Source organism: Chrysoperla carnea, chromosome 5 (genome assembly GCF_905475395.1).
Source record: "Chrysoperla carnea chromosome 5, inChrCarn1.1, whole genome shotgun sequence".
In the NCBI taxonomy this organism is placed as follows: domain Eukaryota; kingdom Metazoa; phylum Arthropoda; class Insecta; order Neuroptera; family Chrysopidae; genus Chrysoperla; species Chrysoperla carnea.
This window is the reverse complement of record NC_058341.1, coordinates 44,044,399-44,116,487: the sequence shown is the minus strand read 5'-3', so window position 1 is coordinate 44,116,487 and position 72,089 is coordinate 44,044,399. Positions and strand designations below refer to the sequence as shown.

Genomic DNA, 72,089 nt, shown 5'->3' with positions numbered 1-72,089 from the left:
TGTATTGCTCTTAGCGAAATTTTTCAGATTCAAAGAATAATTTTCCATGAAGCTGAGAAAAATTTTAAAAAAAGTCCAAAGATGTTAAATTGCACGTTCTCAACGGCGAATTTTTGTGTAATCTTTTAGAATTTTTATTAATTCATGTATTCACATATTTGAATGAGTTAGCTCACTGTTTCAATGGCAGTTTATAAGAAATTTCGTTATGTACCTCATAAAGTATCTTTTTTTTATATTGTTCAACAATGAAAATGCGTTCTTTTTCTCGAACGTATATTACAATTAACAGTATCGCAATAATTATCAATTTGCTTTTTGCTTTTTCATTGTCAAAACTTGACTGCATAACTGGTGCAAAATTCAAATCTTGAGTTAATTTTGAGACACGCTTTCTTATTTTGTATGCACTATTAATTGTGAATTTAATTTTTAGAATTCTAAAATATCAGCACAGAGGTTTCCATATCCAGCTTATCAAGATAGATCAGATTTATCAAAATTCATCCAGGCCTGGTCTGGAAACATATACGGGGTTTTTGTTTTGGGCTTTATGATTACATGGATCTCATTATTGATTTATATAATTGTAGAGAAAAGGACTGGAGTTAAGGTAAACAATTTTACTTTAAAAAATTGGCTACACAAACCTGAAAGCATTCTTGGCTTAAATTTTGACGATAGATGTGGACATTACTTAAGGCTTAAATAGTCGACAAGCGCAAATGACCGATTGATTATTCTTTAAATCATTAATGCCATATAGTACCAGTTCAGCCTTATACTCAAACTCCTATCAATCACAATTTTAAATTTAAGGAATTGATGAAATTAATGGGTATAGAATCATGGATACTATGGGTAGGTTGGATATTACATTGTTTAATTTTGAATGTGGTTACTATAACTATTCTGGTAATATTGATAAAATGTTTGCCAGCGACTAAATCTAAAACGACAACATATACAATCCTTCCATTATGTGATGGTGTAATATTATGGTTGTTCAATTTCTTTTATATTTTTTCCACCATGTGCTTTTGTTTTTTTCTGTCATCATTGGTTAATCGACGTAAGTTAAATCAAATTACAGTTAAAATTCGGTTATAATAACATTGAATTGGTTATACTTTTATGGAGAGCTTATGATTCTAGTCAACCCTCATTAAATAAATAGTTATAATGGATTGGTGGAGTGCATGGTATATGCATGAAGGAGGTGTACTCAACTTCTCAAAATAATTGAGGAGCTGATAAATGAAATAGGCCCTATAGCCAAAGAGTATCTCCCGTGGACAGCTAATATAACCTAACCTAGCCTTTGAGTGTAAGTTTATGAAAGTTATACACCGCGCCAAGTGTCTTTTAAAGAAAAAAACTTCTTTTGGCACGTTGAGCACTTCTAGGACGAAAAAAAATCATGGAACACGCGTCCTAAACGGACGGACCCATTTTGATAAAATTTTTGTGTATGTTCAAGTAGATGCGAGAATGGTTTAAATTCAGTTCAATTTGGTTTACTGCAAAATGTTTTTGAGGATTCCGCACCAAAAATTAAAACACATGAAATAGATGATGGAATTAACGCATATAAATTATATATTTTCATTTTTATTTATTTGCGCTCCCACCATATTTATCTAGAAATATAAGCAGCTATGTATACTGTGTATATATGTGTTTTTAAAATTGTAGAATTCAAAAGTTACTCAGTTTTCACTTCAATGGGCAGTCCCCAAAGACTAGCGAGCAAAAAAATATTTTAAAATCATGTGATTTAATGTCATACATTTTCCATTGTGTAAAAACGTGCGAAAAAGTTATCGCAGTTCAAGTTTCGTACATTTTCCACCTTCGGCTTATTGGTAAAATATTGCAAAATGCAAACAATCCCTAGTCATGAACCACCATCAATATTTTTATGGAATTACCAACACTCTGCTGCATATGTTCGCCTTAGTTAGTGTCTAGCTGCAGCATTAGAATTAAAAACGGTCCTTTTCGTGTTTGTTGAGCTTTAAACTAGAACTTTTTACTAAAACTTTTTACTTTTTTTTACTAAAAAAAAAAAAAAAACCATACCAAAGTAAAAATGGTTTCGAAACAGAGGAGACGAATGTTCTCCTAATATCTATGCTTTCTACATATTAATTTTTTTTAGCATTTGTGGCAGTTCTAATTTTTTTGTTTGGAAAGACTGTTCTTTCAACATTCGTGCAACAATTTAAAAAAATTTCTGATAGAGCAATATTTGTTACAAAGCTTCTTGATCCAACAATATGCTGGGAGGGTGGATACCAAACGATTGTTTTGTTTGAATATAAAGGAACAAAAGGTAAAGTTTAAAAAAACAGTGTTTAAAAAGTGTTTTATAACCTTTTTTAAATTATTCTACTACTTAAAGGTAGGTCCACACGATACAGACTATGGTTTGTACAGATATCTGTACAGACTGAAAGTCTGAGTAAAAATGTTCAGGTAAATATGATGACGAAATATATGTGCAGACTTATCATTAGTATGGGAATACTTCCAAATTCCGTGCTCAGACTTTTGTAACTCAGAATTTATCACCATACCGACTTTTGTTTGCACTGATTTGTTGCGCAGACAAAATTCTATAGAAGTCTGTGTGAAGTTGGAATCGTGTAGACCTACCATAAGGCTTATAAGTTTAAAAAAAATTATTTATTATTTAAATAGCAACTGGTATGACTTGGAGTAATCTTGCTGAGAAACCATGTTTAGAAGCAACCCCATTGATATATTATTTCCTTATATTTTTATTTCAAATTGTACTTTATTCCTTATTAACGTGGTACTTTGACAATGTAAAACCTGGACATTACGGATTAGCAAAGCATTGGTATTTTCCGTGTACGGTAAACCATATTGAATTTAATATTTTACCATTTCCTTAAACCATACAAATAATTTATTTAGAAATTATTGCGGAAATCTCCAAAATTCGATAATTCAGAAATAAATGTTGATCTCAATCTGCGCAATATTGAAGAACCATCAAGTCCTTTAGAAACTGGTATTGTTATAAAAAATGTACGAAAAATTTATGGAAGAATAGCAGCAGTTGATGGCTTATCAATGGATATATACAAAGATGAAATAACAGCTTTACTTGGACAAAATGGTGCAGGAAAAACAACAATAATGTCGATTTTAACAGGTATGTATTTAATATAGACTCAGGTCATGCTACTTAAGTCTAAGATGGTAATGAGACTTCTAAAGAAAATCTAAATACAATGTACATTTGCTCTTAAAAAGTTCCATCGAATTAAACTAACATGGATATACAGTCTCATCATGAAGTCACATTTTAACTAAATTCAAAAAAGTTTATTTCTATAGATATCAGGTTATAGTTGAAATGCAGATTCAATATGATTAAAATAGTAGTATAACATAGGTACTACCAAGTTCGATTTCCAAAATTTATTTGTAAAATGAAACTGATAAAGAAAAATTTTAAACTAGTAAATCCTCCCACGAAAAATTATTTTGTTCAAAATATTATAATTTTATTTGAAGGGATGTTTTCACCCACAAGTGGAGATGTTTTTATCAATAATTACAATATTAAGACCGAGATGGATAAAATTCGACACACATTTGGCTTATGTCCACAGCATGATATGTTATTCACATATTTAACAGTGCGAGATCATTTTATTTTATTTTCAAAGGTGAGTATTCACCGACGAATTCCAATTCGAACTCCAACCGTGGCAAATCTGAGTTGACAAAATTCTCAGTTTCATACTTTCTCCCTAACCCATCCCGACTGAATTTTCTAATGGCAGTCACTTCTTTGTGACACCTCATTTGAAAGGACGTACAATTCTCTATTCAACCATGGTAAAAAAAATGAAATCGATCCATTGGTTCTTACGATGAACTACACAGAAAATACAAGGTATGAATTCCATCTTCTGAACAGTCTATCTGAAGCACTAATCGATCGATTTCATTTTTTAACACGGTTGGAGAGACTTTTGTATGCCCTTTAAAATGAGGTATCACTAGGTAGATGGTGCATTTTGAAATATCAATGTTGGGGTGGGTGGGGGTGAAGGGATGAAAGTTTTGAGACGTTTTTAAGATTAAGCCCCCTTTGGTGTCAACAATTTTTAACTTAACCTACAAGATATTTCTCATGAAATTACGACTAACGTGAATAGTAATAAATCCTTAATTAAGTTAAACTTGTACATAATAGTTGGGTTGTATTGGATTTGTGTTTTAACGCTGTTTTAACAAAGAAGAAATTATTTTATTTTTATTTTACTCGATTGATTTTTAGATAAAAGGAAAAACTACTGCTGATGCAAAGAAAGATGCTGAACATTGGATAGCAAGATTAAATATAAAAGATAAAGGAAATAACCTTGTGCAATATTTATCAGGTGGAATGAAACGTAAATTATCATTAGGAATTGCTTTAATTGGAGATCCTAAAGTTGTGATGTTAGATGAACCAACATCCGGATTGGATCCAGAAGAGCGGCGTAAAATTTGGAATATAGTACTGGTACTTGATGCTATTTTACGTAGTGTATTGATTGACCTAAATTGTTTTATTGTCCAGAACCAGATTACCTGTTCCTTCTTTCTACCAAATTGAAACTATAACTTAACTATATTTCTTATTCCTGCTCTTCTACTGCAGGAACATTAAATATAATTCGTGGTTTGCCAGCCTGCCAGTCTTTCCACAAGCCTTAGCCAGGGCATTATTTATTATGCCATAGTTTTACAACCCTTATTCCAACCTTTGCCATCGCTAGTACTTCAAACCATGATTTTCTAGCCATAATGCTGGTTGAACGATAGCTGGCAACCCAATGGCTTAAGTTTAGACTGGTTAACCAATTCTAACTCAACCTCGATTCCTTCGTGAAGCTTTCTAACTAGGAGCGTACATTGTTATTTACAACTTCCTTCCTAACTTCGTTACTTTAGTTTGAAAAACTAGTAATTTACTAAATTTATCCACTTTAAAGCGAAGAAACTATCATACTTGCTGTACAGCGAATTTGTTATGCTCGACCATAGAATTTTGGTCTATGGTAGAAACGTTTTCTTTATTATTTGACAATTTCCGAGATAATGCTCATTTTCAGTTTTTTTGATAATACTATTGGTAATTAAAGTCTTATTCGGTATATACTTTTAAGATTAGATAGTAAACCGTATGATTTGTTGATAATATACCAATTATTCCAAAATTTATACAGTACCAATGATTTAACTAAATAGGGACTGCGAGGACCAGAAAAAGTAATTATGATTACCACGCATTCAATGGACGAAGCAGATGTATTAGGCGATCGTATTGCTATTATGGATCATGGAAAATTAATATGCTATGGGACGTCAATGTTTTTAAAACATATTTATGGTATGCAAAATCATAAATACAGTGAGACTTGGTTAAGTGGGATCTAGATAAGAAAGAAACCACCATAAGTCATGCTAAAGCGCCTACACATTGACACTCAATTACCTCTGTTAGTGACGAAGCAAATCTCTATATCTGGGATTTGATCTTTCGATTTTATCGTCATAGTTCCTATGCAAGAACCTTTTTTGCATAGGAAAAATTGAAAATTAAAATCACCTGCCAGGCTATTTTAGGCCCCACCAAATCATGACAGACGATGATATTTCGTATGATTGAATATAAGACTTTAAAATGGTGTAAGTTCCAAACTGCTTTGTGCCTCAAGAACCACTTTTGCGTAGGAAAAATTGAAAATTAAAATCACCTGCCAGGCTATTTTAGCCCCGACTAAATCATGCCAGGCGATGATATTTTGTATGATTGAATATTAGACTTTAAAATGGTGTAGGTTTCAAAGTGCCTCAAGAACATTTTTCACATAGGAAAATTTGCAAATTAAAAATTTCATAGTTCACTAACGCTCCCCAACTTCCCAGCCAGGTTGTCGATTACACTATCCACACATTCGCAAGTTATCAACGAGTGAGTACATATGTGCCTCAAATATGTACTCAAAAAAGCCACTCAGCTCTTAGACCATATATATATATTTCATATGGTTTAAAAATCTAAAAATTAACTTCTTATCTATATGTTTAGGGTTCAATGCTCATGCAAGCCGGTCACTTTCAATTGTTCAATCAATTACATTTTTAATTCCATAGAGCCAATTTTTATTATTCATGATTCATTTAAGAAGAAACTGAATTGATTTTTCCATGAAATAATTCATCTATTTGTATACAGAAATTGTGTCTTCTTTATGATAAGCCCATGAGTTCATAAATCACATTAAGATACAAAAAAATAAAAATTTTTTCATTATGGAGGTTACACATCGTACTTTTGAGAATGAAAATAGTCTTGTTGTTACCTCGAAGAGGCATTCATTTACATGAAAGCATTTTAAATAAATATGCCATGCTTCCAATGTCAAAAATTTTAAAAACTATATTTTTATATCTTATACCGTTTTGTTTTAATCCCTAATTAAAAATGTATATCGCTTATCTGATCAGCATTTATGATTAATTGTGTTCTAGGTACAGGGTATCACTTATCATTATTAAAATCTGATGAATATACTAATGTTAATGATATAACAGATATTATAAATAGACATGTACCAAGTGGACGACTGAAAGATGATACTGCTGGTTTAGTTACCTTCTTATTACCAAGTGATACGAGTAATGAATTTCCAGGATTATTTCATTCTCTTGAAATGTTAAAATCAGAATTGCATATTAGTGGTATCGGATTATCTGTTACCACAATGGAAGAAGTCTTTTTAAGGTATTTGACATTAATACACGAAAACATTGTATTTAATTATTTTAAAACCAACCGTTAGCTATCTACTGGTAAGTAAAAAATTCCTCATCTGTGATTCTTAAAGCATCGCTAAAGAAGCTAATGAAACTAGCTTATATAAGTACAAAATTATCAATAAACAAACTTTGTCTCCTACCCTCGTCGTGTTATTTCTGTATATAACACACAATATCAGTATTGTTTCTTTGATTTACATACAACTACATGTATTATATGACATTTCAATAATTAAATCTGATGACTGACAATATTTATCATTGTTAATTTGATTTGTATTACTTATGTTTGATACACCATTGAACCAGGAGTCAGAGTAATTATGGGGTAGCTAAATTGTAAACCATTGTGGCGTCTTTTGTTGTTAACTTTTATCTCAATATTACTTCTGTAATTTTACATTAATGAATTTTGTATTTTAGAGTAGGGCAAATTATCAAAGAAGAACTGACAACTGTCCCCCAGAAACAAATTCAGAGTGAAAACGTGGATGGCAGTAAAGAAAGTATGTATTCCTATAAAATTTATATTTAGTTTTAATTAAATATATTTTTCATCGAAGAAAGTGAGACCCGGTATAAAAAAGAATTATATTAAATCCTCATCTTGGTGTTTGGAGACTATAAGTGACAGAATCAGCATAAAACGAACTACAAATAATCCACTTAGTTGTCAAACAACCAAACTGCTTGTCACAAAAACTTTGGTTTTCAGCCTAAAAACGACCATATTCTCTTTTTTCCAAACATTAAACTGTATAGGTAGATAACTTGAAAGTGGTCAATTTTAGGCAAAAAACGACAACTGCGAAAATGGAGCAAAAAACCAAATTAGTAAAAATTTCTCAAATAATTGTTAGTAACGCATTAATAAACTAAAAAAAAAAGTTTATAAATTATAAATTTTTACAGGAAGTTTCTTAAAAGAAAAGGGATTAAAGTTAGAATTATATCGATTAAAAGCATTATTACGGAAAAAATTGGTTTATATGAAGAAGAAATATTTTTTCTACATAGTAGTCGTAAGTACTGTACCTGAGGCTGAACAATAGAGAAGTTCCTAGCTAGAAAAATGTTTCGGGACTTTCATATGGACACCAGTCACGTCAATTGTTGAATTGTTCAATCCTTATAAAAAAAAATCATTCACAAAACTGGTAAATAGCGTCATGATTTTTACGTAGTTGGAGCGGGATGGACCATTAAGCAAAAGTCTTTGTACATCAAATTCTCTGCCTTTTATCGAATCCGTTTTAAATATAAATGAAATGACTAGCCCATATACGATTTATAGTCCAGTAACTTTACACATTACAGCCTGCGTCAAATCCGGTAGTTCTGATTTTTCGAAGACTTGTTTATGATATTTGCCCGATGTTTAATCCAAGTTTGTGAAAGTTTTGGCGATTATAATCCTAGAGGATTATTTTTTGATAGTCCGTAGCTTTTCAGGACGTATTTTTTTATAACTTCCAAAATCTGAAAACAAGCCGAAACTTTCGCAATTTTTTTGATTTCAGGTCAAGTTGCGTTCGGCGCTCGAGGTCACATACTTGGATTATTCATTGGACCAACATCATAAACATGTCTGCAAAAAACAGAACTACCGGATTTGACTCAACTACCCCGTACTTTCAGGCGACAAGGTCACTGGATTATTACCAGTCTTATTTTTGTTTTGACATAAATGGCGCTGCGATTTAAGAATTTAGATAGAAATGTTCTAAAAGTCTCAGTCTCAACAATTTTTTCGGGCTGTGGATTTGTCTATAAATTACAAATCTGGCAAAACTAAAACGAGTTAAACATCATTAATTAGTGAATCTTTTCAGAGTTTAGTACCTGTTATCATAGCAATACTCGCGATTCAAATGGAATTGAAAAATTATTCAAAAAAACTCCCTTTAACATTGAGTTTAAAACATTTCAGTAAACCAATGGTTTTTTACAACACCAAATTAAACAATATTAGTAAAGTATATAGCAACTTATTACCAGCAAATTGTATTAAAAAACCTGTTAACAATGTGCATAAAGGTATGTAATAGGTATGTATTAATATTAAACATTGGTATCTCTGTGTCACACACAAAAATTTAATGAAAAATTCCTTTTAAGGAACAAGCTTTTATTGTATACTAAAAAGTAAAAAATAATTTTCTTACGAGTCGCTCATTCTAGAGTATTTGTAAAAGCTTCAGATACTCCAAATCATCTTTGATGTTTAATTTAGCGACTCCAGCTTTTACCAATAGTCAAGTATGAGTGACCCAGTAATCACACAATGTGTCCTAAAGTGTATTCACAAAAGACCTCAAATATTTTTACTCGAAACCAAAATTTTGATTAGGAGTAACTACTATAAATATGAAATATTGACGAAATCCCGAAAATTATTTTTACATTATCATTATGCTTTCTTTACCTTTATACTTTGTATATATGTTGGAAGATGGGTGCGTATTTTAACTGAAATATATTTTATTTTACAGAAGTGCTTAAGCTCGCTGAAAATGATTTGACTGAATTTCGTAAACGGCTAATTGTGGGTGCAGTGTTTAATGAAATTAAAAAAACAAAAGCTAATGTATCATCAAGTTACACAGAATTAATTGCAATGTATTCAAATATTGCCCTTCACGCTTTTCCCATTAGTTTAAATTTAATTTCAAACACACTTTTAAAATATTTGAGTGGTAACGACTACTCGATAAAAACAATTAATTTTCCACTGGAAGTGTTTTCATCAGAATATGTATTTTCTTTATTTTTTTTGGGTTTAATGTTGTCTTTAGGTAAACCAGTTCTTTTATAATTCAATTTAAAATGCAATTATAAAATGCATATTAATTATGCTAATTGCATATTTTTAATTCCTTATAAATCAGACTAGATCTCATAATTTCCTGACGCTCTAAGGAATCGAATGCCGAAAACCGCTTTCAAATTTGACATACTGCTCAAATTTTTCGAACTTTATTCCTTTGTCTATAAAGCTAAAAGGACTTTTTGAAGTTTATATTAATTGGTCTAAAAAATTGAAACTGATACTCATTATTGAAATAGCTAAAATTTAAATAATTCTTTTAAACGCATTTTTTCTTGTTCCATAGGTTTCGTAGTATTCGTTTCTTGTTTAATTGGCTTCCCATTAGACGAACGAACATCCAAATTTAAACATTTACAATTAATGACTGGATTAAGACCCTTCACATATTGGTGTTCAATGTTTATTGTGGATTTTTGTTATTACATTTTTGCAGTACTTCTTGTGTTATTTGTAATTGGAGTTTTTTATACAAGACTCAATGGAAACGAGTTAACTGTGTTATTTGTTTTTATATCTTTTTATGGATTTTGTGGTATTTTATATTGTTATTTATTGACTCTGTTTTTTAAAAAAACTCAAAGTGCAGTTATTTTTTCACTTGTTTCGTATTTTGGCTTTAGTAAGTTTTCTTTCATTATTATTTTGGAAAGTTCTTTCCTTTTTATACCTAGCATACGAGACAGTGATCCTAATAGACCGTGGTACACAGAAAGGGCTTTGTTAAATGATTATTACATACTTGAAACTTGGTGATTGTTAAGCTATCAGTCTGAAAAAACTCAACCAAGAATTTGCCGGACACCATGACCTCTTTATAACATTAATAATTATTAAACAATAAGAATATTTTTTCCCACAAAAAAACTGTACCGATGAGCTTGGCTACCACCTCGAACATGCCGTACTTAAGTATTTTTGTTTAAACATCTAGGGAGCAAAAGTAAAGAATGTCTCAGATCTCATACGTTCATTGTCCGAGGCGAAGCCGAGGGTGACAAACATGAGATTTGAGACATTCTTTACTTGCTCTCGTGATGTGTATACTATTTTTCTCCCCGAAGGAGGCAGAATGCGGAAACTTCATTTTGCACAGGGGACAGAAAGGTGACAGTTTCTGCACGGAGGTGAGAAATATTTTTTATCCATTTAAATCTTAAGCCAACTCTTCCTCTCTAAATTTGATCAGGAAAAAATTATGGTTAAATGAATTTTAACAACTTTAGTGGCTCGATATGTGACAGCCACGGATCTAAAGTGCCAAGAATAAAAAATCGAGGATGATAGATTTTTCTTACTCGACGCATTGTAACTCTTCATTTAATATGCACTATATCTATTGCAGTTCTTCTTGTGGATATAGTAATCGCTTTCTTCAGATTGTTAGAGAAGGGTAAAAACAAGTCAGATCCATATGACATGCCAAGCATCAAATTTTTAAAAAGTCTTATATTTATTGTTAGTCCACATGTTATGTTAAATGAAGGAATTTTTAGAGTGACAGACTACGCTGTGCAAAGACAATTAGTTTGTAAAACATACAAATATATTTGTGAATCTATCAAAAAAGGAGAAATTAATGAAGAAAAGAAGAAGGATTATAAATTGTGCTGCATGAGTAAGTACACCCAAAATTTGAAATTAAGAAATGCATTAATATTTCTTACAAATCCCCTGATATTTTTGTAAGTCATATTTGCCCTGAAAATTAAAAAAAAGATAACATTATACTAGAATAATGTCTTTAAATGGAATTCTGAGATACTTAAACTCGAATTTGACTTTTGAAAATGCGAAAAAATAAATGAAAAAAATTATTTTCTCTTCAAACCCCGCTGTTTTGAACCTCAAATATAGATTCACTTCATATTATAATTATTAATAAATAATAAGATTTCATAAATAAATTTTAGGTCTAATTTTTAAATAATTAAAACGTAAAAATTCATTTTAGAAAATTATTTGTATGATAAATAATTAGGGATTCCTTTGAACTTTAAGTTCTACCCTGGTGGAACAAATATTTGAAGAAATAATAAGTCTTAAAAACTTTGAAAAAGCCTTAGAAACACCGAAAAAGTCTTAGAAACTGTGAATAACTCTGGATTTCTCAAGGTTTTTGGACTTTATAATGGAGTTATCCAGACTTATTAAGTCTGAATAAGACAGCCCAAAAACGTTTAGAAATGTAGAGTTATTCAGAGTTCCTGAGACTTGTTCAGAGTTTCTAGGACTTTTTCAGAGTTTTTAAGACTTATTTTTTCTTTCAATATTTGTTCCACCAGGATAGCACCCGAAAAATTCGCCGAAATTCATGATGCGCCGAAGTTACTGACTCGCCCACTCAAAACAAATCAATCATAGTCTCATATGCTTTATTTTTCAAGCGATAAATGAAAAAAAAATACTTTGAATCAATGAGTATATTGCGACAAACCGCACGTCCTATTTTTTAATTGCCGAGTAATCATCGACCAAAAAACACTTTGTTTTTATGTCTTTAATATTTATTAATTCATCCTTTATTTTTCGCAGGTCTATGGAAGTATGAAAATTTACCATTCATTATAAGTGTATTGGATATTTTTATATATTTTATTCTTTTAATGGCAATTGAGAATAGAATAATCCTTATTCAAATATTTAAATATTTCAAGAGAGCTAAAAAATCACAACAGCAAAATACTTCGCATAATATCGAACAATATGGTGACCCTGATGTAATAAAAGAATCAAAATATGTCAGTAATTACCTTAAATCAGACAATTATGTTGGTAACGTCAATTTTTTAAAATAATAATCAAAACTAATAGCCCAAGAGCCGAGCGTAAATTTAGATGTATACCAATTTCCGACTTCTGCATCGTAGACCATGCACGATCCAAGATGGTCGCCTTAGTGCTAACAACAATAATTATCAAAGGTTTAAATATTTTTCAGCCTGATTTCGACTAGGCAAGTTAGTAAATCCTTCAGGAACAATAAAAATTCTATCCAACGCAAAATGTCTCTTTTAACCACACTTCAACGATTTTTCCCGTATTTACGGGTGGGTTTTTGCAAGGCAAGTGAACATCAATTGATTCTTTGGTTTTTCGTCTATCGTTTACATATATTTACAAGCGGTTCGGTTATACTCATTTAAATTTACGGTCGGCTCTCAAATTATAACGTAAAAAACCAATAAATTCATTAGAAAATTATCTAATGAACAAACTTTGTTTCTGTTAAGAGGCGTATAAGCTGCTTTTAAATAACCCTCTGCGCTATTCTTGAGAGTGCGCAACTTTGGCATTCATATGCGGTAGTCTGCCTGTCTGTCTTTCTGTCCGTCTGTTCGTCCATTCGTGCTTAACTCAAAAACGATAAAAGATATTAAGCTGAAATTTTTATATGGTTCCAAGGACGTAAAATCGAATTCCGGGTTCGTAAATGAGCAACATAGGTCAATTGGTTCATCAATGTTTAAATGTAAAAAAGGTTCCCTTCAAAAAATAAACAACTTTTGTTTTAAGTATTTTTTCGTAAACATCACTGTTTACCTGTAGGGGCGCAAATTAGGTTAAAACATTATATAGTATGTATACAGATATTGTAGATATATTAAATTTATACGTTACATATATTATGTTAATTATAGCATATACAATGTCCACTGAGGAAGTGAGAAAAAACATCCTCTTATTACTTTGTGTGTAAGAGTTACTGTCTTTCTTTACTTACATATCGTAAGAAAAAAAACGATTGGGTAATCAATACTGTCCTCAAAACATGGTATTTCAACAATTAACTCAGTCAATTGTTTGTTTTCATTTGTTTTAAATTTAATTATGCAATCATCTGTTTGACACTCTGCTTTTTGTCTATATTAAGAATTTATATGGAATATTTTTTAGATAAACCCAAAGACAACTTGTTGGTCCATCAATTGGAAAAAAAATTTCATAAAGTCAAGGCCGTCAATCGTATTAGTTTTAGCGTTCGCGATGGTGAATGTTTTGGTTTACTAGGTGTTAATGGTGCTGGTAAAACGACTGCTTTTAGATTATTAACTGGAGATATAAAAGGCACAGGAGACGCTTTGATCGATAATGTAACATTAAATAAAAATAGACGTGCGGTAAATATATACGAATGTCAAAACAATAACGAGATTTTCCAAGAACTTCCTTGAGGCATGTTTTTGAAAAATGTTTCATACAAAAGTTTCAAGGGTCAGAAAAATCTTGAAACATAGTTAAGAACACTTTCCATTATATTAACTTTCAAACGAAACAAAAAAAAAAGAAAATCCATTCATCCATTTAGAGACAGGCAGGCAGACAGACAGACACACACATATAGCGGTCAAACTTATAAAAACCCTCTTTATTGTTGAAATTAAAAATTGACCTTAGCTTAAAGAAACCAATAACCCTTTAATTCCCGTGATTTTGATATTCAGAGAAAATCAGATAAAATCATCTAATTAGATCATTTCCGTTTGTCCTCTAGCACAATAACTCAAAAACGAAAAGAGATACAGAGCTGATATTTGTATAGAGTATTCAGAACTTAAAAAGTGACTTTGAGCTCAAACAAGCAACATATTGGGTTCTTTAATCCGCGTTAAACCGTAAGAAAATTTAAATACAAGAAAGTTGTAGAAAATAAATAACTTCGTTTGAAGCATTTTTCGTAAACATTGCAGTTTTCCCATAAGGAAGCAAATTAGGACAAATTTATTTTAACATCATATCAAACCCATCGTATAATATGAAGGATGGTCAATTTTTGGGAAAAAATTGTTTACAAAATAGTTTCAAAACATGTATTCCAAAAGACAAAATAATTAACTTTGTTAATGTTTGATTTTATCGAATGAAAAAACAACACTCAAATATAAGCAATTATGACCCACGATCCAGGGGGGTATCAACAAGCTTCGACTATTCGAAATTCTAATGTATACAGAGAATCTTAAGACTTTATTGAAACTTGAAATTTCAATAATAAAATTTAAACACGTGGCACTAAGAAGTTGAAATTCTTTTTAAATCAAAGTTTAATATAATATAATATGAATTTATTTGAAGAATTCTAAGGTTTAACAACTACTAACATTTAGTGATTGCTCGGTAACAATTTTTATACCATGTATATATGAAATATACATAGTATATTAAGTTTCGTCCCAAGTTTGTAACGCTTAAAAATATTAATGCTACGAAAAAAATTTTGGTATAGGTGTTCATAGAATCACCTAATTAATCCATTTCCGGTTGTCCGTCCGTCCGTCTGTGGACACGATAACTCAAAAACGAAAAAAGATATCGAGCTGAAATTTTTACAGCGTACTGAGGACGTAAAAAGTGAGGTCAAGTTCATAAATGAGCATCATAGGTCAATTGGGTCTTGGGTCCGTAGTACCCATCTTGTAGCCCGTTAGAGATAAAACAAAAGTTTAAATGTAAAAAATGTTCCTTATAAAAAAATAAAAAACTTTTGTTTGAAATATTTTTTTGTAAACATTACTGTTTACCTACGAGGGCGTTAATTAGGTGCAAATTTTATAGTATGTATTAATATAGGAATATCAGTTGTGTGTGTGTCTATTTAAAAGTGAATATCTTTTGTTATTTACGTGACGTCAAAAAAACAAACGATTGCGCATCAACACTGTCTATACATGGTATTTCAACAATTAACTCAGTCAATTGTTTGTTTTCACTTGTTTCTTTTTAGTTTTTATCTCGTATGGGATATTGTCCACAATTTGAAGGCATTTTGCCGGTATTATCTGGTCGAGAAATATTGAAATTATTTGCAAAATTAAGAGGAGTACCTCAAAAAGAAATAAAAGACGAAGTGAATAAATGGCTGACTCTTTTAGGTAATATATTCAAATAAATACAGCGTTAGATTAATAGTTTTTACAATACAAACTGAGGCGAGACCTAATCTTTATAACACATATGCTAGCAAGTCCAACTTTCTAGCCTAAGGTAATGCCAGAAAAGTCGCTCTTTCCGGATTTTAATGCGGCCGAGAAGAGAAGACCGTACTTTCGATTAGGGTCTCAAGTAATAAAATTATTTAAAAATAAAAAAGGTTATTAAACATGTCAAAGACTTATATTTTCCAAGTAACTTATTATCATAAAGTTTTAAAACGGAAATATGACACTTGATGATAGTTTATTTGATGCATAGTTTTTTTGTAATTTGTAAATAACTGAATAAAACTTCCAACTATCCTCCCCCCCCCCTAAACTATTTTGCTTCTTATGATTGAATAACCCTGTTTAAGTCATGAGCTGGTAGAAAGTTATGTAATGGAAAACATAAACGCTGAAGCTCGTATTTCTATTTAGTAGTATGTTCTGTTTGGGGCTGGTACCAAATATTAATACAAATTACTAATAAATTTTAATTATGCAAGCTGAACTTATTTAGATCCAAAAAATTTAATAAACTTTATTATTTAGGTTTAACAGAGTTTGCCGACCAGGCATGTGGTACATATTCTGGTGGTAATAAACGTAAACTATCTGCTGCATTGGCATTAATTGGTGACCCACAAATTATACTCTTAGATGAGCCTACAACTGGAGTGGATCCTGTATCTCGAAGAAATTTATGGAATGTACTGTCTAACGTCAATAAACAATCAATTGTCCTTACGACGCATAGGTAAAGAAATAAAAGAAATGTTTAATACATTTGGAGTAACCTACACCAATAAAAAACAATAGTGCCAATTTTGGTTCTGGTCTGGGAGGCGATTGTTGATCATTAAGCCCAGCTTGGAAACCAAAATTACTCTGGCAATTAAATAATTTTTTCATATTCTTGCAAATCAACTTTATGATGTAGTTTCCATGGCAGTCGTAAGTTATGACGCCACCACGTGCTATTTTCCTCTCTTACTATTTGTACATTTAAATTATTCATATTTTCGAACTTTTTGTTGTTATCTAAAAATTAATTTAACACGATGTGTTGGCTCAATAAAGAACGTCGAACGAGGCAATACACAAATTTTAGAACAATAGCATTACGTAATGAGTAAATAAAATCAAGTTTCATGCTTTAAAACTTTCTCAGGTCGTTCGCCATCTTATGATTTAAGCGCTATAAAGGGTACTGAAACCAAAGCGAAGCTTTTGAACAAAATGGGCTTGTTTTTTAAATAAGTATTTTTACTTTCTGTCATTTTAGCATGGAAGAATGTGAAGCATTGTGCGATCGTATTGCAATTATGGTGAAGGGTGAATTCAAATGTTTTGGCTCAATTCAATATTTAAAACAACGTTTTGGGCAAGGCTTTACAATTAAATTGAAATTAAAATCTATTGCAAAAATAGAAGAAGTAGTTGATTTAAAAAGAAATGTGGAACAAGATTTTGATTGCGTTTTAATAGATGAACATAAAGGTTTTTTACATTATCAAGTAACAAATCCGCAAACCTCTTGGTATCTTTTATTTAATACAATTGAACGATTAAAGTCAACTGGCGATTCAATAATTGAAGATTATACTATTACTGAGACAACGTTAGAACAAATATTTTTATCATTTGCAAGACAAAAATAAAAATACTCTTATGATTCTAATAGTTTACACTAGTAGTAGTAGATTCTAATAATAGTAAAGCATTGCCAAAGATGCCACAAAAATTCTCTTTCTTGAAAAATCGTTTGGCATGTACAATCGTTGATCGAGTACTATTATTACAAATTAATTGTATAATCATTATTTTGTGAAATAATTAACAATGGAAATTTTACAATCAGTTAGTTCAATGCATTTAATATAATTGTATTGTTTTTTCCAAATAAAATTTCATGCACATAACAGTACCGTTTTTAACGTAAAAAAGGTTATCAACTCGACTCACAGTGTTTCGTTTAAATGGAGCTAGCGGGACAAAAGTCATAACGCAATTTCAAAAAAATGATAAGAACATTATGTTAACAACCCTTTGTAGGTACCAAATTCGAAGATACCATTGGGCTAAACATCCCACCCAGGTAGGTGTTTGTGTTCAAAGTACAGTGATAACAAAGGTAGTGTAGCATTTGCAAATCGGTTGAATTTTTTTCACACTTTCGATAGCATATCTTAAAATTTGTGGTATAGTGGAAAGTGATTTTCGTGATGGATCATTTAGTTGAAGGTATGTACTCTATTTTTATGTTTTTTTTATAATTAAATCACTCACATTTTTCGTGTACCATGGCTTAGACTAATATCATAGAAATACTTAATATTTTTTGTGAAATTTAAACTTTAAAGGGTTGCAACTTTTTGTATCCACATGTATCCAGCTAGATTTTTCTGTATATTATACTTCAAACATTTAAGAAAAGATTTATATATATTTTAAGGCCCGAAAACCCCCGCAAGGAAAAATATTGTCCTTTTTTCAGAGCGAGTCGTAACTATGACGAAATCGGATTTTTTCGAAGAATGGCTAAAATATGACAAAAGTGAAAGAATTCATCGCATTTTTGGTATTTTATGTAATAAACATAGCCTGAATAAAATGTCTGAAGAATCTACAAGAAAACTCAAGACGAAAATCTCAAGTTTTTCCGCGAAATTTAGTGAAAAGTGGGCATCATCAAAATGCAATAGGTAAATATTTTTAATGAAACATAAGAACTGGTTGGATGGGTGCGGGATGGAATTAACTGTATGTGTAAACCAGCCGTGCCCTTCAACATCTTCAACGACCTCAGGAGGTCAGAATATAGGCCGACCAAAAAAGTCATTTGATGACTTATCAATGAAAACAAAGAGACGAAGAGTAGTAGACCTGTTGGAAACTCGATCTGCAAATGAACTAAGTTGCAGCTCAGTCGGAAGTTATCAGAAGTGTGCTACCTCGTTCATCCTACATTTTGATAAGTGAATGGGGCTGTGATGGTAGTTCGGGGCACATTCTATATAAGCAGAGATTCGAGAACAGCAACGCTACAGACGAAGTCTTATAGACAGTACAGAAGTCATTAATCTTGTCTTCTTCCAATTGGGCAGCTATCCAAGGAAGCTCAGGAAGTAAGAAATAAAGATTGCCGTAGATTCAGTGAGTAAAACACCAGAAAGAGGTCACGTGTTGCCTCCAATACAGATCTATTGAGAATGCTTCTGATTACTTCCGATCCTGTAATAAACGCATTTAGAGAGTTACCACGGAAGAATTATACTTCTTTGCCAGCGGAGACTCTGCCGTTAATTGCCCCACCTTCAATTTCATCAAAATCCACGTCATTAGTACGCGAAATTAATGAGGAGGATTATTTGTTGTCAGACTCTACAGAATGGGATAGTAATGACGAAGAATCTTATGACGACTATTAACTTTACATTTTTTCTTGATTAACTTTTTTTAATATTTATTTTTTTTATTTTTAATGTAGTATTATATATTTTTTTTAATAAAGTATATGTTACTCGTTTTAAGATTTATATTTCTAGCAACTAACCTACATAGTTTTAAGTTTTTTTATATTTCTAAATAATTTCGTAATACTTTAGCTTATTTATTTTATTCTTACCATATTTTAGTTAATTTAATATATAAAAATTTGAAAAAATATTGAAACCGAATCAAATATAGTTTTTGACAATTCATATGTTTTCTTTTTTTTTTTTTAATGTTAAAATCTACCTGAAGGAAGTATAAATGATAAATTCTACCCAAATTAGGTAGTAAGTAAGGTACGTATGTAGGTATATACCCCTAATTACAGCGTATTTACCTACATTTCACCCCGGGAATGGTAATGACACGTGCGAAATTGTGATATCAATACCGATCTACGGTCTACATACATTAATGTGTACAAATTATGTTTTTTCTTTCTTAAAATAGCATAATATACCTAGAAAATACATAAACAATAAAAATAAGTCAAAAAATAATTTTGTCCCGCTAGCTTGCATTAGACGAAACACTGTGCGCGACTATGTGAAAAAACAAGTGAAAGCAAACAATTGACTGAGTTAATTGTTGAATAGACTGTGTTGATTACACTGTCACATTACATACATAACTGATATTCCCATATAATACATGCTATATAATTTGCGCTCTCACGGGTAAACAGTAATGTTTACGAAAAAATGTTTCAAACGAAAGTTTTTTATTTTTTATAAGGAACATTTTTTACACTTAAACTTTTGTTATATCTCTAACGGTTTACAAGATGGATCCTGCGGACCCAAGACCCAATTGACCTATTTTATCCTTTCACGAACCTGACCTCACTTTTTATGTCCTGAGCACCCTGTAAAAATTTCAGCTTCATATAATTTTTCGTTTTTGAGTTATCGTGTGGACAGAAAGACGGACAGACGGACAGACAACCGAAAATGGTCTAATTAGATGATTTTATAAACACCTATACCAAAATTTTGTTCGTAGCATCAATATTTTTAAGCGTTACAAACTTGGGTCTAAACTTATTATACTATGGTATATTTCATATACATGGTATAAAATTATAATTCCTTCGTCGCTCCCAGCGATTATCATTGACCCAACGAACAACAATTATGAATTTGTTCTATAAAAAGCGGATGTAGGCCATGAACTAATAAAGACTTATTAGTTCATGGCCTCATATTATAAGAAAAAAGTGCCTAGAATATGATATCCTTACAGGAAAAATTTTTGGATCTTTGGCGAGAGGAAGAAAACGTCATAGTTATCTTAAAAGCATAAAATTAAACATGTCAAATATTGACATTCTTCATTTCGAAAACGACAGGGACGAGTGGAATGCAATTACCGATAATTCATTGATTGATATGACTCACGTATAGGTGCTACAGCTTACTGTAGAAGCAGTTACCTACCCACTGAGAGTAACTCTGATTAATCAGCTATCGCCACAACCTTCGGATAAATTTGTTCTAGTAGAGAAGATAAAAAAAATTAACTTGCAGTTTATCAAAAAAAAACCTGAAACCTCACCGAAGGATAAAATTAACCAATCCAAAAAAAGGATTATGTTTAACATTAAACTTTTCTAGTATGAGTTCGTTTATGGTAAATTAAATGACTTCGCTGAGTAAATTTCTTATTACAAACTTCACAAGAAAAAGGTTTTCCCCAGTATGAATTCGTGCATGTACAATTAAATCATTTTTAAAAATAAAACCTTTATAACAAATTGTACATGAAAAAGGTTTTTCTTTAGTATGAGTCCATTTATGTGTTTTTAAACTGCTTCGCTGAGTAAATGATTTATCACAAACTTTACAAGAAAAAGGTTTTTCCCCAGTATGAGTCCGTTTATGTGCTTCTAAACTGTTTTTATAAATAAATGATTATCACAAATTGCACATAAAATTGCATGAGTCCATTTATATTACACTTTTCTAGTATGAGTTCGTTTATGGTAAATTAAATGACTTCGCTGAGTAAATTTATTATCACAAACTTTAAAAGAATAAGGTTTTTCTCCAGTATGAATTCGTTCATGTAAGTACAATTAAATTTTATTTATTTAAAGGCAGGAGAAGTGCGCTGGATTCAAATAATTATCGAAGATTGACTTTAATTCCGAGTATCAGTAAAATTTACACTAAGCTGTTGTCAATGAGTATTCAAGAATGGGTTGAGATTGAACAGAAAGAAAATTTCTAAATATCAAACAGGATTTAGGGTGGGATATGAGGTACTGAACAATTTACTAGTTATGAGAATATTGATTCAAAAAACACTTACATCAAAACGTAATAAATTGTATTGCTGTTTCATTGATTTTGAGAAGGCATTCGATTCTGTCGATAGAAATTTATTATGGAAAAAACTTTTAAAAATGAAGATGTCTGTAAATATGGTGGAAATTTTAAAGTCAACATATAAAGAACCTGGAGCTGTGCACGTATTGATAAATATTATGTATCAGACGTATTTTACACTATGAAGGGATTAAGACAAGAATGTCAATTGTCTGCTATATTGTTTGTTTTATTTATCGATGATATCGTTAATCATATGGAAGTTCTTGAAACTATTTCTCCGTGTATCAAAGGGAATGAAATTAAAATACTGTTATATGCCGATGATGCAGTTCTTTTGTCAAACTCAAGTTGGTGGAATCCGAAGAGCTTTAAAAGGGCTTGAAGATTATTGCGACAAATGGAAGTTAACCGTTAATGTGAAAAAAAATAAAAATCCTGACGATTCGAAATGGTATTAAGCAGGGCAGAAACGAAAATTGGGTGTTTAACGATAACAAAATAGAAGTAGTTGATAACTCTCAATTTTTGGGGCTTTTTATTTGTAGCAACGGAAAATGGAGTCTGCATCAAAACAAAATGATTGATAAAGCCTACAAAGCATTCATTGATGGTGATTCGAAGAAAAATTTATAGCTATGAAAATTTCCCACCTAAAATTCTATTGAATATGTTGCAGTTCTTTTGTGAAACTGAGTTGGTGAAATGCGAAGAGCTTTAAAAGGGGTTGAAGATTATTGCGACAAATGGAAGTTAACCGTTAATGTGAAAAAAATGAAAATCCTGACGATTCGAAATGGTAGTAAACAGGGCAGAAACGAAAATTGGGTGTTTAACGATAACAAAATAGAAGTAGTTGATAGCTCTCAATATTTGGGGCTTTTTATTTGTAGCAACGGAAAATGGAGTCTGCATCAAAGCAAAATGATTGACAAAGCCAACAAAGCATTGATGGTGATTCGAAGAAAAATTTATAGCTATGAAAATTTCCCACCTAAAATTCTATTAAATATGTTTAAGGTAATGGTACTACCCATCTTATTGTATGGGAAAGAAATTTGGGGGCTAGAAAAATGTGAAAAGTCTATCGGCATATTTGTTAGCATAGTTTTTATAAAGAAGTTTTAGGAATTACAAAATCATCACCAAACAGTGATCACCAAATTGTTACAGTTTAAACGATACAATCGCAATAATTAAGAACAAACTATTGGAATTAGGATTTAATGCGACAGATGTGGCTCATGACAATTATTTGGAAATCAGTACTTCCTGAAAGAAATGTTATTGGATGTAAGGAATAAAGTTTCATTGGATTTGTATTCAAAATTGAATCACTATGAGGGTGGAGCAATGTATATAAATTTAACAGACACAGATGTAAGAAGAACTATTGTTTTTTTCAGAATGAACAGGTTTGCTTGGGAAAATAAGAAAAACCGAAGCGGGGAGAGGATTTGTGTTCTGTGCAACAGAATTGAAACAGTCGAACATCTTACCAGGTTTGCTTGAGAAAATAAGAAAAACCGAAGCGAATTGAAACAGTCGAACATCTTATAGAGGAGTGTTATGGAACAGTAGGAAAAGAATGGGACAATTTTTACACTCGCGAGTTGAATAATACAAAATTGATTTTGGATGCTAAGAATATTGTAGATCATAAAGCAGTATATAAATATTTACGCTTCATCTTGGAAAAGCGCTCACAATATCTTCGAATTTCTGTTTACCTTGTTGTACTGGTGATCAGATTTTATTTTATTCATTTATTTCTGATTGGCGATTTAGTTTAAAATTATTTATACGTTTCATGAAGTTTTTTTGTGTGCTGTGTTATTTTTTAGTTTCATTTTAATTTTTTAATTTTTGTGTATAAGTTATATAATGTTAAAAATGTATTACTTTGATTAGCCAATTGGCGTATCAATAAATTATTACAATTAAATCATATTTTTGAATAAAACCATTATCACAAATTGCACATGAAAAAAATTTTTCTTTTGTATGAGTCCGTTTTTGTGCTTCTAAACTACTTCCCTGATTAAATGATTTATCACAAACTTCACAAGAAAAAGGTTTTCCTCAATTAAAGCATGTTTTCTAATAAAACCTTTATCACAAATTGCACATAAAAAAGGTTTTTTTTAGAATGATTCCATTTATGTGTTTTAAAAATTCTTCGCTGGATAAATGATTTATCACAAACTTCTCAAGAAAAAGGTTTTTCTCCAGTATGAATTCGTTTATGTACAATTTAACTGATTCATGTTCCATTGAATCACTTTCACAAAATATTTCATTTTTAATAATTAGTTTACAGTGTTCTTTTTTAATTTTAAAGATTTTTTCATCGATTAAAATATGATTACTTACATCATGCTTACATCATCGCATCATCATCGTCAAATAAAGTATTTTTTAGACAGTTTCCGATACCAACTGTGATGTAATCAAATGTCACTAGATTTAAATTTAATTTTACTTAAAATTGAATTATATTTAATTTTCCTTTAAATTGAATATTATTTAATTTTACTTTAAATTGAATATTATTTAATTTTATTTAAAATATATTATTATTTAATATTAAATATCTCCCTTTTCTGTAATAGTGTCCCATTTTTAAACGCAGGGTCTAATACACTCAGTGTCAAACGATTTTAAGCGTGCCAACATCTGAGCTAATAGTGTATTCCACTATTTTTGAAAAAGTACTTCAAAATGTTAAAACCTTTTGATGACGTAGGTATCACTATATGAAATAACACAAATATGTATGACAGATATATTCATAGAAATCTGACTATAATAAATATAAATACTTATTATCTATGTATATATTATACCCAACTGTCTACACTGAACTAATTGATGGTCTATGACTCATACCGCTATGACATCACAGCAGGGCTTACCCGCGTTTTAGTTCACGTGATATACAGTTTAAAAATTACGATTTTTAATTTAAATATTTTAAAAGAAAAATGTGCTTTAATGACTCGAAATCAAAATATTTAAGTATATTTTAACATAAATTTAAACTTTTTTCAAATTTCATAATTTATTTTTGACTAACGATAATACCCTATTCCATAGGTCCAACCATTGTAGATTCGTAGGAAAATATGTAAAGTGATACGTGATAAGTATTTTTTTAAGTCAAAAAGCGAAAAAGTTCAGTGAAATCACAATGTTTTGTGTAAAACATTCTGTGAAATGAAAAGACTTTCAATGTATGTGTTTTTGATAAATGTCCCTATATTCAATGTATATTTTTTTTGATAAAGGCCCCTATATTCTTTTGACAAATGTATTTTTTATACCATGCATATATGTAATATGCAAGGTATACTAAGTTTAGTCCCAAGTTTGTAACGCTTAAAAATATTGATGCTAAGCAAAAAATTTTGGTATAGGTATTCATAAAATCACCTAATTAGTCCATTCCCGGTTGTCTGTCTGTCGTCTGTCCGTCTTTCATCACGATTACTCAAAAACGAAAAGAGATATCAAGTTGAAATTTTTATAGCGTACTGAGGACGTAAAAAGTGAGGTCAAGTTCGTAAATGAACAATATAGGACAATTGGGTCTTGTGTCCGTAGGACTCATCTTGTAAACCGTTAGAGATAGAACAAAAGTTTAAATGTAAAAAATATTCCTTATAAAATAATAACCAACTTTTGTTTGAAATATTTTTCCCTAAATATCACTGTTTACCCGTAAAGGCGCAAATTAAGCGTAAAATATATAGTATGTAATTATGGGAATATCAGTTATGTATGTGTAATCAAAGAGCATAGGATAGAGGAGAAGCAGCCCATATGAGCTAATGTAAAATCGTAGTATACGAGTTTCAGCGCCTCTACCGAGTCAGGCTTTCAAACTTAATAGTTAATAGTCACCCTCGCAAAGTAGTTAAACTTAATAGCCATACCCGCAAAGGCCTACAAACTTAATAGTTGATCGCCTCAGACTCCAGATGTCACTTATAATTATACTTCTGCTTCTTGTCTATGTGTGTAATGTGATAGAGTCATCAACACTGTCTATGCATGGTATTTCAACAGTTAACTCAGTCAATTGTTTGTTTTCACTTGTTTTTATAAATGTCTCTAGCTTACCTATGGAGTGTAGAGTAAAAGGAGAATCATCTCTTATGACTGTTTGACCAAAAAAGTGTCCACAAAAAAGCATTAAATAAAGTGGCTATAATGGCGCTTGTGTAGCAAAAGGGTGTTTGATGTAAGTTTCTCTATCCTACTCTAATAACTTGTTTAGTTCTCTATCCTACTCTTATTACTTTGAGCACATGTTTGAAAATGTATACTTTTGTTACAACAGCGCCATTCTTATTTAATGCTTTTTATATACAGAGATACTTTTTATATACGGACACTTTTTATATACAGAGATGGTCCTCCTTTTACTCTACACTCCATAAGCTGACCTAAGCATTGAGCAATACAAATAACTGCTGCCATCTATACTTAACAATATTAGGTAGTAAATAGTCTGTCTATTCGGTCCAATCAACATTTGACGTTTGTCTTTTAGCGAAAATGCAAAATATCTCCGAATATTTCAATTTATGTTATTAAAAATGGCACTTGTCAATTGTCAAACGTATATGTTTTGTAAATAAATAATTCGTCATTGTATTGTGCTCTTTCGGGTTGTTGTGAAAGTAAATATGTTATCTATGTGAGCGTTATCAACTTTAAAAAAAATTACCTATAAAGATAAGATAATTGATAAAAAAGTTGTTACATTCATTTGGTGAGTAATTGATTTGATAATATAATAAAATATTGAACAATAATTAATAATTAATAAACCAGAGCCGGCTCTAAGAAAGCTATATTATCTGTGTATAAGATAAAATTAATAAAATATGTTAGTTTATAATGAAAAGATATTTTCAAGCATGAGTACTTAATTATTGAATTCAGACGGTTTCAGTAAGATTTATCAGAAACGTCTTAAATTGAATATAAATATCTACGCTTAATTACATCCCTTAGACTGTCGATTTATGACTGGTAAATTCAGGTTAAAAGTGTAGAGCAGCTCTATTTTGGTTTACCATTTTATCTGCTTCGAATGTTTAGAGTCTCTCTAACAATATTACGTGGATACTCCCGAGAATCTAATCAATCCAATTTTCAAATCAATAGATTATTCAGGATCATTAGGACCCAAATAACATAAAAATCCAGCTTATTTGGCATTTATATGAGTATTTTTCTTTAGGTGAGGGTTTTATAACTACTCATTCAATCGTTAAATGAACTCAATTTTTTATTTTATGCGCCAAAATACCTAATTTTCTCAAAATTTTAACTCCCTTTTTTTGTGCACAAAATGGATAAACTCTGTTTACCTTCAATTTAGATAAAAATAATTTTCTAAAGTTAGAATTAACCTTTTGTTTCTGAGATGTTAACTAAAATCGTATTTCATCAAAATCTTAACCCCTGAAAAAATTGCAAAGAATCGGGAAAATTTGAATAAAATAATTTTCTAGAGTAATTTTGATCTGTTAAATACAAAAATCGGGTCTCTTTGAAAATTTAACGAGCAGTTTCTGATGTATCGATTAAATCGTATACGAGGAGTGAAAGCCCGGAGCAATTTCTTCAGCCAATACTTCGATAGCATACCGTTCAATCGCAAAATTAGCCATATTTTCTTGTTTGTGGAGATTTTCTTGCATTCGGAGTAATTAAGAACCATAAATAAAGAATTTACGCAAGAGATGCATATTTTTGGAAACAACTCCGGAATCTCATGAAATAAAAGCGTTTTATACTGAATTTTAGGAGATATCTTTTAAGACTATCCACCCAATTGTGTAATTGAACAAAGTTTCTGATTTTTTTTTAAATAGTGAATAAAATAGTGCAATACTGTTTGCATGTGCGGTAGAAAATACCACAGCTTAAACAAAATTAACCCTTCTGGTTTTTCGTTGAATACAAATCTTTGATCAGGCTACAGGATGTTGAAAAGTTAACAAATGTAAAATTAAAAAAAAATTATCCTGTTCGGTTATTCAGCGGGATAATTAGGAGAAAAATAGTTGTTTTAAAGAAATTACCGCTTTTCTTTTTATTTTCACGTTTTCATCATGCATATACGAGATTATTAAGAATGCAGAGGTTGCAAGGCAACTTTTTACGAAGAAAAAGCTTTTTTTAAATTTTTAGAAGGTGCTTTGTTACTGATCTCGTACAGCTTTTCCAAATCTTTGCATTTTCGTAAATTGTACGGAAACTTTATATTATTTTGTGACGAAAATTTTTACAAAAAAATACCATTGAAAGCTATTATTTGAGCCCCGAACGGATTTCCTGCGAATCATACAAGGCGAGAAAATAAATTTTTTAAAGAAAACGGATTTTTTCGCGATTAAACCGTGTTTTCTCATATAGTTTTAATTGGATTTAGCTTTAGCTGGTTTCATTTGCCAGTGTTTTACAATTTTCCAATTTTTTAAAGTAATATCCTACACTCCGATTTTTTTAAAGGTATGTTTTTTTAAAAACTACTATTTTTCTCCGAACGGGTTAATTTTTTAAAATTTTATTTTGCTTTGCCTATACTAAAACATCCTGTAGCCTGATAAACGATTTTTATGTGGTTACTAGCTTGGTACCTGCCCGCTTCACTGGGCTTATAAGTAAAAACCATAGCTTTATAGTCTGCACTTCTCTTGATCTCACTTATTCTCCTTCCATAACACTCGAAGAGATTGTTTAACACAGAGTTTTCAATTTTTTAAAGCGCAAATTAGTCATAATTCATTGAGTACATCAAAAAAGATGGCCATGAATTGTTTGGCATTTACTATTTTAAATTTTTACAAAAATCTTTAATTTATGGTTCAAAATGATGATCATAGAAGAGCAGTAAAATGTCAGATTAAATAAATTTTTTTTTAAATATTTCTTTACAAATTACATGTGTTATTATGATGTATGAACTATATTATTGTTAAGTTTCATTCAAATCCATTCATTAATTTTTGCGTGAAAGCGTAACAAACAAACAAACAAAAATCCTTGCTTTCACATTTATAATACATATATAGGGATGTTATTTTTTTCGATAAGTATAGATAGTAGATAGAAAATTTTCATGGTGTTCGGTTTTTGTTAATTTTTGACACCTTGTAATCTGGTCTAAGTTCGGCAAATCGCAATCTTATCTTTTGAAAAGTAGGAATATTTATGAACAATTACTTTAAAAAAATTGTTCTCTTTTTAATTCGATTGGTGATCATTCGGAGAATAATTACGATTACATAAGATGACTATATTAAAATCAAAATACTTATTCATATTCCAAAAATTGATCAGAGAACTGAAGCAAATTTGAAATTTTATTATAGTATCGGTAATTCAACCAATCTAAACCAGACTCGAGTATAATCAAAGAATTTCATTCGATTGTGGAAAATACTTAAATATGGTGACATTGCATATAAAAATGTGTGCATAAGCCCCTTGAAGGGCAGATAAAAGCTTTCTGATTTCAGCATTAACATTTACTACAACGTGACCTATGACAAATATCAGCTGATTCCTTTCGTTATTTAGGATTGCTCTGTTGTGTTGTTGATATTTGTAATTTTTTAATAGGTGTTTTTCTTGTAAATTTTGTACTTTATGGTGTTTTGTTTTTCTCGCAGAGTGGATTCAACAGACATTCATTCTTGATATGAGTATCGTTGCCAAAATTCTCGATTTAGCCAATCAAATTTCTTCTTTTTTACTTTTTGTTGTATTTTAGGAAATTCATGTAAAATAACAATTACTGAATTACATTCAGCTACACAAAAATATTTACAAGGCATTTTTTTGACATTTAATACAATTTTTATGTTGCTAAAACTAATCCAATAGGTTTAACAATTTTCCTTATTTGAGACGAAACCGATATATTTCTATCTGAAATTTAAAAAACAATCAGGTGTATATATATGATTTTGCAATAGTCTAAATAAAACAAATTTTTGAAAATAATGAAGTCACCCACGCTTCTTGCCATAAAATCAATTAATTATGTATTGTCATAAAAGTTTTTATGTATTTAGGTAAATACGTAATGGTGTGGGTGTAAACCTTTTGTGAATAGTTTATGTAAGATTTGCTTCAGTCATTTTTTTTCTACGTTACCTTTTCCACGTTTTGATAAGAAAATGGTTTTCGGTTTTAAGTTTTGAAAACTCATCTCATTCTCTATCGTTTTAGTAAATATCTCCATTTCTTTCGGAAATTCGCTAATAAAGTTTTTTCGATTTTTTGCGTTCGGCTTTCGAGGTCACAAACTTAGATTATTCATTGGGCCAACATCATAAACAAGTCTGCAAAAAAATCAGAACTATCGAATTTGTCACAAAGTACCTCGTTATTTCAGGTTACAAGGTTACTAGTAGTTGAATTAGGAAAAACGAATTTTAATCACACTCGTCAAAATTTGGTTTTCGCGTTTCGAAGCTCGCAAAAAGCAAAAATTTCCTGCTCGGCGTACGCCGCCTATAGGCAATTCACATACCAATTATCATCCCTCTAATTCTCTGTTACTCTCTTGAAAAAATTCTCTACGATTTTTTTTCACGAACTTATGATGATTTAATAATAGTCAATTTTAGTATTTTTTGTTAGAGCTAAAAAAAACTATTGTCGAAAAGGAGTTTATAGTAAATAAATAACGGGGAAATGAAGAGCCATGAAGTCCAAGTCTCTTATTATGGGACACACGAGGTTCAATTCGCGCACCTTATATGGATTAATGAAGTTTTCACATTATTTTTACTCTAAACCGACTCTCGTGTGTGTTTGCGGATTTTTGTTGCGGTAAATGTATCAAAGAACTACTAAAATCGAGTACTTTTAAATCATCTTAATTTCGGGAAAGATATTCGTAGCTAATTTTCCAAAATTCGTTGTGTCTGTTATGAAATTCCTTTTAAATGAGTCATCACTCAACCTTCGGTTCCTTAAAAAAGATACTTCCCCCCCCCATTCCCTCTGTGCTCTCTTAAGGAGGGTACACGAATGATATTGTCATTAAACGATCCTCTATAATAATCCTCTTGAACTTATAAAAAAATTCAACCCATTTATCTTAAACCGTTTGGAAGTAAGTTGAGGGCTAGCGAACTTTTTCCCATCTCTGTATAATTATTTATAAAAGCATAATGGGAAGCTTTTGTGACATAATTGGCACGGATTTTATTATGTTCTAGTGTAAGTTTCATTCATATTGGGATATAATGAAATATTTAAAAATTACAAAATAAAATAACAATTCGTAGCGGCAACAAAAACTATAATAACAATCAATAAATTTCCACCCATTTTTCACGCCCACATTTACATACATTTGTATACTCTGTATATATGAAATATAATATCAAAGTATTCTAATTTTAATCCCAAGTTTGTAATGCTTAGAAATTTCGACGATTTACGTATAAAATTTTGGTAAAGGTGTTCATAAAATAAGGTATTCCACTCTTTTTAAAAAAGTTCTTCAAAATGTTGATTTTGCTAATAAAAAGCCACCAAAAATTTATTTGGGAAAAACACACACGCTTTCTTGCCAAAAACTTAAATTAAATTTTAAACCTTTTTTAGACTGTCAAAAACGCGGGCATCCAATTTGAAGACGTAATATGGGTATCACTATACGAAATAACACAAATAAGTTTGACAGATATTTTCATAGACCTCTGATTATAATAAATATAAATACTTATATACTTAAAAAAGTGATTTAGGGGGTAATTTTTCAAAACAAACTTATGTTCCAAAATGCAGGCTGCGTTTTGATGGTAGTTTAAATCTTGATTTTATTAGACTAGTTTTGAAATATTCACTTAGAATGAGGGCAAAAACAGGGCAGGAAGTTAAAAGAGTTAAAATGAGGACAAAAACATTAAGGAAATGACCGAATTTTATATTTTAAGGTCAACATATTATTACATCATCGAAATGTGAATTTATTTTTAAACATCCTTTTTTTATTACATGTTTATTTGGCACAATGCTGGGGAAGATGATTCTGTATTTGAAGGTCAGGTTGCTTTTATAAACATATATTATAAGATATGGTAGCATATTTTAGCAGACAAATCGATAACTTAGGCGCCATAATGAAGTGTGATTTATTTGGATAAATACAGATAGTTACGTAATACAGACAATTCTCTCAATGTTATTATTGAAAAGTATTTTAATAAAATTAAATTATTTTTTCTTATTTTTCTTATACGAGCCGAGCCGTAAGTCTGCGTACACTTTTCGCAAAACCTTTTGAAGATATTGAGATACGATTTGCATTTTCATTTATTTAAAAGTTTTTGGGCTTCAAATAATAGACCTATTTTTTACCCGACTGAGCAACGCAAAGGAGTGGTAATGTGCTTATCAGCCTATGTCTGTTCCTATGTGGCACACTAGAGACCAAACGCGTCGGCCAATTTTGTCTATACCTTGCGAGTGCCACTGAAGATATGTAAATAATGAAAATTCAATATGGCGACCACCAGACATCATAATGTGAAAATGTGTGTTTTTGATTGAAATTTTGATGATTCTTACGTCAATCGATTTGCCTTACCATTGCGAGTGCTACTGAATATATGGCAATAATTTACAGCTAAAAGGTGGCTGATATCGTGAAAAAATCAAAAAACCCGACTGAGTAAATTTAAACTGAAAAGAAAAAAACAGATATAGCAACTTGTTGACCCATTTTTGTAAAAAATCGAGCCGGTGAAGATTTTAACGAGTCCCGACTGTTAAAGTCGCTATATAAACTGTTGTACTTATTAGATAGATTTGTGGAAATGGGCTAAATAATTGTTCAATGAACAACTGTCGAAAATTTAGTTTCTTTAATAATAAAAAATAAATTCTAAAATTTAAAACAGCTATATTTCCTCAAAAAATAAGGATAGTTGAATCATCCGCGACTCCTTGAAAAATTTTTAAGTAATCTAGTTTTGAATCAAAATAGGGGGGTATTCCACTATTTTTGAAAAAGTACTTCAAAATGTTGATTTTGCTAATAAAAAGCCACCAAAAATTTATTTCGGAAAAATATCGGATCTTTTTTTTAATAATATTAATAAAAATTTTTAACTACGTAAGATAAATTATAAACATTATTATTAAATTTAAATATTATCATTAAATCCGGACATACAATTATTAATAATTCCAGACAGTTTCGGCAGTGGCTAATTAAAGAATAGTCATTACCGACTGACATTTTCAAAAACGTTTGTTTCCATAATGTCCCACAAGTCACAAGTGCACTTGTTGAAAGTGAACTAGTTGGTTTTATATTTGTGGGTAGACACTTTTAAAAAAAAGCTATTTAGACATTCAGGCTTCCGTAGTTACAGGCTCTACTCGACCTATATTTTCATAAAAAATTATCAAAAAGCATTTCTATTTTTCATGAAAAACGTCTATTCTGTTGAAAAGATATAACTTATGATCATAAAAAATAGTGATTACCAATTTTTTTGCGAGTTTTATTTCAATGCAAAGTATCTAACAATAAGAATTATTGAGAGGAAATATGACTTTAGTGATGAAGTTCTGCTGCTCACCAGTTTTTTAATATACACAATGGACTTGTTAAGTTTATGTACTCTAGTATTTTATCTATTTACTGATAATCAACAGTATTGATAACATTTTTACCTCCGTATATCGCCAAGTAATCAAGGTGCAGTTTTACTCAAGTTTTAGTCCTTGTTTTTACTTTTTGATACAAATTTTCCACAGATCACAATACCAGACATCGAGGGAACGAGGCATAAAATAGATTTTATCAATAATTAATTGATTGATTGGGTTCTAAAATACTATTCATGTTTCATTTAGAAGTTCACTCTGTGATCGAGTCGTTGTTCGATTGATTCGACAATTTGTTTATCAGAATTTGAAAGAATCGTTGTATGCGACCATTCAAGGAAACCTGGCATAAAATGGATCGTAGCACTAATTGATTAGTTTTATGGTATTACGGTAGATGGATGATATGTTTTCATAGATTCCTCCAAAACTACTCGGTGGAAATTAAAAAAAAAAAAAACTATTTAAATTAAAGTTAGAACCTTAACAAATTATTGAAAACAAAAAAACCCGTTGTGCCTGATCAATTAAGAATGTATGAGCACGGTAGTGGGGACATTAAAAAAAAACTTTGATGGTGAATTTTTTCAACTTTGATGATGAATTATGTTATAATTTGACATTATAAGACGAAAAGTAAGAATAAAATTTTTCGATATCTGAAGTAATTTTCAAAATATCAAAAATTGGAAATTTTATTTAAATATTTATCTTTCGATGTTTCGAAAACCCATTCAGATATCGAAAAATTTTATTATTATTTTTCGTCTACATTCATGAAGTTATAACAGAATTCAACATCAAAGTTGTAAATAAGGTACAAATAATTTCAACCTTAAATCTAAAATTGCCTTGGCGCTCGTACTACCTTAAAAAGAAAAATAACAATAGAACAATGACTTTCCTATTGTTTAGATAAACGTTATAAATGACATGAGATTCATTTTTCAACTGCGCAAATTTCTTAGTACTACAGATAATAGAGAATTTTTCTTATACTAAATTACTGAAGTTTTTTTTAATAGGTTCAATATCACGTACTGAATGTAAATGCACAACATCCTTTGAAATTTGGAAGGCGGAAGTGCCGCCATTTTGGGAAAAGCTGTTTCGGTTTATATCTCCCCAATCGTGCACTTGGTTATAATCCTTTTTGTAGATAAATGTCCTATCTTTTTTGTTAAATAGTGTTTTTACTTTAAAATTTTTTTTCGAAGATTAATATTATTGAAGTTATTACGCGTTCAATGTTGCAACGCGTAATTACTTCAAAAATATTAATTTAAACAATTATTAGAAGAGATATCGGTCAAAAAATCTATCTATCTATACATATAAAATACTTTGTCCTGAATGATTGACTGACTGACGGATCAACGAACAGCCTAAACCGCAGATCGTAGAGATCTGAAACTTAAACGGTGTCTTCTTTGTATAACGTAGGCATCCGATAAGTAAGGATTTTCCGAAATTCCACCAATAAGGGGGTGAAAAATGGGGGCAAAGTGTTTAGGGGACAAAGTGATTCCTTGGTCTAATCTACTTTTTAACAGAATTGATGGAAGACGTGTTTCGTATTTTGTTGAAATAAATAGTCTAATAGGGTTAAAAAAGGGTAAATAGTTATTTTGGGTTATTTACATTGAAGTTAATATCAATACTTGATTTAAGGAAATCAAAAATCGTCGGCTTTGCTGGACTATTTCGAAAACTACTTCATGGATCATAAATCAGAATAACATATAGACTACAATTTATAAAGAAAGCAAAATAATTTGGTTTCATAATAATAAGCAACATATATTTCGAGTGTTATACACGGGGGGGGGGGGCTAGTGAGACCGTCCAGCGAAGCAGGGAGTTACTACTAGTCAATAAATAATTCATAATAGTCGTAAACGGTAAGTGATACAAAAAACATCATTTAACATAAAAGATAGAGAATTTAATTATCTGAAATAAAAATTATTACTCCTGTTATTTAGTGCATTGGGGCTTCTCTATTCTTTATTATAGACTATGTGGCACTTGATAAAATTATCTATTAACTAACAGTTGATAACAAATTTCTTTAAAAAGTGAAAATTGTATCTTTCACGTTTTATGAAATGTGAAATATAATCAATTTTCAATTTTTTTTTAAATGTAAAAAGTATGTCTGATAACCTTGATTGGCAGATGTCCATAAGTTGTCTCCTTCACCCTGATTTATGAAATGTCAAAAAAAAGATTTTTTTGATTTTTCAAAAATATATCTTTATAAATTATAGCTCATGTGTTATTCTGATGTATAAGCTATACTACTGTACCTAAAAACAAACAAAAAAACATCATTACTTTCATACTTATGATATATTATCAACAAATTTGAGATTACTGTAATCATCCAAATATAAATACCATGTTATGAACTGAAATAATTTCAAACTCTGAATGTGGAAGTAAACACCTATTGCTGTATTTCCCACAAATTATTTTGATAACAAAATATTATGGGCATATATGAAACACTAAGCATATTTGTTGGTTGAATTTTTCAGTTTTATATTTTAAAAATTTTACTGCAGTTTATTTGATATTTTTATGAATTTTAATAAATCTTTACAATGGCTGTGTATAAATCGCATACAAGTTTGAATTATTCAAAGTAAGTTTGCATTGTTCTTTGTTACTTTTAAAATAAATATTGAAAACGAAAATTTTCAATTCGATCATGTTTAATTAATACAAAATATTAATGTATTTTTTAAATATTTTTAATTCATTGTTTACACCGTTATAACAAAGTAAAAAATATAAATACTATATCAGTATATCAAACATACTTCGTCTGTAGCGCTAATGCGTAGTCACATTGGCTACCTTATAGATTATGTTTGACTATGTGCTTCCCCTTTTTTATTCACAGCTTATGTTCAAATCCGTCTATAATTTTTTTGTTCTTTCAGTGTATAAAAAATAGTATTTGCTCTTTGCACAAAACACTGCCGTTGGAGTTTGCGTAAGTTGTTGGAGTATGCGATTTTATATTGATTTTGATTAAGGTTTTCGAAGATTATTTAAGAATTTTGGCAAACATTGCAAAAAATTTCATATTTTAACAACGTTTTTCAAACTCAAAAATTACATTTTCCATTTTGTCAAATATTATTGAACTTAGTAAAAATAATGAATCTAACTAATAATTAGATAACTAGATAACTTTTTTACACCATGTATATATGAAATATATCAAGGTATATTAACCCTTTGCTGATATCGATATGCGCCCTCACGGGTAAACAGTAATGTTTACAAAAAAATTTTATTTTATTATAAGGAACATTTTTTACATTTAAACTTTTGTTCTATCTCTAACGGTTTATAAGATGACCAATTGACCTATATTGCTCATTTTCGAATTTAGCCTCACTTTTTACCTCTTGAGCACGCTATAAATTTCAACTTGACTTCTCTTTACGTTTTTGAGTTATCGTGTCCTCAGACAGACAGCCGGAAATGGACTTATTAGGTGATTTTATGGTCACCTATACCATCGCACATATTTACTGGTATTATACTCATATTTTTGAGCTACGGTTACGCGCATCTATGTCATCTCATTACGTCACGTACTAGTGCGAGTTCCTGACGTACGGCGCTTAGGCATTACTAGAATCAGAGATACAGCTAGATAAGAGTCCAAATGGACCCCCGTATTTTATTTTATTTGTGTGTATAAATTTTAACTGGAAAAATTAACTGAGGACGCCTTACGAGATCTTCTGGAAAATGGCCATGACGCTGAGGCCGATGATGAACCAGGCAATAGTGATTTTTATGAAAATGAAGTTATAATTGCCAAAGAAGAAGCGGGAAATGTCAATTGCTGGGAAGACAGAACATATTTTAGAGGCAAGAACCGTTTCAAATGATCTAAATCACTTCCTAATCGTTCACCCAATCGTCATCACAATACTATTTTACAACTTCCTTGATTGATTGGCGAAGAACGCGATAAAATTATTTTATCATCACTCGAGATTGAGATTGTATACTCAAAATTTTCCGTTGATATGAAAAAAAATTATAGGAAACTTTTTAGTGCGCACAGAAGATCCTAAAAGCAACCAGCCACAATGAGAAAATATAACTGGAGGCAACGCTAGAACTTCAGGGTGCAAAGAGGGGTATTGCTATTTATGTAAATGAAAAAAAAACACCAAAAATAATATTTGTAATTTTACAAAACATTGAAATTATATCTGTAAGAATTATTTATTGAAAATTATAATGTGTTCTAAATGTGAAATGTAAATAATTAGCAAGGACGTTGTTGGAAATTCGTTATGTTACAGTTATAATTCTGATGCTACGTTACGCGTGTCATTTTTTTTATTTTATCGAACTCGGGAAAAGTTCCTATTTTCTTTTAGTTTAGAGTATATTGAAGCATGAAACAGTGATTTAGTTTTTTTTTCTTGTTTTTTAATTTTTATTTTTATTTTCAAAGTATACTGAAAAACGTTAACTTAAACCAGTGGCTGTTAGAAATATGGCCTTAAAATAAGTTACGTTTGTTACAAAGTGAATAAAAATTTTATATCTACATTTCAAAAGGACTATTATTTTATAATTCGTCCTCTTTTTCAAAAAATTTTGAATAAAACATGAAAGATTTTCATTTTTTTAAATGGGATCATTTTGAATCCCCGATACCGACAACGTAACAAAAAATATCGATACCAGTAAAGGACCTTGATGCTATCTAATTATTATTAGTTAGATTCATTATTTTTAATATTTGACAAAATGGAAAATATAATTTTTAAGTTTGAAAAACATTGTTAAATCTTTGAAAACAAAATTAATATAAAATCGCTTACTCCAACAACGCAAACTCCAACGGTAGTGTTTTGTGAAAAGAGCAAATACTATTTTTTATTGGATTTTAACGCTAAGATGTCAGCGCTACGAGTATCAAAATGTAAACCATTCTCATTACAATCAGCTGATTATTTCAATGATTAATATAAAGAGAGAGGATATTTGATTTACTTTACATTTTAATGTGCTGTGCTATATTGGACGTTCTGACAATAGTTCTTTTTTCTATCACTAGATAGAGTCTTTCTTAGCATTAAAATCCAATACACAAAAATAACATAAAAATTATAGACGTAAACGAACATAGGCTGTGAATAAAAAAGGGGAAGCACATAGCCAAACATAATCTATGAGGTAGCCAATGCGACTACGCATTAGCGCTAAAGACGAAGTATGTTTGATAACTGATAGATAATCTCATAATGCGGGGTAATTTTACCGTTCTACAGCTAAGCGAGATGGAAGTATACTAATATTCGATCACTATGTTTAAATATATGGGGGAAGAGTTAAACGATAAAAATATTCAAACCCAGGCTGTTATTTCAGAATTGCATTTATTTATGTAAACACTTTTATCAACACGAACATATTAAAAAGGTGTCGATAAAAAAACTGATAACTAGACAAATATTTATTAGAATTGTATAAATATAGGGGATTTTTGTAAGATATTGATAATTATTAACTTCCTGATAGGAAGCTATTGTTTTCACCCCGAAATAAATTATACAATCATTTTTTCACTAATAGTGGAGCTTATTGTGGAACCGCTCACAAAAAGTTTATATAGTGGAGCGTTTTGAGGAAATTTCCCAGTTAATTTTTGTCCCTTGGCTCTTTTCCCTTCTCCTCACAATTTTTAAGATAAAATTTTGTCATCAACAAAATTGACTATTATCGTATGATTGTGATCAACTATTTGATTTAATAAATGAAACAAACAATTGACTGAGTTAATTGTTGAAATACCATGTATAGACAGTTTTGATTAAACTGTCACTTTACACATACATACATGTCATACATAAATAACTGATTTTCCCATATACTACACAATTTGCGCCCTCACGGGTAAACAGTAATGTTTACGAAAAATTGTTTCAAACAGAAGTTGTTTAGTTTTTTATAAGGAAATTTTTTATATTTAAACTTTTGTTCTATCTCTAATGATTTACAAGATGGGTCTTACGGACTCAAGACCTTGACTTATGTTGCTCATTTACGAACTCGACCTCACTTACGTCCTTGGTACGCTGTAAAAATTTCATCTCTTTCTTTTTGATATCTCTCTTCACCTATACCAAAATTTTTTTCGTAGCATCAATATTTATAAGCGTTACAAATTTGGGACTAAACTTAGTATACCTTGATATATATTACATATATACATGATATAAAAACGATTGAAATTTATATTTTGGACTGTTCTAAGAACTATTTCTGTCTTATCATTTTTCAACTAAGTACATCACGATAAAAAAACCACTTAGTTATTATGCCTCATCCTGTACTAGTAAAATGGACAGTTTTTCACTATTTTTTATTTTGGATTTGGTTAAAATAGGACACACTGTATTAATTTATTCTGGAACACTATATATTATTGCAATTATTCATCATCAATGAACGCTATTATTATTTTTAATTAAATATTGAGAGTAGTTTACGTTTTAACAAATTTCCTCTTTAAAGAAATTGAGCTATTGATTTTGTCCCAATGATGAAATTGGGTTGTTCAACAAAAATTTTTTTTAGACAAAAATGGAAAGATCACATACAAGTTTTATAACAAAATTTTTTATTTTTTCATAATAATTTAAAAGTTACATACAGTTTTTAAAAACTTTTAAAAAGAGAAACGAAAACGCCTGAAGAACAAATTTTCGTAAAACCTGTGTGACGTAATAATTTGAATTAAGAATTGTGTACACTGTTTCGACGTTAATTGTGTACACTGTTTGACCATGATGCGTCGAATAAAACTATTCCCTACTCGTTTTAAACCATATTCGACCTTAAGGCCAGTTTGTAACAAAAAAGAAAAAAAGAATGGAGCTCTTTCCAGATCGAGCAAGGGATTGTTCTATTCGACTTGCCATGGTCAAAATACGCGGAGTCCATGCCTCGTAAAACGGAAGATGTTAAATTATTATATTATTTTCCTAAAATTAATCTTATAAAAATATAATTTGAATTTGTTTAAATTAAAATTGGTATTCGTTTAGTTTACGCATCTTTAAAGTTACGATTTTTTTGTAAAATATAATTATATACATTACGAAGTAAAACAAATAACATAATATTAAACTAAATAAAATTATGCGTATTTGAAGGTTGTTTAATATAAATTAATGCCAATTTGTTGGGTGTATAACAGAACTTGTGCCAAAAATAGCAAATTTACTTATATATATATTATAAAAGTGAAAGCAAATTTATTTGATTTTTACGCTTTCACGCAAAAACTACTGAATTGATTTGAATGAAACTTTAAAATAATATAGCTCATACATCAGAAGCTATCAGAGCTTTAATTTATAAAGATATATTTAATTAATATTTTCATAAAAATTAAAACAATTACATTTCACTGTGCGCCATCTATGAATATCATTGTAAAGCAAGGATGGTGAAGGCTAAAACGCGGTAGCCTTTACTTTTAAGACGATTGTATAATAATACAAGCATAGTAATAACTAAATCTCAATGACAATGGGATTTTATTTAAATAAAAAATATGAAAAATTTGTCTACCTTACTAATCATATTGTGACATAATAAATTTAATATTTCCGCAAGGCGTGTCTAAATTCGGTTTTGCACGCAACGAATATTAATTTTTCTCTAAAATGTACAGTGTCATTCAAAGTTTTTTAGAAACTTTGATAGTAGAAACAAAATTTTTGTATATATGATTAGAAAATCACCTTATTGGTTAATTAATTATCTTTAACTATCTGGTGGCTATCGTATCATTACGAAAACTAAAGAACAAAAAGAGCTAACAAAGTTGAATTTTTAACAGTGTGTTTTATGTCTCAAATATGACAATGTCTCATGATTTTTTAAGATCTATAAAAATTGTATCTTTAAACCGTAACAGAGAGAGCAAGAAAAGTTCAAAAAAAATATTTGTTTTTTATAAAACCAAATAATTCTTTGTTTGAAACGTTGTAGCTGCAATTTCAAACGTCACTGGACAATTTAAACTTTAAAAACAAAGACTACCGCGTTAAAGCCTTCTCTTCCTTTCCCTTTTTGTTCGCATATTTAATGCGTTTTAATTTTTGGGGCGGAACCCTAATTTTTATAAAGTAAAATGCAGCCTATGTTACTTGTTGACAATGTAGCATTCTATTGGTGAAAGAATTTTTTAAATCGGTTAAGTAGTCGACTCAAAAATGTCGAATTTTCATATAAAATTTCATCCCATATACCTTCTTATCGGATGCCTACGTCATACAAAGAACACATTCTCTAAATTTCACATCTCTACGACCAGCGGTTTGGGCTATGCGTTGATCCGCCAGTCAGTCGGTCAGTCCATCAATCAGTCATTCAGGAAAAAGCATTTAATATGTGTAAATTAATAGTTGGGATGGGCTGGTATAGTGCATGATATATGTATGAAGGAGGTGTACTCGGCCTCTCAAAATAATTGAGTAGCTAAAGTTATTAGCGCAAAGGTGGTAAAACACATATATGGTATCACAATGGGCTCAATGGCCTAAGTATGTCCTTCGTGGATAGCCAATACAACCTAACCTAAAGGTCCTCAGCTGCCAAAAACCTGGCATTGACATATGTTGTAGATCGTATCAGAACCATACTTTTCCATATGATTTCCAACCCTCCGAGTGGTACTGGTAGTCTCTTACCACCTCCCCCAAAGTTATAGGAAATATGTATGACCTAAATGTGAGCTGCCAAATACCTGAGACCCAGTATGATGGCTTTGTAGATTAACCCAGAGGTTGCTATGAGAAGAGAGAATGAGTAACTATTTGACATTCGCTATTCTGTTAAATAACCAGTCATGGTATTTCTAATTTAAAATATCTTATTTTTCCATGTACTATTTCTCTAATAAACACCAGGCCACGAATTAAAATAATATTCTTAAAATTTGTATGGCACTAAACCACAGGTATTGCAAAGACTTTTGAAAATACTTTGCAAGGGCTTTGTCATCAATCGCGCGAGAAAAAAGTTATCCCCGCTTTTTGAATGACGCTGTGTACCACCCGCTTTTATTTTATAATTTAACATATGTATATGATTATTTATGTTCACCGTTATTTTCATATAACTTAGTTAGATATTTGAAGAGTTTTACTATGCGATGTAGTATTATTAATATTGTTGTACTTTCTATTTCATCTATACAAATTCGCTAAGACTACGCAGCGTGGGCTGCGTGGTGAATTTTTTGTATAATTATTTCAAATCAGGTTAAATATTATCTTAAAAATTGATGTTTACAAACATTTAATCAACTTTTTAAATCCTCAATAAAACAATTTTTAAAATTTAATTTTTTTTTTCAGAATAAACGCAATGGACTCTAATATAATCAGAAAATTTCGCTTAATTATATGGAAAAACTTCATAATACGTAAACGACATTGGGTATTAACATGTTTGGAAATAATTATACCAATTTTGCTATTTATATTAATGGCATATATTCGAGGCAACATAGGTGATATAAATAGAATTTATATAAATGAAACCACTACTTTTCCTCCAAAAAATATTGATAGTCTAACTGAAGAGATAACTGCTGATACAAATATTTTTTATACAAACATTAAACCCTTTTATGGGAAGTTAATGAATGATGTTCGGAAAAAAATTGCATTACCTGCAACCAGTAAGTTTTTCATTTATATTTATTTCACATCTCCACTTATGACGAAAATAGTTACAGAAATATTCGGCCAAAGAAAATATGAAAAAAGAAATTTCTATGTATTTTCTATTTAAATCTCCAATCGCGCTCCCGAAACTGGTGATTAACCAAGGACTCCATTTCTTCATTGTTAGAAAGTATTTTACTCTTGAATGATTTATTCAAGTTTAGAGGAAAATAAACTACCCAAATTTCATTACATCGTAATAATGAATGTGTGGAACTTTCCGTTTTGGAAAATTCTAATTTCATAAGTTTTTATTTAACTTGCTTCATATATCTGCATGTCTGCCTGTCTTTGTATCCGATTTAAAATATCTATATTTGAAAATTAAAATACTTCCCAGGGAGATAGAGAGCTAAAAATCGCTGAAGATGCGTTAACTGAATGAAAACGCGTCAATATTACATCAAAAATGTATGACGGAAGGAAGAATTATAAAATTAAATTGGGTATATTCATTGATTATATATGAAAATTAAAATACCCTCCGATAAGATAGGGGAACTGTAGCATATATAAATATTATCAAAGCTAATAAATGAGAACTCTAGGATAATTCGAAGTAAATTTTCTAAAAATACATATTTCGACTACCAAGTAGTCATCATCAGTACTAATTAGCTAATCGTAATTACTCTTATTGTGTATGTTACTCGTTGCTAATTTGGCGGCCAACTGCATATTGATATTTTCGTGTACCTACAATTTATATTTTTCCAAGTATATGTCAAATTGTAATGTCAGTGACGTCAGCAAACATGTTTAATCATAGACGTTTATTTCTGCCTTTAATTGCTCTTGCAATTAATTTCTTTTGCTCTGGTTTGCTTTTTTGACTACGGATTTGTGATTTGTTTCAAAACGGCGTTTTACAAACGATGTAGGATCACTTGCGTTAGTTCGTACTATAATACTTCATCGAGAACTTTGTGATCGTTGGTGTGCCAAAAATATTGTGTCGCATGCCATCAATGGCACGCGTGTTTTCGATTCCTGTCATAATCCAATGCATGGATAAAATTAAATATTTGATTGAAACCAAGTTTTTGTTACAATATGAATGTACTCATATTGTACATAGCTCACTCATTTCTAAATTGTCGGTTAATATGTATTGAACAGTTGGGTGGGTTTTCCTTGTAGATTTTCTTTTAGAGCTATTGAAAAGAGCAAACTAGAGGACTCTACCTAGATTTTGCTTTATAGTGTGAATATACTATCATTTAGTTTAGCACAAATTCTTACATGACTTGCGAAGTCCTTATAAACAGTGACATATCCCACTGATTTTTTACGAACACTAACAACTACCATAAAAGAAAAACTATTTTTCATAAACTATGAGTACATAGTAGGAATTTTTTTTGCAGAACTTCATGCATATATGGATGAAGAGGCTCTTTTATACAATTATACCCAATATAGTATAGACAATCCAGATGAAAATGTTATAGTAATTATTTTCGATGATAAGACAAATCTGAAAATACCAAAAAATTTAAAATATTCTATACGTACAGCAAGTCGTTGGGAAACTGAACTTATGTTTCCAAGCTTTCAACATCCAGGACCAATGAATTCAGATGGTAAAAAAAAAGGTTAATACAAATAGTTCACATAATAATATAATTAATTACTTTTAGCAACATATTTTCATTCGGGATTTGTAACATTACAATCAGCCATTGATGAATGTTTTATTGCAAAAACAACGAAAAAGCCGAAGTTCGCGTATGAGGTAAGTACAATTTTGAAATTTCATTTTCGAATAAATGTTTAAAATTTTCTCTAATGTTGTTTGAATTCGTTACGGGTAATATTAGAGAAAGTCTCCAATTAAAAAAGTGAAAAAAAAGTTTATTATTTATCTATTTAGAATATAGGTATTTATCTTTTTTCTTCTGGAAATATTTTTTAATGACAACAGTCATAACGAAAGCTCGATTTCTGGAGTTATCGAACAGAGACACTTATAAGAGCCCATGTAATTTTACATAATTTTAATTGTAGCTCTTAAACGGTACGGTTAAAAAGTTACTTTTTTTCCATGAAGGCATTTAAGTATAATCTTTTGAAGGAATATAAAAAAATGTCAAGTTTAAGTGATTTGGGTAACAAACTACCTCAAATAATTTTTTTTTCTTCAATTTTTAGATACTGTTACAACGTTTTCCGTATCCACCATACATGAATGACATGGGTTTCACAGAAATATATAATATTGTTTTACCAGTATTAACAGTTATAAGCTTTTTATTTTTATGCCCTTCATTATTGAAAAGAGTAGTTGAAGAAAAACAAACTGGAATAAAGGTAAAGCAAAAAAATTATAGGCTTAATTTTTTTATCAATCAATAGTACATTTTTTACGCCAACAGTTTGCATTTTATTTTAAAGTCTCACTGAATATTTGTAAAATTTAGACGGGCTTTTATCGAAAATTTTTTTTTTAAATAAAAAAAAAGTTCTATAGTCCTGTGGTTTCCAAAAATTTTTCTCTCGTAAATGATTTGTCCATTTTTTATTATTTAGGTAGACCACCTGCCACACAATGCATTTCCTTTTGTTTTTTGGGGTTTTATATCCGAATCTGGAACTACCCAACAATATTATCAGTTGCATTCCGAAATATTACTAAAATTACTGTTTTTGATAATAAAATTTACTTTTCGTTTTTTTGCAACGAGATCCATTTTTTGATAACATTTGATTCCATTAATTTAGGAATTAATGAAATTAATGGGCCTACAACCATGGATGTTATGGTTAGGATGGTTAATTCATTCTTTAGTTGTGAATATATTTTCTATAACGATTATTGTCTTACTACTGAAAGTTCCATGGGAAGCTGGTAACGATCCAATTATTCCATTATGTAATGGATTTCTTCTATGGTTGTTCCTCGTTTTATACGTTGTTGCCAGCGTATGCTTCTTTTTCTTTGTAAGCACATGGTTTAGCCGACGTAAGTGGATTTATTTTTCAATAAATTAAGAATCAAGTTTTTTTTATGTCTCATTCCATTTTTTAGCAACAATTGCAATGAGTATTGCTATGATCATATGGATTAATACATATTTCGCTGTTGAACCTTTTACAAGTGATCCAAAATTATCCTTTGCAATGAAATTACTGTTTGCACTTTTTCCAAATATTTGCGTTTTGTACGGATACCAATCGATAGCTACATTTGAAGTTCGAGGTTAGTTAAAAAATAATTGATCTATAAGCGAAACATCTGTAAGTTGAAATTTCCATTTTATTTTTTTTAACTCGAAATTCGAAGGCTATTTGTGCTGAGATTCGAAGTTTGACTTTATTTTTTTTTATTAGAGTATGAATGAGAGTGAATAAGTAAACATTTTGTATATTCAGTTGTATTTCATAAATTTGTTTCCTAGATGTTGGTTTGAAAATGGGTAATATTTTTGAAATTGCATCAGGAAACTCAAACGACCTGTCGATGGGATTTGTTTATCTAATGTTAATATTTGATATTGCCTTTTATTCTTTATTAACTTGGTACGTAGATAATATAAGACCTGGACAATATGGATTAGCAAGACCTTGGTATTTCCCGTTTATGGTAAGTCATATTAATTTTTGTATTTATTCAATTATTAATAACAATTCATATTTATCAAGAAATCATTTTGGATTCCAACAAAAGTCGAGGATTCTGAGCTATATTTAAATGGTGGAAGCATAAATCAAAGAAATTATGAAGAGCCACCAAAACATTTAAAAGCTGGTATTACAATAAAAAATTTACGCAAAACTTATGGAAATTTGAAAGCTGTTGATGGCTTGTCCGTTGATATTTACAATGGAGAAATAACAGCTTTACTTGGACACAATGGTGCTGGAAAAACAACTACAATGTCTATTTTAACTGGTTTGTCTTTAATTATTCTTGATTTTATTTTTGTACTACATCCGTGGCAAATATCGAAACAATGTTTAAAAAAATTTTTTCCAACTGTCTAGAAAATGATGATTAATTTGAAAAAAAGTCTGTTACAAAAGTGCTGAAAAATAAAATTTTATTTAAAAAACCGTCATGTACATAGATTAGGTTAGGTTAAAGTGGTTGTCCTGGAGTGGGACACACTTAGACCATAGGATCCGATGTGATACCGAAAAAGAATGGGCTAATCCCTTCTCACTACTCCATGAACCATTTGTAGCTGAAATAGCAGGAGTGCTTTCACGTCGACGGACAAATCGAAGACGTCGTCAAGGAAAGGCTGGTTCAAAGGAATTCATGTCCTTATGGTAAGAGCTGGATATTGACAGAGAAAATGAGACATCGTTTCTTTACCACCCCTCCCCCCACTGTGACAGCTCGTGTAACAACCGCGAACCACTGTCAGGCCTAGATGTTCAGAGCGCCTACCACCTAGTCAGTGTCCTGTAATAGCCGTCTTAATTTTGCTAATAGAGGTCCTTGGAAGCGGTATAAGATCTTCGGAACGCCTACGATTGCTACGATTTTACTTAGATCTAAGATTAGCCATTAGCTTGCACTTCGCAAACGGAACTTCCGGATGCCTATTGATGCTTGTGTCCAGCAGCATTATGCCATTTCTAGCAAACTTATCGGTTTCACAATTTCTTAGACTGTCCCTGTCGTGCACATATTTTCCAATAAGAATAAAGCTCGCTCCAATTCTCAACCTTATCAAGTTTTCCCTGGAAGAAAACGCTCACTCCAAATTACTCTTGGTAACTTGAAAGTTCTTTAGCTTTTAAAGGAATAGAAAACCTGGGTCCCTCAAGTTTTTTTTTTACTTTCATTACTCTAGTTCCCAAAAGCCTAAACCTCGAACTATTAGTGCTCTGTTTTCAGCTCGGTGTAGAGATCAGGAACAATTACATAAAAATTTGGTTTATACCATTACAAACTTGTTAATAAAATTATAATAACTCATTTGATTTAAAAAAAAAAAAAAAATAAATAAAAAGAACTTTTATATTCATTCAGAAACATCGTCTGCTTGACGTTCCGTGAATAGTTTGGAGCTAAATAGTAACTTTAAGTTCGAGAATTGAAAAACGGTCCATGGGTTTTATCATAATATAACTATAAAAGATAAGAAATTATAACTACGGTATTAAATCACTTGTTTTTTTAAGGTATGTTTGCTCCAACAAGCGGTGAAATTTATATCCACGATTACAATATAAGGACTCAATTAAATCAAGTTAGAGATCTTCTTGGACTATGTCCACAACATAATATGCTGTTTACTGACTTGACAGTGCTCGAACATTTAATATTCTTTGCCAGAGTAAGTTATCAATCTCTATTTTTTGATTATTTTTTTATTCTATATAATTTTTAGTTAAAGGGAAAATCACCATCTGATGCAAAAATTGATGCTGAAAATTTATTGACTACTTTAAATTTACCTAAAGCGAATAATAATGTTGATACTTTATCTGGCGGTATGAAGCGTAAATTGTCATTAGGAATCGCTCTAATTGGAGATGCCCAAGTTTTAATGTTAGACGAACCTACGTCTGGAATGGATCCAGAAGCACGCCGTGAAGTTTGGGATTTATTATTGGTAAATTATGTTACTAAATAGATGTATTTGATATGTGTCGTCAAATTTTTTTGGCGACTCATAATCGAACACAGCTATTAACTCCTAATCGTGGAAGTATGATCCTAAGGGGAAGAACTATTTCAATCTGATATTCAGAGAGGTCTGTTTTTCGAATCAAGACCAGTTGCATGTAAAATAAGAAAATGTAGTCACATTTAGTAAACCATTCTCATGTTATATTTTATTATGTGCGTTGTTTCTTCCTCTTTTATTCTTATTTTCATGAATACTTTAAAATTACTTATTCAATACTAAAAGTTTATTTCACTAAATAGCGCATGAGAGGTCCAGATAAAGTAATTATGATTACAACACATTTTATGGAAGAAGCTGATGTATTGGGTGATCGTATTGCAATCATGGATCATGGAAAACTGCAATGTTTCGGAACATCAATGTTTTTGAAAAAACAATATGGTAATCGAAAATTATTTTCTATAATTTCAACTTTCCTAGAAGCTTGTGTGCGCATTTATTTGTGTGCGCAAACTATTTAAACCTCTTATTTCATATTTTTAATTATTTTTATAGGTGCTGGATATCAATTATCACTAATAAAAGCAGATGAAAATACTGAAGTTGATAAAGTAGTTAACGTGGTAAATCAGCACATACCAAATGGCCGATTAAAACATAATACTGCTGGATTATTAACCTTCACGTTACCAACAAATTCCAATAATAAATTTCCAGAATTGTTCCAGTCTCTCGAATCAGCAAAATCAGAATTACATATTAGTGGCATTGGATTATCAGTTACTACATTGGAAGAAGTATTTTTAAGGTTGTTATTTTAATTCATTTTATTTTTATATTAAAAATTAATAAAATGAATCAACTTTAATAAATCTCACTTGATTTTATTTTTTTAGGGTTGGAGAAATTGTTCTTGAAGAACAAACAGATTCACTTAAAAAACCAAATGTTGGCGAAGATTATGTAGATGGCAGCGAAGAAAGTGCGTATTGTTTTATGGAAGATATTCTTTTGATTATTGTTATTTTAATCTATAATTTAGCCACTTCTAAAACCTAATTTAATTACCAATTACTCCATTTGAAAATTGAAAGCTGTCCTCAAAGATTAATTTATCCACAAATAACGAAATTTTTGTTTGCGATTTTATTATTATCTTACGTGCGTGAAATTTGTGAATAGCGGGAAATTTTTTTTTACTTTTATAACTAACTTTTTTGTGAGTGGAGAATCCGAATATATAATAACAAATTAAAATTATAATTTAAAATTTCAAAGATGATCTTTGCCTGAGTCGTGGAAGTTTGACCGTCTCAAGAGTTTTTGAGCCCCCAGTATTCCACAACAAAGATACTCATTAAATTTTATTAAATCAGTTTGTTTATAGTAAATTTATTTTAAAAAATGAGGCTGCTTAACATACCTCCCCCAAACATTCCTAAAAATTGGCAGCAATTCTAGGAATTATTTTTAATTTTTCTAGTTTTTTTTGTGTTTGGTTCTAAAAGAAATCTTCACAATTTTTTTCTAAATAGCACAAAACATCCAATTAATAAATTTTTTTCTTTTTTAGGACTTATTGTACTAAAAGAAAAAGAGGGTTTACTTTTAGAATTCAATCGGTTTGCAGCATTATTAACTAAAAAATATATTTTTACAAAAAGAAAATATATATTATTTCCGTTACTTGTAAGTTATAAAAATTAAACTGTAAATTTATATTATTAATATTATTTTTATATAAATTATTTTAGTGTATAATCCCCATCCTTATGACATTTGCAACGATTACGTTGGGTGTAAAAAGTCTTAATAACAATTCATCGGATGATCCTCCTTTAACAATGGATTTCTCCAAATTTGGTGAATCACTTGTGTATTATAAATCTTTACCAGGAAACACCGATCTTGGAAAAATTAGTCAAACGTATGGTAATATAATACAATCAGCACCAAATGCCATTCCAAAACCTGTCAAAAATGTAAATCAAGGTATGTGTTAATATACTTCTCGCTTAGAAATTAAGATACCGTAAACAATTTAAGACGATTTTTCCAAATCAGTCTTATTAGTTCAATAAATAAAACATCTTGAGCTCTACGAAAATCTAAAAACTCGGGCAATGTGCAATTTAAAGGAAAAGCGGGATATCATGTTAATGAAAAAGGATGTGTTCTCCTCTTATCAGTTCTGAATCAGAATTAATAAAATCTTTTTTTGTGTTGTAGGATAATTTTATCACATCTTTTATTTTAATTTCTCTAGCTTGTTTTTCTGATAGATGGCGATATCTTCCTTATTCCTTTATCAAATTCCATGATTTACCCATCATTTTAAAGCTTATCATGCTGGCTAATGACGAAAAATAAACTCACGGTCTAAAAATATACCGCTTCTTTTAAATTTGAGATTTAAAATTTCAAATCCGCCATCATCAAACAAAGAGTAACAAAATTAAGTGTAAGTTTTAATAGACGAAACAAAACAAAGAGATTTATTAGAAGAATATATTTCAAATTGAACTATTTTTAAAACATGTTATCCTTATACTAATTTAAACAACGGCCATGGGTTAGCTACGGATACCGCACAGCGCAATTTCGTACGGTTCAGGCTAATTTATTTTATTGTTATTTATAAATTAAATTTTAATCTTCCTAGGTAGGTGAATAATATCAATGATAAAATTATTTAACTAAAATGTTATTGTATTTTACAGAAATAGTGGATGTTGGTATAAAAAACATTGCTCAGTTTCGTGAAATGATTATTGTGGGTGCAGAATTTAATCAATCTAAATTTTCGAATGGATCAAATTATGTGCAATTAAATGCAATGTATTCAACAATTGCTTTCCATGGTTTACCCATTAGTTTTAATATGATTACAAATTCACTTTTAAAATTTTTAAGTGGTAAAGATTATTCCATAACAACAATTAATCATCCATTAGAGAAAAAAACTGCATCGTCAATGGAGGTTCAACAAATTATGACCAATGTACAAATTATAATGTTATGGTTCATCATAATGCCTTTAGGTAAATATGTCAAGTATTATTTTCTGCAATTTGTAGGGTGTAGGACCATTTATAGGGATGGCGAGCCAATGGCACTCGACACAATCACTACTGATCACGAAGTTCACTGTGAAGTTTTATATTATGAACGAACTTGAGAGATCGTACATCGTCTGTAAAACGGTATTTTTAAATAAATCACAAATCCGTTAGTCAAAAAAGGAACAAAAAGTACACCAAGAATAAAATTAATATTTAAACTGTATAACTTTTTGTTATTTTTTCCATAGGTTATTTGTTTTTGGTTGGCGGTTTTATTAATTTTCCATTAGTTGAAAGAGTGTCCAAAGCTAAACAATTACAATTGATGACTGGATTAAAACCTTACACATACTGGTTTTCATCATATCTTTGGGATTTTCTTTTATACTTTATTGTAACATTCATTGTTGTCTTTTTCGTAATTGGATTATTTGATTCGACTAGTACATTTAACGGAAGTTATGAATTAGCTACATTGTTCAGTATTTTAATATTGTATGGATTGAGTAGTATTTTATACAGTTATTTTGTAAGTTTCTTCCGTGAAACAGTGCCAGGAGCATTTTCATTTTTATTAATTAGCAGTATTATTATTGGTGAGTACTTTATTTATGTTTTATTTCAATGTTTGTGTAAGCTTTGCTCTAATAATTATGTTATGTTTGTACGAGTCAAATAATCGATCTAGCACTCGAAAAAGTAGACAAATGTAACCGAGCGATTCTTCAAACATATTTCAAGCCTTTTTTTTTTTATAATAGAAACGGTTGTTCTCTTGTCTGGAAAAAAACTTCATCCAAAATATTTATCTGCTTTATTTTGAATAAAATATGAATTAATGTGTAAACTATCTTAGATTCTAGAAAGAAACAAACTATATCTCGTAATATTACCTTTTAATGAAGCTGTCCATGTTAATGAACCGAACTTTAATTAAGTTTATCTCGATTTAGAGGCGGCCAGTCGACTTTTATGATAATTGTATTATAATATCCCTTAATAAGTACAACAAAATTTATAATTTTTTGACACTATTTCCATAGCGAGACAACAGCCTTAAAGTCACAATTTTCTCGGCATTAGCTAATAATTAAATAAAAATAAATTTTACTAAATTTTTTTCTATAATAATCAATTTTTTTTTAAGGACTTATTGTAACAACTGTAACTTATGCAATGACTAAAGCAGATGAATGGAAAAACTTGGGAAATTTCTTACAATATTTGTTTTCTTTAATTCCACACTATGCATTTTCTCTTGGACTATTAAAATTTTCACAGACTGCTTTAGATAATAATAAATGCAGACTACGATCACCGAAATTGCGTGAACTTATTTGTCAAACAACACCAAAAGATGTTTGTTGCAGTAAGTAGACACCAGAGTAAATTTAAGTCGAAATAGATTAAAGCAGATGCATAACATATTTCATTTCGCTTAGATTATATCCAAACAAATATAATTATTAAAAATTGACTTTATCTGAAAATAATTTTTAGCGTTAAATTGTACAGCCTCAGAACGATGTCTAGATCGAATTTCTTATTTACATGGAGATAATGGAATATGGAATTTAATGTTAATGTTGGCAGTAGATGTTGTATTTTATTTCGGGATTTTAATGTTAATTGATTATAACGTATTTTCTCGTATAAAAGAAATTTTCCTGAAGCGTCTTTGGGGAAGCTCATCCATTTTAAATGGACGACGAGATAGTGACGTAGAAAGAGAATCAGATCGCGTTAATAATTATTTAAATTTACATTCTGCAGGTAAGTTTTTCAACTGGAAGAAATGGTTAAAATGTCGATTTTCTTGCATTAATTGTGAACAAATAAAGGGGAGAAGTAGAATTAATAAATATTTATTAACCAATTCGAGTGATTATCCGAGAATATTTTCAAGATCTCAACCTTTTATCAGGGCACACAGCTGATCATTTTCATTGAATAAAAAGATTTTAGAACGATAGGATGCGTTGACATGTTTAGCAATATTTATTCAAAGGCATTTTATTTGATATTACAAAAAATTTTTGGTTACCAAAACAAACCAAAAATAATATATACACAACCTAATTTTTTTAATCGTAAGTAATTACTATAAAAATCACATAAATAACAACCATAATTATGGCGAAACATTACATCTCTATAACATTGTTAGTCTATAAAGTAATCTGTATAACATTCTAAGTCTATAGAGTCTTTCTTAGCTGGATTGTCGATGTGTCTTATTATTAGATTTTATTGCGTTGAATAAACGTATTTAATATATAAATGGACGTTAAAAGCTGTCTATACCTACTTGTACCATTAGTGTTTACCTTATAAACAATTTTTGCAAATTTCAGGAAAACAGTATTAATTGTTTGATGGATACAATTATCAAATATCCTTCTACCTATATATTAGTAATATCTTTGGTTTTATTTGATTAGGTGACGCTGAGGAGGATAATTTATTGGTACATGGATTAGAAAGGCGATATCGTAAACATCCAGCCGTTCGTGGAATTAGTTTTGGCGTTCATAGTGGTGAATGTTTCGGTTTATTAGGAGTTAATGGCGCTGGTAAAACCACTACATTTAGAATGCTAACCGGTGATGAAATACCAACAAGAGGAGACGCATTAGCAAATCATTATAAATTAAGTGAACACAGAAACTCGGTAATGATTAATAACATGATGTTCTTCGTTATTTGATAAAAGTTTTCCGCTTATTTTGACGTAATGATTTTCAGTTTGTAGCGCAACTAGGATATTGTCCACAATTCGATGCCATAAATGAATCATTAACGGGCCGAGAAATGCTGCAAATATTTGCACGACTAAGAGGGATACCTTCTAATCAAGTTAACGGAGAAGTGAATAAATGGCTAGCACTTTTAGGTAATTATCTTTTGGCAATAGTTTTTTGACAGCGTTTCATAGGAACAAGCCATTTTGAACATATTATTTTGAATTAGGACTGTTGTAACATCCGTGCTTCTAAAAAATTCACGGTTGAGCATATAGTAGCCTCTTACAAAATATAAAAAAATTTATATTTTCTCATAAAATGTAAGAAACGTTAACTTTTATTATAAAATGTATAATTTTTCGGTGTGTTGAATGTATTTTGAACTATTAAAATATGAACTATTAAATAAAATATCAGTATTAATAGATAAACAAATAGTTATTTTATATTTAGGTTTGACGGACTATGCAGATCGATTATGTGGTACTTATTCTGGCGGAAATAAGCGGAAATTAAGTACTGCAATGGCATTAATAGCCGAACCGCCAATTGTACTTTTGGATGAACCAACAAGTGGCGTTGATCCTATATCTCGAAGAAATTTATGGAATGTACTGTCTAAAATACATAAACAATCAATTGTTCTTACATCACATAGGTAAGACTTTTTCCTCCTCATTGGAGAAACGCATTTTTGTTTCAAAAAATAAAAAATTGACCAGAATATCTTGCGAACACATTGGTACAAAGATACGAAACTCGAACCAATGAATAGCAGTGATGAGCAGAAGTCACTTTGACAACACTGAAATGTAAACGTTTTACAATCAGTTTATTGACATTTTAACCCCAAAAAAGTATTTAACTATTTTAATTTCTTTTTTCTGAGTTATTTTATATTTAAATTAATAGAAAAATTACAATTATATCATTATTTAATAAAATTAATTTTTGACAATACAAGGACATATTTTCTACACATGTGCAATGTTGCCAAGCATAAGTAAATTATATTAAATTCCATACAATTCGTGATAATTTTTGTTAATTATCTCAAAAACTAAAAACAGGAATATTTTGTAAGTAGGTACAGTTATTTGTAATCCTTTAATAAATATTGTGGTAGTTTTTGTGAAGTTGTCATTTCTGGGTCTTGAGTTATGAACCAAGTTAGTGTTGACGATCATTTCCTTATTATACAATGTAATAACCCGTCTTAAACTAGTAACTTTAATATGATTTTTCACGAAAACCAAGAACAGGAATGATTTCATATTTTGACTAGATTTTCCTTATTATGCGAATAATTGACTGTCAATTTTTGGAAAGTTTGTCATTAAATAATATTTTCTTCATAACAACCTTAATATTTGTGTTGTCTATCTGATCAGAGTGTAGAATTTTAATAAATAGATTTTTTTTAATAGATTTTTTTAACGAAATTTTCTTTTTTAATATAGTATGGAAGAATGTGAAGCATTATGTAATCGTTTAGCAATTATGGTAAATGGTCAATTCCAATGTATTGGTACTGTACAATATTTAAAACAACGTTTTGGGCAAGGTTTTACAATTCAATTAAAAATACGATCTGGTGTAAATGATACACAATTAAATAATTTAAAAACAAGTATTGAAAGGGAATTTACTTGTGAGTTAAAAGATGAACATGAAGGTTTATTACATTATCATGTAACAAATCCACAAACATCTTGGTATCATTTATTTAATACAATTGAACGATTAAAATCGAATAATGGTTTAATTGAAGATTATACCATCAGTGAGACAACATTGGAACAAGTATTTCTATCGTTTGCACGACAGCAAAGAGATGAAAATCATACTGATACTGTACAAATAAATGGTAAATTGCATGATGTTTAACATAAAAAAATGCATGTAGTGTTCTTAAGTTATTAGTTAGTAGTGTCATAGAACTTATTATAATACAATTGTTAAGTTTTATTTTATATAAGCAACCAGATATGGTAAGTTTAAGTTTTATACAAGGATCACACACACTTATTAATCTAATGGTATACAATTCATTAGCTTTTAGTTTATTTAATAGACCTTTTCATTTTAAAAAGTGATTATACATATTTTTTTCGTACAGTTTATTAAAAAACTAATGTGATGAAATGAATAACAAATATCGTATGTCTTTATAATAATCAGAATATCTTGCGACTTATTACTGTGCTTCTCCAACTTATTACTGTGTGGACGAAACAATAATGAATCGTAATTGAAATGAAAAGGTCTGTTAGATGTTTGTTGTTTTTGTAAATTCAGTACATGCACTTTTTAGGTGGGAACGCAGTAACGAGAGTCAGATTTAATAACTTTAAAAATATTTTATTCAAAATATCATGGTTCCTTTAGTTAAGGTATTTCCTGCATGTGGTATTTGCAGTTTCTATGCTAAAGCTATGGTAAAATTTTGACCGTCTAAAACGCGAGATAATTATGCCCACGTTCTTAATTTTGACAAATTTACGTCAACATTTATATCTCGAATACGAAAATTTATATCTAATATTTTTTTTAAATTTTATTCTAAAAAAAAACTTTTACCTTTTTTCAATTATGTCGAGAGAATTTTTTAATATCGTAAAAAATAGCTGGGAGGACAGTAAGTTTTACATGCTTTGAATGGCGAAATCGTGTCCATTCGTTAATCTTCATGTATTAAATTTAACAGTAATACAACTTAAAAATTTTACTACTTTTACTACTACTTTTTAAATTAATTTTTTTTTATTTCTTAAGAAAGGGAATATTCATGAAATTTAAATTTGGTTCAAATATTTTTCTTCTGTAACTTTAATGACTGGATATTTCAACTAAACCATTATTTTAGTAATTAATAAAAGTACAAATTCAGTGAGGGCATTTAAAAATTTCTAAAACGGAAATTCAAATTTTTATACGGACGTGACATTATAGTACGGGCTTGTCAAATTTGTTGACATACTGTATGATATTAATTACTTACATTTTATATGGTATTTCATTAAATTATACTATTCTACGACTTTTTATTAGAAAACTTAATAATGAGTGTAAATTCTGTATTGTAAATTCATTTTTTTAAAGTGTAAATTATACATTGAACTGTCACCAATTAACAGATCACGTATTTATACGTCATCAACAGAGAGCACCCAAATACTCCGTTTAAATATCTCAAAATTATAATGTATTTTAAATATTTTTTTACACTTAAATACAGCATTTTTAAGCAGTATTTATATTTTTTACTTTGTTATAACGATGTAAGCAATGAATTAAAAATATTAAAAAAATACATGAATATTCCCTATTGATAACTGGGAGCAGCCCGCCAACTGGCGACAAGAAATACACATTCTTGCGATAGTCTTACACCCATTACTAAAAGTACATGTACTTTTTTACAAAAATAACTTTAGGTATAATAAATCTATAGCACTACAACAAACCTGCATGCAAATTAACACTTTAACAAAATTTTTTACTAATTTTTTTTTTCTTCTAATCTTAACTAATATAGTTAAACATCACATTGAAAAACATATTGAGAGAAAATGTTTTCGGGATACGAAAGAGTTTTTTCGTTAGCTGTAAGAAGAAACATGTACATTGTACATGTTTTTTTGTGTAGAAAGAAACAAGTGCATTGCGATGCAGAACAGATTACGGTATGCCTTATATTAAGGTTCGTGGTGTTGCAAATTGAATCTCGATTAAAAAAAAGACAATATCTATTTTCCTTGTCAGTTGGTTGTTTCATTTTTACAGTGGAAATAAGTTTTTAATCGTTCGAGTTTACTTTTCCAAGCAGTATTTAAAAGTTCGAATTTCATAAAGCGATTTTTTCTTCAACCAAGTAACATTTTTTTTTACTAACAATTATTAATTAAAATTTTATTTTTTATTCATATTCTCCAGTTTATTTTCTATTTCCCTATTATTGATAAAAGATCGATTCAGGTAAGTGTCATTTAAAAAATAGTAGGTTTTGGGTAATTTTATACTGGTGTTAGTCGTTTAATACTCTTTAATTCGTCTAGTTTCATGAAATGTGGTAAATAACACTATCAAAGTGTCTAATTCCATGTAAAAAATTATAGGTAGGTACTTCTATTTCAACTTCCAAGCAATCATTTGGAATGCACAACAGCTGGGTAAAATTTAATGTTTTTATTGTATAATAAATATATTCAGTAATTTTAAACATCACCTGCATGCTTTTACGGATATCACTTTGCTTTTAATAGCTATACAAGTATTGCAAAATAGCTTCATTATTAGCCAATTTAAAAAATTTAATAGTATAAGGGGACATTCATTAATTACATATGCTTTTCGGGGGGAGGGGTTTAAATAATTTATACATGCCCTTTCGGTGGGGGGTGGGAGGTATTATTATTTTGTAAGTGTTATTCGTTTATAGATTGTATAATTGATTATATTGGCTCACTTTAAGATTATTAAAAAACTTATTTTTAAGGTAGTACGAGCACCAAGGTAATTTTAGATTTAGGGTTGCAATTCTGTGTACCTTATTTTCAACTTCATGAATGTAGACGAAAAATAATAATAAATTTTTCGATATCTGCCTTGGTTTTCGAAATATTGAAAAATAAATAATTAAACAAAATTTACAATTTTCAATATTTTGCAAATTACTACAGATATTGAAAAATTTTATCTTACTTTTCGTTTTATTTTGTCAAGTTACCGTGCTCATACATCCTTAATTAGTCGGGCACAAGGGAATTTTTTTTGTTTTCAATAATTAATTAAGGTTTTAACTTTAATTTAAGTAGTTTTTTTTATTTCCACCGACTTATCGGTGGAACCAATATTAAATGTGCATACTTTTGAAGTCATTTATTTATTTAAATAATCGGGCAACCCCCCTCTAAAACTTTCAGAATTGTTTAGACTTAGTGCAACTTCATATAAAAAAATCAAGCTTTTTATTTAAAATTGCCTTGGTGCTCGTACATCCTTAACTTAAAAAAATTATTATAAATATCCCAAAGACTAGATAGTTGTCTAATATTAATAATATAAAGACAATCTATATCTGATACTGATAGCAATGAAAGAGTATATAAAACCTAAATTATCTGATAAAGAATAAAAATCTTCAATTTACGTCAAACTGTGAGTTTTAGTGTAACTGATCCTTTTCTAACAACGTTTTATTGTTCGTAAAACCGAGATTGACTCTTTTGCAAAATGGAGGTGACGTGGGTTCGAGAAATCTTATAAATGTTTATGTGACAGAAGGGGAGGGGATTAAAAATCGCCAAAAGTATGCTTACGTAATTAATGAATAGCCCCTAACTATTGATTACTTTATAATAATTTTAATTAATTTTTCATTAATTTCAATCTTCCATTTTAGCTATTTAATTTTTATTTTTTTAGATACTCGAAATGGTTTCATTTAAGCTATCTGCGCATTTTGGATATTTTTGTTATAAAAACGGTAATTTTATGCTTATTTTTATTTTTTTAACAGTTATCGTTTATAATTTAAAATCACAAAGAGAATGAATGAAATTATCAAGAAATATTCTTTTTACTATACTAATCGAATTAAAAATATTACAACCACGCCCGAAAATATCATGAAAAACTTGAGGGCAGATAACGAGTAAACAACGTTGGACTTAGGCCGTTAACTAGATTAGATATTTATCTCCACTTTTTTAATTTTTTAAACGATAAAATAATATTTTTTATATAGTGCACTACCTCTTTTAAATTTCTAAACCCACCCGCGACATTTTACCAAACTTATTCCACCATTGAAGAAGTTTTGAGAGGAAGGAGCAACAATTTTGGCAACTGCCTAGGGGTGGCAAATTTCTTAATCCAGACCTGATTATAACTTTCCAAAAACAGTTTTTTAATCCAATTAATAAATCTATAAACGGTTTACATCGAGATATAGCTTCATTTCTAAATTTAAATTACAAAGCTTTTCTAAATATTTCCTCTACTTGTACTAGTAATAAAAGTAACTCTATGTACTAGTAATGACTTCAAACTTATTTTCTGATTCTTATTTTGTGCCCCGTTTTTTATTAGTCTTTATTTTGAAATCAAATGAACCTGGAAAAAACGGCATGCCTTTTTGTAATTTTTAACTTCTCCCTCCTAAAAATTATCTTAGGAAAAAACGTTAAGGTATTGAAATTTCTTTATATGATGATTCTGGATCTATTTAACAAAACGTTTTATTTAAAGACATTATTGCTTCATCTGTATTTACTAAAAGGTTTTTTTATTATCGCGAACCATTTTGCCTAGCAACGTTTTGTTCGATGTGCAGCAGCCCTTAAGCTTCAGAGATTTCATTAGCATATCATACAGAATGTTCCAAAAGGATGGATATGGTTAAATAACTAGCCAGTATATTAAGATGAGATTATTAATAAATTTGAGAGGCTTATTAAAGAAATACTACCAGTTTCTGTTTATTCTAAAGTTTGAAGAAATTTTAAGTTAAAAATTGTTCAAATTTTCAGGTTAAAAAACTTAGATTAAAATTTTGGATGGTAGAAATATGTTGAATTTATGTTATTATGAAACCAACTTTTTATATTTGTTTTAAATTTTTGTGTACTTTATATAAGTCAAAGTCTCATACATGATACTTTTAATAGCTTTTGATATCTCAACATAATATAGTACTTAACATAAGAGGGCGAGACTACACTACAATGTATTAACGCACATTACGTATTTTCATTTGAACAAATAGAAAGAATTACACAGAAGCCGGGCCAATCAAGTTTTCGATTTCTTAATATTCTGACGAGTTATTCATCTGTATTCATTCGTATTTGGTATATTATTAGCGCTGAAGCAACATTAAGAAGCGAACATCTTTATATCTTTACTTTTTGTATTCATACATAAATGTAACCAAATTATTCTTTATTGATTGTATTATTTAAAATTTGTTTCAGCACCAGTAACACCAACACCTGTTTAGGTAAGAAAAAATTGTATTGTGATTAGAAAAATTCGGCCTTTATATAAAATCTGCACTGATACATTAAGTCACTGCCCTTATGGAAAAAAAAATTAATAACAATTTTATAAACAAAAATTTGTCAAAAATTCAAACGTTTTGTGTTTCTACTGTATTATAATTTAGCATTTCCGCCAACATAAATTGACTAGGTTTGGAAAATCTGTCTGATTTTGGTTTATAGAAAACTTGGGTTTTTATTTATTTATTTATTTATTTTTTTTTTCATTATTATTAATATCAGTGCGGATTCTAAATGTCTAGAAAGATTCTATTTCCATAAAATATATTTTGTTTTATGTGATACTGTTTTAAAAAATGTCAATGTTTTGCTTTAGCTATGTTTGCATTCAGAAAATGTAATTGATCAATGACCAAGATAAGATTTTTTAACCAGTGATTTAATATCAATATACTATGTTTTACAAATTCATTTAGCACGTTATTAATTGAATCTTCTTTGTGTTTTTTAACTCTAATTTAAGACGAGCCCGTAATAGTGATGTGGCGAATATTCCAATACTTTTTAACATTAACATTTGCAAGAAACGATGGGAATGTTTTTGAAAAAACTGAAATAATATTCGAATATGTAATGAATATTTTTTCATTCAACTTGCATTTTACATTTTCGGTATTATCAATTGCAAAATAAGTCCAACCTTCACTAATATGTGCTTTACTCATATTTTATATTACTTTTACTCACGGTGTACAAATGCAATTATAGCAAACTAACCTCAGATCAAAACGAATTATAGCAAACTAACCTCAAATCAAAACGAACTGAAGTTTGCTTTTCATGGACTTAAACAGTCTCTTTATAATGGAATTATACGGCTTGTTTTTAATGAACTTGTTTATACGACGGACTCACTTACGCATTAATGAAGAATTATATGTATTAAATTAATACATAACAATTTTCGATGGCTTCATTTGAAAGTTAACATTCGTATTTGGGAATATTGGAGATAAACATTTGCGTTCGCGAATGTACAAAATATAACATTCGTCCCATCACTAGTCCGTAATACATACACGTAGACTAGAAGATCAAAGCTGGTCGAAAAATTGTAAATTAAAACCTGACTTTCTTTCGAGTGGTTTGTCCTGACAATACTTGCCATTCGATCAAAAATTGAGTTTTGATTTAAATTTTAATATTCTGAATCAAAATGATCACTGATATAATTTTTTTCTGAATGCAATGTATTTTCATCGAAATATATTTACTAATATTTGTACTTATGAATCTCCATAATTGTTAATTAAACGTTGTGATTAGGCTGCTAACGGCTATGATGTGATAACGTTCTATATAAAAAAAATATGTATTTAAAAAAATTATTTATAAAAATATATATTATGAAAAAAACTTATTCAGTAAAGTGTTATATATTTTTGATAATAATTATTAATTTATTATATTATTAAAATTTGATTATATAAGATATTTAAGTGTAACTTAGCTTAAAATATTGAACGCTACCCAGCGATTTAAAGCACAAAATTATTTTCGAAATCCGTTCTCTGAAAATATTGTGCATTAAAAGGTAATACTTCAAAAAAGATGCTTTTTAAATTCTCTTCGCATTTGTTTCTTTGTTTCCTTCGAAATTTAATGCATTTTACTCATAACACTTCAAAATTGTTTGTCTATCCTAGACATTCTTGGATTTATGAAGCATAACCTCGTTCAGAACAAAAATAAAAATTTCGCTATTTACAGGGTAAAAAATATAGGGTATATAGGAAATAGGAAAAAATAGGATATACAATACCGGATATATACAATTCTTCAAATAAAAAGTAAACAAGTTTCTGGAGATTTAATATTTTAACCCCTGTAACACCCTGTATACGATTTTTAAGAGTGAGTGTATTGAGATTGTTCAGATTATAGAATGCCATAACACAATTTTTTATTTTTTCAAAAAATTAAGACAATCACATTAATAGGAATGCACTATGAATAGGTAATCAGCCTATGTACTAAATTCCCATCCGTTACATGGCCCCTAATAAGCCATGACCAGCCGCATTTTTTTTATTATCGAATAAAATCTTAAATAAATAAATCGTAATTTCGAGGCTTATATCCCACTTGCGTGGGATAAGGAGATAAAAATTAGGTGCAAAATGGTAGAAAATAATCTCTCGGTAGATAATATGACCCTCTATCTGTTAAATTTTCCTATACGAACACAAATAGAGTGTATCAGAATAAATTTCCAGTGTTTTAGAGAGTAGATCGATTTATAAATTTCAATCAGGGTTTTTGTGCCTTTTATAATATTAAAATACATGAAAAATCTTGGAATTTTGTGAATTTTTAATGCCTTTTTATTTATAATAAATTAATCAAAAAAATTTTTAATTTCGGAATTTTTTCTCAAGATTATATTCGAATTTTATTATGATCTGTAGAAGTTTGTATATGTAGTTATTTGTTCTTGTTTGCACAGAATATTCTTCAGTAAATTTTGTTTTAACATAAACATCACAGGTATTATTTTAAACAAGAAATGTTTTGAAAAAGTATCTTTTCTGAAGTATTATTATCATATATGACTTTTTCTATATTTTTTCGATGTCTCGAGTTTATAACATAATACTTATAGATAATTAGCTTATACATAGAGCCACCAATTATATACACAAATTATAACTACTATCTAATATTTTAGTCAAAATTTAGTGAATCCATTTCATTGGTGAATACAGGAGTGGAGGGGATGAAATAGGAACAACTAGTGAATCAAAAATATGTTTTATTATCAAATGATATTAAAATGTGGTAATTTTGATATTTATTTCTGTCATACTTGTATTAAAGTGTACTAAATTTCATCCCCTAAATATTCTGGATCCGCTACTGGTTCTTTTAAAAAAACATTGTTTTTTATTTATTTTAAATTTAATATTGTAATAATAATTTATTCTAAGATGTTTAAAATAAAAACTAAACTTTATTTGTAGCACCATAAAGTCTAGTTTTATGCTTAATATAAATGTCTTTATATTACACTTTCAAGATGGTCTTTTCCAGTCGTTTTTTTCGGTAGAGTTGATAAGTCGTTCATTTTATGCTTTACTCGTATTGAGTAAATTAAGTACCTACTGGAAAAGTTCAACTTACACCACCTTTAGAAATAATCAGATACTATTAGTGTTAAAAAAATATTAACCCACTTTTATTATTTATTGATAATTAGTTATATAATCCTTTGATTTTTTTTATTACTTATCTTCGACCCTTCGACAGAGCAGTACAAGCTTCCGAGTGAGTGTTGGTATTGCCGACCAAGCCCTTCTACCTAACCTAATCGATAATTACCTCCATTTAGTCCTAGTGATATTAGAACAGGATCTTCTATCCAAAGCGCAGCTCCAAGGAATACTCGTTGAGAGAAAATCCAACATCGTGTCTAAAAATACAAGTATCAGTTTATTATACTTACAATTTGAAAAATGTTTTTTTACTGAAAGGTTGTACTAAAAGCTTGGTTGACATTTAAGTCAAGAGGTGATTGTTTTTCTTAAGTTTGAGTCAGAAATAGTCGTGTTATTATACAATTTTTTTTTTGCTTGCACAAATTTCAAACTTAAGTTTATGATTTCAGCAAATTCCAAATTTAGCAAATGAAAAAATGTTTCTAAAAGCAAACCTCATTCAAAAACTCCAAAAAGTTTCGAAATTTTCTTGTAGTAAAAAGATATTTGATATTACTAAACTGATATTCACTTGATGTTGAATTAGGACAAAAGTAAAATTTGTTTCTATTCAACAACTAATTTTGACGGTGTTCGATAAGGAGGATATTTAAAAGAAATTTTTATCTATGAATAGATATGATAGAATGGAAGTGACAAATTTTTCTGACAGCTTCGTCAATTATTACCAACTTTGATCATTATTTACACCATTAGTCCTAAGAAATAATCATTCGAATCGTTTACCAGTATTATTATTACAATTTATGTTTATATATATTAAATATAGTAAAATAATTCTTAGACAATTGTTTATTCTTGTAGTATTCCAAAGCATTAAATATGGTAAGGGGATTTAAATTGTTCAAATATTGAAGATATTTTTGTAAAATAAAAAAAAAATTTTTTTAATTTTCATAAAAATTGTTTTTTATTTCACATTTATATTGGATTTTTGTCGTATCGACCAAATCAATACAAAATTACAAATATTTTATCAAATTAGGTGTAAATCGGTTGTAATATGCGGTAGATGGCGAATGGGGATTATGGAAAAAAAAATTTGCTTTTTTTTGACAAAAATGGAAAGATCATATATACGTTTTATAACAAAACTGTTTTTATTTTTTCATAATAATTTTAAAGTTACAGGCAGTTTTAAACAGAACTTTTCAAAAAAAGAAAGGAAAACGCCCGACACGTGTAACGTCATAATGTTAATTAATAATTGTATACAGTGTATACTATTCAATTAACATTATCACGTCACAACGATGTTTTACGAAAATGTTTTTTGTCGGTGTTTGTTTCTCTTTTGAAAAGTTCTTTTAAAACTGTCTGTAACTTTAACATTATCATTTCATAAATTATTTATTTCACAATTTAAAAAAAGAAATTGTAATGCGGCGCCACGCTTATTACGCGATGGATGAAGGGTTAAAAGAAGTTTTTGGAATATTATGAAAATAAAAAATAATCTAAAATATTGATTAATTAGATATTAATGTATTCTAAATTTTGTCTTTCTTATGTTCTTTGAATTTTCACTAAAGAAATAACAAATAATGTTAAAATTTACAGGTGAGAGATACACGGGCCATAAAAAAATCGGGCCACTTAGAAAATTAAATTTTTTCCAAAATTTCAAAATATATCTACATCTGCGAAAAATGATTGAATATGTTTAATTTTTTGCTCATCCGAAAGTTTCGGAAAAATATTTAAATTTTTCTAACTGGTCAGGTTTTTTTATGTTAACCAATGTATTAAAATCTTACAGATTGAAGCTAATTAATGTCTTCATAAAATCACAAAGCTATTAGTAACATATAAAACTTGTTTTTGAAAATAATAATTTTCATTTTTTGTTATTTCGGCCGACTTTGGGAATGTTTTTATACATTGATAAAGCCTTTTTGCAACAAATTTTTGTATAAGTGTTTTTCATGCTGATATAATTTACAAAAAATCTGGTTTTAATTACAATGAGCGCTGCTATTTTATTATACTCAGGGATGATTTTTAAAATGGTCCTTTGAAATTGAAGGCTGATCAATAAAATTTGTACCCTTTGAAAGCAATTTTTTTAAATAAAAAATGATTTAAAATTTTTTTTTATTTATTATTATAATTAAAATTTACCTACTTATTTTTTTAAATAGTTGAATGTTCGAGTTTAAGCTAGTTTTAAGCAACCAGTTCGGTTGAAAAACGGAATAGAATATTTTACTAATGGAATCTTCTAATGAAAAATCAAATTCGTTAAAAAATATAAATAAATCGGATTTTATACCAGTTGACCAGTGTAGAAAGATCAATTGTTAATAGAGTAAATTGTGGTATACTGGCTTTCTATACTAGCCAGTGTACTGTTAAGTATTTTTGGGCGTTCTTCGAAAGCTATTTAAACTATTTTTTATTCAAAATTTAATGTTAAAATTAATTTATAAAATATATAACTATTTTTATATCTAAATTAAATAAAAATAGATTTTAACGATTTATTTTTCATTTCAGACGCTATTGGTTGTCTAGTTGAATACGGTACATAGTGCTAGAGTAAATTTATTTTGAAATGATTGCTATTTTTCATTTAAATTAACGTGTTTTTAGGATAATACAGATTCATTGGCTACGTTTAATCGAGCTACTTAATTAAACAAAATGCCATCATAACATTTTCTGTTATGGTGCTACTAAAGTTATAAAAGAAATATTAATTAAAATGAGGCCTATGGACAAGTCATCTTCAGACATTGTCGATATAAGGTATGTTTAGAGACGACGAAAAGTTGAAAAGAAGCGTTCATTTGTCGCTGTTGTCACAGGCAAAACTGTTAGAACGCAAAGCATTTGGTAGACATTTGGAAACGCATCTTCATTACAAATATCGAGCGCTTCAAGTAAATTTTGGACGTCCTTTCTGGAAATGCGATTCTTGCTCTGATTGATTTTCTTATCATATTAACTTTAACAGCATCCTTGTACCCACAATTTCGTTTTCAATAATTTCAATTTGTGGTTTTTTACACGAAATCCATGGTCAACAGTCTCAGGATCAGAAAATTTACCACGTTAAAAGAAAATTGACAACGAAGTGCAAATTTTCGAGTGAGTGTCTATGAGAATGAAGAGTAAGGAATATATTGTTAATTCAAATTTATATGGAGAGATTCAAAACAGAGGGAGGTTTGACCACCGAAATCCCCCCTCTCCGCCCGCATGGGCCTAATTCAAATAAAACATTCAAAAAAAGCCGAAGGAAATGGCGAACTATGTGAGAATATCTCTATCCTCCATCTGTGCGTCTCCTGGTCATTAATCTTTGACGCTCGTATTGGAAAATCGTAGCAGTTTTAAAATAAATTCACTCTAGTTTTTAGCTTAAGTGCCAAAAATTCTTGAGGAGTAAAATCGTCTTGATTACCTAAGTTTTATGAAAAATGTAATTTTATACTTCAGCTATTTTATTCACAGACAATACGATATTAAATCTTTCTTTTTTTATAACCATTTATAATAAGCACTAAAATATATTATATTATTAAAATTTGGAATTATATATTTGATACAATTTTTATTAAACTAAAATTTCGTCCCTTTATCTGTGTTGGGTGTGTAAAGAGTATTTACAAAGAATTGAAGGTTTTGAAAGAGAAAATAATATTTCTACCTGTTCGCTAAAAAAAATTCAGAAAATGTAGATACAAAAATTGTTATTTATATAAAAAGAAATGATGGTACTAGAACTAGAAAACTAAAATTTTATTGAAAATAAAATATTTTGATTTAACCCCTAAAGTTATCATTTTGATGAAACGTGGGATACAAGCGAATAAATCGAATTCTTTTAATCCCTGGGTTAAGTTATCATGTTGATGAAACGTGGGATACAAGCGAATAAATCGAATTCTTTTAATCCCTGGGTTCGACTGTATCTAAGAAAAAAGTGTCGTGAACATGTTTTTCTTAAAATACATAGTTTCTGCGATAAAATTGTTAAAAATCTTTGTTGTTTATTAATTCGAAAAAAATTAAGTTTTGGTGGTTTTTCCTCTTACATTAAATGCGTTCACATCAACAAATTTTCATGCATCGAAATAAAAACTCCAAAAACAATTAAGGCGACGTTCCGCATTGACAAAATTTGTGGTTTAACATTAAACTAGGTATTAAAAGAAATATTATAAATTCACATTTTTTTACTAAAAGCTCTTTACACACCTAATTAAAATATTATGTGAAGCTAAAGCCTAAATATTATACCAAAAAGTGTAAACAACTATTATAATAATTGTTAATAAAATATATTACAATTAATGATATTTCGTTTTTTCTTTCATCATTAAAATTGGAGAATCGGAGTCAAGATTTGACGATTAATTCTGGTTTTCTGGTAGATATAGTAACAAAAGAAATTTTAAAAAACTCGACAAATGCGGTTTTTTCCTTGTGGCTCTTTCCAAACTAGACCGATTTTCTTGAAACATAGCTAAGAAAATTCTCCATTAAATAACCTTTCAAATAAAGAATAAAAATCGGTACATCCATTTATGCACATAGACATGCAGACAGATACACGCACACACAAAGCGATCAGACTTATAACATTCCTCTTTTTGAGTCGGGGGTTAAAAATTGAGAGAGAAGAAATCAGTTATTATGAAGATAAGTTTTTTAAAGGATGTAGAGGCGTTTTAATATTTTTCAAAATAACTTCCTTAAAAGAAAAAATGTAAAGTGTAAAATAGTTAGGATGCAGTTTTTAGGAAGATGCTTGGAGTAAGCAAATTGTTGCCTTATTGACCCTTTGCAACGCGTCAAATTTCCGCGAAAAGTTGGTCGCGTCGGTTCGATGTGCCGCAATGTTAATTTTTTTACAACGTTGTCATATTGTGACAATTACGAGCGCGCTGATTTAACACAAAATACATTATCAAACAAAAATTTGAACATTTTTTACATTTAAACTCTTGTTCTATCTCTAACGGTCAATAAGACTCACTTGAAATATGTTGCTGATTTACAAACACGGCCTCAGTTTTTACGTCCTGAGGAAGCTATAAAATATCTTATATCTTATTATATCTTTCTTCATTTTTGAGTTATCGCGTTTACAGGCAGACAAAAGGACAGACCGACAGTAGAAAATGGACTAATTTGGTGATTTCATGAACACCGATACCAAAATTTTGTTCGTAGCATCAATATTTTTAAGTGTTACAAACTTGGGGCTAAACTTAGTATACCTTGCATATTACATATATGCATGGTATAATAAAATGTAGAATAAATTCCAAATTATAATTCGATATAGTTCCAATAATCAAATATAGATGGACATACGGTTAGCTTCACAACGCTGACTCGATCTGACAACGCTGTAGGTACTTGAAATCGACTACCATACTTTGACCGCGTATTAAAATAAATTTTTAATTTCGATATATAATAATTGGAATGCAATTTTTTTTAATGAAAATGCTATAATATATAAAATATGTATTACATTTATTGTGAGTTGGTGCCGTATCCAAACTTTTGGGACCCGCCGTATTTAAAAAAATATATAATCATAATTTTATAATACCTATGTATTTTGTAACATGTTATAGTATTATTTGTACTTGACTTATTCATAATAATTTAGAGATACATACTGAGGAATAGCCTACGACTAAAGTATCTCTAAATAATTGAAGTAGAATACCTATAGTAGAGTCCCGAATGATTAAGTTACATATTTACTTTCTTACACCGTACCGGATAGAACGTATTTAATTACATTTGGTCTTTGAATAATTATATAATGCCTTTTGTGTAATTCATAAACTAAAATGTAAAGTTTGTTAATTGGCAGTCGACCGTTGCACACTTTATATTTCATAAAATAAACAAAAATGTTTAAAGTAATTTTATCTCATTAATAATAACAAAACAAAAAAGAAAAGATTAAATTACCGTAGAATTAATAATTTTGGTTTAGCTTTGAAATACATACTAGTTTTTTTTGCCTTATTAAGTTATTGTTATTCCTTACGAATGTAAAAAGCAGTGACGGGTTTATGGAAAAAGGTACAGTGGTCAAAATCTTTATCTATTCTACAAATTTGTCTTCCCCCTTTTTTTAGTCTTCGTTAATGACCTTTGGGCCTCCTTGTGGTGCCCTATTTCGAGGACCCAGTGGGCAACTTCTATTTGGCCACTCCTTAAATCCAAAAGGTAGTTCCTTAACATTAACTCAATTCACATAGAAAATTTAACTCAATTTAGTCGGAGTGTAGAGATTGTAAAGCCTTAAAAACCGCGAAAAAGTATGACATATGTAAAAAAAAAGTTAGAAGAGGGCTGGAAGTTGACAACCGGAAAAGGTACATACTTGATGGGCCGTCTAAAAGGGGCCGCTGGAGACGCCCAAAATTAGTTGGGAACAAATATAAATCCTTAAAACCTCGTAAATCATGTTTTAGGAGTTATAAATGTTTTTTAGTATCATGTTAAAAGGTGCGATATACACCACCCAATAATCATGCCTGTCAGACCCTGGTGTGTGTGAGTATCGCTTTGCGGTGCAATAAAGCTTTTCAATATATTCTAAATTTGCATGTTCACATGGGTTTACTTAGCTTTGGACACCTAATGCCGAGAGGTTGTATAAAAACAAATTTTTGCTGTCGAGGAAGTCAAATCACAAAAATTTCATAGATTCAACAATATTTTGGCAAAAGCACAACCAAATAAATCTATGGTTAGCCTAGGTAAAGGGAAGGGCAAATGTATTTGTAATCGACCAAAAAGAAGAGAAACCCAAACCAGTTTTTAAAACATCACAAATTAGCTTTTTTATCCCAAAAAGATTTAAATACTTTAAAAAGTCATGTTTCTTGGCCTGGATGTTTTGGTAATGGGGGTAAGTATGCCTATCACTGCCCACCATGGACAATATCCGATAAGCTTGGCTGGTGGATTTGTTATGAACCACATTTTAATATCGATATACAAAAAATTGAAAGTTGATTTTTTATTATCATCTGCCGTACTATTTTAATTGGAGGCATCTGTGTGTCATCCTGCTGACCCATATGTGTCATTCTAATGACACATAGACCAACGTATCAAAAAATGGTTTCATAAAAATGGATAATTGAAATAAGCAGATTTTAAAAAGTAACAAGCTGTTGAAAACTTACCATTCAACTTTAGCGAGTAACTAATTATAGAAAACTTACCAGATAACTTTTAGCGAGTAACTAAATATAGTTATTTTAAACTTATATATTTTTTCTGACACTGTCAAACAATAGCGACTTTCAAGTAGCGTTTTTTCTGGTATTTTATTTGGTTACCGGGCAATGAAACAAATAACAGTACCATGCTAGAACTAGACAACAGTACGGGAAAATAGATTTCCCGGCCTAGACCAGAATATTACCTATATTACAAAAATTCGAATTCGTTAAGTTATTTCAGAGAAATAGAATTTTATCTCAAAAAAAAAAAAAAAATCCGCCCAATCAATAAATGAGGTCGAACTTTTTGGGTCAAAATTACCCTGTGTAACATGCTTCATCAAATTCCAAG

At 29.6% G+C, this 72,089-nt stretch overlaps 2 protein-coding genes across 2 annotated transcripts in view; both read left to right on the top strand.

Moving 5' to 3' along the window:
* LOC123301193 (phospholipid-transporting ATPase ABCA3-like) overlaps window positions 1–17,265 on the top strand; it is a 19,987-nt gene extending 2,722 nt beyond the window's left edge. Inside the window, exons 4-20 of the mRNA XM_044883928.1 lie at window positions 437–613; window positions 820–990; window positions 2,944–3,184; window positions 3,550–3,704; window positions 4,322–4,571; window positions 5,300–5,419; window positions 6,565–6,817; window positions 7,276–7,358; window positions 7,765–7,874; window positions 8,685–8,889; window positions 9,345–9,548; window positions 9,966–10,097; window positions 12,215–12,454; window positions 13,577–13,800; window positions 15,405–15,552; window positions 16,147–16,351; window positions 16,880–17,265. Coding sequence (XP_044739863.1) covers window positions 437–613; window positions 820–990; window positions 2,944–3,184; window positions 3,550–3,704; window positions 4,322–4,571; window positions 5,300–5,419; window positions 6,565–6,817; window positions 7,276–7,358; window positions 7,765–7,874; window positions 8,685–8,889; window positions 9,345–9,548; window positions 9,966–10,097; window positions 12,215–12,454; window positions 13,577–13,800; window positions 15,405–15,552; window positions 16,147–16,351; window positions 16,880–17,255 — 3,294 coding nt within the window. The 3' untranslated portion in view covers window positions 17,256–17,265. The remainder of the gene's footprint in view (window positions 1–436; window positions 614–819; window positions 991–2,943; window positions 3,185–3,549; window positions 3,705–4,321; window positions 4,572–5,299; window positions 5,420–6,564; window positions 6,818–7,275; window positions 7,359–7,764; window positions 7,875–8,684; window positions 8,890–9,344; window positions 9,549–9,965; window positions 10,098–12,214; window positions 12,455–13,576; window positions 13,801–15,404; window positions 15,553–16,146; window positions 16,352–16,879) is intronic.
* A 25,098-nt stretch (window positions 17,266–42,363) lies between these two features.
* Window positions 42,364–58,114, top strand: LOC123300947 (phospholipid-transporting ATPase ABCA1-like). Its single transcript, XM_044883627.1, has 25 exons — window positions 42,364–42,391; window positions 42,488–42,813; window positions 44,227–44,442; window positions 44,500–44,594; window positions 45,011–45,169; window positions 45,581–45,821; window positions 45,888–46,058; window positions 46,258–46,442; window positions 46,502–46,751; window positions 47,993–48,147; window positions 48,202–48,426; window positions 48,744–48,885; window positions 49,000–49,252; window positions 49,341–49,426; window positions 50,018–50,133; window positions 50,199–50,436; window positions 51,165–51,485; window positions 51,755–52,102; window positions 52,654–52,875; window positions 53,007–53,279; window positions 53,948–54,177; window positions 54,252–54,399; window positions 54,704–54,908; window positions 55,711–56,117; window positions 57,789–58,114. The coding sequence occupies exons 2-25, from the start codon at window positions 42,498–42,500 to the stop codon at window positions 57,854–57,856; spliced, it is 5,070 nt and encodes a 1,689-aa protein (XP_044739562.1). The 5' UTR covers window positions 42,364–42,391; window positions 42,488–42,497; the 3' UTR covers window positions 57,857–58,114.
* Window positions 58,115–72,089: the final 13,975 nt, after the last annotated feature.

Excerpts from the sequence above, each read along its gene's own strand:
- LOC123300947 (XM_044883627.1), top strand. The coding sequence starts at position 42,498 with ATGGACTCTAATATAATCAGAAAATTTCGCTTAATTATATGGAAAAAC. Across the intron at positions 48,886-48,999 it reads GTTTTTGAAAAAACAATATG|GTGCTGGATATCAATTATCA; the intron begins GTAATCGAAAAT and ends TTATTTTTATAG. Across the intron at positions 56,118-57,788 it reads TGATACTGTACAAATAAATG|TTAAACATCACATTGAAAAA; the intron begins GTAAATTGCATG and ends TAACTAATATAG.